The sequence below is a fragment of the Phytophthora infestans genome, genomic scaffold (genome assembly GCF_000142945.1).
Source record: "Phytophthora infestans T30-4 supercont1.39 genomic scaffold, whole genome shotgun sequence".
NCBI lineage: Eukaryota > Oomycota > Peronosporomycetes > Peronosporales > Peronosporaceae > Phytophthora > Phytophthora infestans.
Genome location: NW_003303720.1, coordinates 1,207,241 through 1,278,627, shown reverse-complemented (window position 1 = coordinate 1,278,627; position 71,387 = coordinate 1,207,241). Strand labels below are relative to the sequence as shown.

Below are 71,387 nucleotides of genomic sequence, written 5' to 3'. Positions count from 1 at the left end.
GGGAGGCGCCGGGTGCTTCAAGGAATCGTCGAGTCCGATAAACGGGGTTATCGACGCCTGGAGCAACTGGGCGAAGTCTACATCTCGCTCACATACTCGCTTCACCTTCAAATCGTAGGGCGACAACATAACTGCGAAACTGACTGCGCGATCGTACAGCGACTTTGACTTAAACACCCACTCCAGCGTGGAGAAACGGGTGTAGACGTGAAGCGTCTTTCCCGCCAAGAGAGTGTAGCACACTTTCAGCAATTGCAACAGCGCGACCACTTCTTTCTCAGCGGGATGATAGCCGAGTTCGTTCTCCTTTAGTACGCGTCCGCAGAAGCGAACTGGGTGCAGCTTGTCGTCGTGTGGTTGCATCAACGTACTGCTCAGCGCCCACTCATTGGCGTACAACATTATGTGGACTTCTTTCGTCGAGTCGAAATGACGCAGAATTGGAGCTTCTGCTACCCGTCTTTTGAGCTCGGCGAATGATGCTTTTGCTGACGCCAGGTCACCCCCAGGTCCAAAGTCCGTATCCTTTAGCTGATAGAGTACTGCTCCGTAAACAGCCAAGTTCTGGATGAATCGGCCGTAGTAGTTGAGGGCACCGAGGAACGCTTGCATTCCCTTCTTCGATTTCGGGAAGGCGAGCTCGGCGATCGCGGCTATCTTCTTCGCATCAGCGCGTATGCCACTTGGCGTAATCTCGTGCGATAGGAAATCAACCTTGGGTTGGGATAAAGATACTCTTAGTAAAGCTGATGCTAATTCGACATTCTGTGAATCGGGCTAGTAATCGGTCGAGTGTCTCCAAGCAGGCGTCGAACGTCTCCCCCCCAAAACAGATATCATCGACAAACGACCTCCGCTTGAACACCGGAATCAAGGAAGACTGGTCTGGTTCTCCATTGGCAAACATGTCGCCGTCCGGTCCGTTTACCAAGTCTTGGACCGGATCGCAGTCAGCTTGTGATTTGTGGTCAGCTTCAAACTTCGTCAGCTGACTCTCCGTTGAATTTCTGACTCCGCCGAGCTCAACTCGCCGAGTTCCTGACTCGGCTTCAGCAACAGCCATTCGTTCGGCAAACAACTGCCATCCTCCCTTTGGTTGAACGTAACCCCATAGAGCGTTGTCGATCAGTCGTTGGTAAATCATAGGCGCATTTTTTAATCCAAATGGCATTCGTAACCATTCAAAGTGTCCAAGTGCACATACGAACGCTGAGATCTGCCGAGCTCGGCGTGTCATCAAGACTGCCCAGAATCCACTCGCAGCATCGAGCGAGCAAAACCACAAGTAACTTTCCAATTCGGTAAGCAGGTCATCAACCAGTGGCATAGCGTATTCCATCGGCGTAGTAACCGCATTAACCAGTTTATAATCGATGCATAGCCGAATATCCACACCATTTTTCTTGAGCACTATCACCACTGGCGAGGCCCAAGGGCTGCCCGAGAATGATATCAACCCAGCTCGAAGAAGCCCCTTCAGCAACTCGTAAAGTTTGCTCAAGTGGCGGAGAGGTATCCGCCGAGCTCTCTGCTTAATGGGTTCGTGTCCTTGAACGTCGATGTCGCACAATGCTCCGTACGCTGGAGGCGGTAGAGCATTACCACTTGAAATCATTATCCCGTCGTGCTTTTGTAGTTCTGCCACCAATTTAGCCGACTGTGCCGGCGTATGACTACTCGACTTGACGTTTGCAGCGCCATAGTCGAGTTCGGTAGGTTCAACTTCAGTGAGGTCGGGAAGGAAGGCCAGCTCGTGAGCGTAGTCCGTCAATTCCAGATCTGTCCCACTACGCTCAAAGGCGTTGGTCGTGCCATCGTCAACATCATCCTCTTTCTCGTCTTCGTTCGCAGCGATAGCCAAGTAGTGTTGTTTCAGGGTCTCGGTTGGGTCTCTCGTCGAGTTGCATTCATCGTCTTCAGCTTGTCCTAAGCCATAGTCAATTCCGCCGGGGTCAAACACCGTCGCCGCTGAGTTCATTACCCCGACCTCAGCTATAGTACCTTCCAACAATGATACCTCTGGTACTTCATAGTTGTCGTCCGCGTCAAGGCTCGCATTCGCTGAGTTCACTGTGACGGACGATCTTACTCCTTCGTATTCAAACTTGTCCCCGAGGTTGATGGTATCGTCGTCATGCTGTCTAACCACTTCCGAACCGGTTTCAGCCTCCACAGTTTCCAACGCCGAGTCCGCCGTAGCTGGGTCGTCGTTCGGCTTTATTCCTTCAGGTAGTAGTACCTCCCAACTATCATATTCCTTGGTCGCGTCGGAGTGCTCATCCGCTGAGTTGGTTGTGACGGCAGAGCTGACTTCCGTGCGTGTAAACGCGCCTTCAGTATAGCTGACATCCTGACGACATGCTGTAACCACGTCCGAGGCACTCTCAGTGTTTAGATCTTCTGACGTCGAGTCTGCCGCCGCCGACTGGATAATGCAGGCTTCCGGTGTACCCATCGCTGAGTTCACCACGGCTGCAGAACTTGGTCCTATTATTCCGTACTTGGCTCGGTTGTCAGCAACGGGTTCAACGTCACATAGGGCTTGTTCCGAGCGTTCTTCAAGGCCTCCTGCCGTTATAGCTGAGTCTTCAGTCGCCGACGCGTCTTCCGTGGCCCTTACTTCACTTGTTCCTTCGACCGCTGAGTTCGTGTTGACGTCAGAAATGGCACCATCGTCTTCAAACTTGGTCAGCTGATAGGAGACATCTTGGCCATCGTGTAGCACCGACGTATGGTCCGCTCGGACATCTTCCAGCTTGAACGCTGAGTTTATAGCCGGGTCACCCCTTGTCACCCCTGAAGTCGATATGACGTCTGCGTTACCGCGACGCTTCTCGTAGCTGCCGGCTTCAGTGTCGGCTTCGATCCTTCTCCAGCGTTCGGCGCATGTTAACTCTGGTCCACTCTCCACTGGAGATCGTCTTTCCACCGCCGTCGGAGTTGGGTATTTTCGTCTTTCCACAGCTGGCGGCTGGTGTGACAGCCAGTCGTCGTACAGTCGTTGTTCTTTCTGCAGCAAATCTTTATCCATCGCCGACTCAAAGGCCAATATCTGCCAGTCACGGTACTTCGCCGAGTTCACGCGGACATATCCCTCGTTGGTCAGCACTCCGTGTGGTTGCCATTTTATCACATAAAAGTGAGGTGGGCACCAGACTGACGTCTGTCGTACGTTCGTAATCAGGACATGGGTTGGTCTTCCTCGGCGATTAAAAACAACCGTTGGAATCCAACCCTTCGTCCGTCGCACCCATAGGTCATGCGTCGACTCACTGGGTTGTCGCCTGGGTAATTTGAACTCAGCGGTCATTCGACTTTCGATCGTCAACCCGTCTGGTGGCCCGCATGGTACATTTGGTCCGAACTCGGTCTTGGTTGGTGCATTACTTGACCGGATGAGTGGTATCACCATCTCATCGGGTAGCTTGACCGCCGAGTTGTACAGATCCAGACGTATTCCAGCTGGGATCATAAAGTCGGTGCCGAGAATCAAATCGACTCCGGCATGATGAGGCATTATCCATACTTCAAACTCGTATGCCACTTCCCAGCCGAGTGTCACCTTCACCACTGCTCTTGACGTTGTCACCATCCTGTCTTTACTTATTCCTTGTATGTCAATCCGCTTATCTCGGCTGGCCACTCTCTTGAGACGCAGTTTCCTCGCGAAGTACTCACTGATCGCCGAGACATTTGCTCCGGTATCCAATAATATCTTGGTCCTTCGGTCGTTCACTGCACCCAATACGAGGGCTCTCATTCTAACTCGGCGATCAAACGTCTGTGCTGACCACCATCCCAGCCGCTCTCCCGGAAGCAGCTTCATTATCCTGGTACGATGCACAGCCTGGTCTGACTGCCGAGTTACACTTGCAATCGCTCGGTTGTTATCATCTAACTCACCGAGCTCACGTTCAATTCCGTCGATTTCACACATCCAATTGCCATCCCCGCTTCTTCCCTCGGGCCGTCCTGCTTCGCCTACGAAGGCAAACAAGAAGTTCGCCTCAACTGCAGGTTTAGCTGACTGTGGCAGCCCGGCATATTCCAACCCAGTCAGTGTTGGCGGGCCGCCGAGTTTAAATCACTCGGCGCGTAAAGGTTTTGCAGGTCTTCTGGCACTTGCGACTTGTCGACAGAGTTCTTCACGAACGCAGCCAGCTTCTCATATTGGCGGAACAGCTCACACTGGCCGCCTTCATGGACTTGTCTGCAGAATTTGCAGCGTCGTCGACAGTAGTGAGCCGAGTGCCCCATTCTTCCACAAGCTGCACAAGGTCCTCGTTGGGTGTTGTCGCGTGATCCATCTCCACGATTCGACTGTTCTCGCTGGTTGTACGGTCGCGGAGGTCGGTTCGCTGAGTTTCCCCAGCTTCGGTTCGAGCCTTTCTGGTCTCCCGCCGAGTTCTCTCGGCGGTCCGGTGTATTTCCTTTATCATTGGAAACGCCGGCGTCAATGTAGTCGTCGTCTTCCGCTGAGTCGTGTCCTCCGGACTGGTCCTCATCATCCCATTCGTCTTCGGAGTTGTACGGACTCGGCGGGTTCTGTTCGATGAGTTCCTCTCCGTCGGAGTCAGCGTCAACGACAGTGACTCGGCGGTCGCGGTTTTCTTCCTTGCGACTGCGCTTCTCATCTCGGCGGCTCTGATCCTTCCGCTTGTCATCTCGGCTTCGTGCGGTCACGAGTCGGTCGCGTTGCTTCTTACGCTTCTCGCCGAGGATCCGACGATTGATTATCTGTTCCACCTTACTGATGTCTTCCAACTGCAAGGGGTACATTAAATTCATCACATCGTCATCACCACAATGCAGCAAGAAGTGTTCGACATGGTCAGCTGCGTCGGCGCCACCCTTCTCGTACTGGATCTTGGCTGTCCGAGCGTACCCGTTGAGTCGGATCAGGAAGTCGCAGATCGGTTCGTTGACTTTACGTCTCGCCGAGTAGTAACGAGTGCGGGCGGATTGGTCGAACTGTGAGCAGTAATAATCCAGGAACGCCTCGCGGAGTAGTTTCCAACGTCGCTGAGTCTTCTTCGGCAGCTGCCTGTACCAACTCTTCGCCGCGCGTCCCAAGCATAGCGAGAAAGGCTCGCACCATGCACTTTGGGGCATCCTGGTGCTCTTCATCTCGTAGATGAACCGCTTGAGCCACTGGAGCGACGCGTCAGAGCGGTAGCGCTTTCCTTCGAACTCGGCGATTTTGTCGAGCGAGGCGTGGGTTCGGACTTCTAGGTACTGCGTCGAGTCTTCTTCAGCCGCGTCAAAGCTCAAGTTTCGAATGTAGTCCTTCACGGTTTCTTCACGGTTACCTCTCACGTCGAAGGCGTCGCCGTCTTCTTCATCCTCCTCGTAAGCCTCAGCCTCATCTGCAGCGTCATACAATTCACGATAACGACCTACATTTCGCTGCCCACGACTCGGCGCTCGCTGAGTCGGGTTTAGCTTTAATGGAGTCAGCATGTGAGAGTCTTCAAAGTACGGAGTCCCTTGCGTAGCGCGGAACACTTCACGTCTCTTCGTCTCCGGGGTTTTCGGCAAAGGAATCTTGCTCGGGTCCTCGCCGAGTGGTTTGAACTCGGCTACTCGGCTATACACCTTCTTCGTTCCGCCAGGGGCCTTCTCCAATCCAAACGCTACTCTGAGCTTCTTCTTCCATTGCCAGAGCTCGGCTCCGCCACGGGTCAGACTCCAGTCGGACAGAATGAGGCTGTTTGGTCGGCTGTTGCACCGATAGCCCATCGCCTTCAACAGCAACACAGTTTCTTCCACCAACTGATCGATGTTGGCTGCACGCACCGGCTGAGTTAACTCGGGACCCAACATCGGCCACTTCGCCTGCGCCATCGCCACAGGCGCGAACATCATCATCCATTCCGATCTCGTTCTCATCTCCTCGCCGAGTCGAGCCAACACTTTATTGGCGCTCGGCGTATCGGCGTTCCTCGTCGCTTTTGGAATAAGGGGCGAACGGTCCCCTTGGGCAACGCCATGGTCTTCTTCATCTTCTTCATCGTCCGCACCTTCGTCGAGCTCGGCGGATAAATTGCGCTCGACAGGACGTGGGGCTCCCATGCGTCCCACCTGCAGCGTCAACTCTTCCACCTCGCCAAGTAGCTCGGCGGTAGTCTTCGTTTCTCCGAGCTCAGCGGTCTCGGCCTTCTCTTCATACTCTCCTTCACTTGCGTCTCCGTTCTCGCTCTCCTGGTCTTGGCCATCCTCGTCGAACTGGACGGTTCGTCCCACCTCCATCGTCATGGCGATGAGTCGTTGATCCGCCGGGTCCGACCCCACGAGAGGCGATCCTCCAGCCGTCGCTGGGCTTCCGTCGCTCGGAGTTGCTGATCCCTTGACCATCTTCACTCTTCTCTTTCTCTTCACTTCCTCTTAACTTGGTTAGCTGGCACCTATAAAAACAAGCACACACTCCTGTTCCCGGGTCGCGGCACCAGTTGTGGTGTAGTAGAACACACAAATATCGTCAGATGTGGATTCCTTACACAAACCACAACGAATCGCCGAGTTAGGTCGGCGGTTTGTATGGCCTGCGCAGAGGGTGGTCCCCTCGCGGTCCGGCCCTTCCGGGACAGACGAGTGGCTCGCTTCCACCCGGTTCCGACTAACCAAGTCAGATCACTTCCGAGGCTCCGCCGAGTTTGGTTCGGCTGAGCTCGTTCACAACCCTGTGCCCTCCACCAAAGGATGGACGACGGCGCGCGAGCGCTTTTACAGGTCACCGAGCGCAGAGGCTGCTCAGCTAGAAGTGTTACGGCACCCGGGCTATCCGACGTACCGGCCCGCTGAGTATGCGGGACTTTCTTTCGCGCGTAGCGAGACTTTGTCCTACCCGGACCGACCTAATCTCTTGGCGCTACCAGTCAATACCCTACAAGCTATGCCTCTCGAGTATTGACGGCAGGCATAATCCAGCCCTATGCAGGGACTTACCGGAAAAGTGTACACGTGTCTTGGACTAGGAAAATTCTGCTCTGTTATCTTCAGGGAGCCTTTTCGGCTCCTCCTATTTAATCCTATGCTTCTCATACAAATATCTAATGAAATGTAGTCGTTTCGGATCTCTACCGACTCTTCAGGCGGCCGTTGAGCTCAGCGGCTATCCGGATAGCATATCCGGACAGATCGCCGAGTACTTACCGTGATCCTTGGCTCTTAAGTTCTGGGTTATCAGACCGAGCCGATTCTTGACCTAAAGTAGGTCGGCGTATGGTCGAATCTGGAAATCCCTACACCACAACTGCCCCGGTTATGATACGAGCCGAGCTGGTGAGTGTCTTAATCCTTCATTTGGTTCCGCCACCGTTGGTCCATACTCGGCTGATGACGTCCCGCGGCTTTCCACCACCTTCTTCGGTACGTTTGTTGCTTCCGCTGTCACTCCCTTGGCAGCTCCTTACTCCTCGCATGCTACGTTAGCACAACTCGCGGCGCCACCATTCTCCTCCAACTCCTCGTCGAGGTGAAGGCGTGCCAGCTGAGTCGATTCCTCGACCCGTCGGTACTCGTGGGGTCAGCGACCGGCCTGAAGCTGGGTTGGTCAACCTGACAACTTCTCATGCGTCTGACGCGGAGTCGGCGGGGTCTTCTCGCGTACGCCTTCCTGGTCCACCGAGCTTGCCGGGCGACACCACTTCGGGCGCCACCAGTCAGCCAAGCTCGGCCGCTCCAGTGAGTCTTGACTCTCTCATGGCCAGGGTTAACGAGCAGGGGTGCGAGCGCCGAGAAGAATTGACCTTCTTGGCGAGGCTCATGGCCTACGGATTTACTCGTTCCGTGGAGCCCTCCGATCCCGTGCAGCGGCGAGCGATTTTACATGCTGCTTCCGCGGGGGAACTGTTGGATATCTTGAAAGACAACTACGCCGCTCTTGATTATCCAAAGATCATTGGCGATCTCCGAGCTGACAATCAAGCTGTTCAGGAGAAGAACCGCGCACTGACTCGGCGACTGGACTCGCTTGCTCTCAGCAACGTCGACTTGTCATTTCAGCTCTCGTCGGCTCAACAGCAAGTGTTTCGATTGGAGGCTGCTGCCACGCAGTCGGCTAATCTCCTTGCGTCACTGCGAAAGGCTGTAGCTCTGAGTGAGGCAAAACTTGCTCGGGCCATCGCAGCTGAGCAGATCAAGGTTGACGCTGCGTTGGGTCAGGCCCAGCTCCATCATCAGCAAGTCTTGGATCGAGACGCCGAGATCGACGTCCTTCTCCGATCCATTTCTGAGAGGGATGCGGCGTTCGTCACCCTTCAGGGCATTGCTTCCAAGCACTTCGAACAGCTGCAGGAGTCGGTGCGGTTGTACAGCTCCACCGGCACTCAACCTTTGCGGCACGCTCAGCCGGTGATCGCTGAGCAGCGGGCGGTGATCTTGCGACAGAAGCGGCTCATCCGTCGGAATGGCATTATTCCGATGCACGATCCTCACATGGCTGCTGCTGCGGGCGGTGGCTTGCAGGTTCCTGGACTTGATCCGTCCGACCTTGTCCTCAACGCCCGGCTATGTCGTGTCTTGGAGGCTCGCTTCCCTGAGGTTCTTCACATTCCAGCCGGTGAAACTCGGCGGTTGGAGTTGATTGTCCATCCTCGCCGAGATGCTCCAGTGGCGAATTTCGCTGCTGGTCCCTGTGTGGCTCCCTCAGCTATTCAGGCTCCTTCTGTGACTTCATCGGCAGACTCGGCTGCGGCTCCAGTCAGCTCAGCGGCGGCTACGAGCCACTCCGAGCCGACCCTCGCCCAGCTTCACCGTACGCCTTTGGCGAACTTGACCTCGACTCAGCGGCTTCGACGTTATGCCAACCCCAAGTCTTCCACTGCTGCAGGTCCTCGTCATCGTCCACCGGCGCCGCATCCGCCTCAACCGTACGCTTGTCCACTTCCTGGGAGGATGGAATGAGGCCATCAGTGCTCTTTTGCACTCAAGTTCTCCTCAAACTACTGTGTCCGATGGAGGAAAACTCCGCTCTGGCAAGTCCCGTCGTCGGACTCGGCGGAAGAAGGTTCGTCACCTTCAGCCGAGTTCCCCTACTCAGCCCGCTGTCTCTGCTCGCTCTGAAGACGACGATGACGCTTCGAGCGAAGCTGAATTCGAGTTTGAGTTGCCTGAGCCGTTCGCCGACACCGTTCCTGCGGTTGCTTCGACGACTTCGGCGGGTTCTTCGTCTTCCGATCCTCCGGTGACTTCGTCAGTCGCGGCTACTCGCCCATCGCCGGTATCTACCTCCGATGTCCCGGCTACGAGCGTTTGTGCCCCAGGCTCGACTTCGCCCATCTCCGCTGGGTTGCCCCAGTCGAGTGCACCACTCAGCGTCGTGCCAACGGTGGTTGGGCGCTCCCAGTCGTCTTCTGGCCGATCCTCTCTCGTCTCATCTTCTCGGGGTCTGAGCGTATCCACCACGCCGACTGACCTAGTGACTCCGGCCGTGAGTGTCCTCAGACCGTCTCTCCCTGTGACCACGGCCGTGTTGACGTCCCCGTCTGGGCGCCCTATCCAGGGATCTGCTGCGACCGCCCGCACTGTGACTGCTCAGCTGCTTGAGGACCTCGACGCGTCTGACGACGAGGTGTTAGGGCCTGGTGATGGTTCCGCACCGTCCACCGGCTCGACGAATCCTGCCGCTGGGTCGCTCTTGGATCCCATTTCCTTATCAGAGAACTCGGCTGGCAGTCCTTCAGGTTCCGACTCAGCGGCCGAAGATGCTCGTCGTTCTGCTAAAGCGAGAAGCCTTCATGCGGCAATCTTCGGCTCTGACGATGAGATGAGTGATGAGTCTTTGCCGCCGAGTGATCGCCCCTCCTCGCGGCCTTCATCGAAGGATTCTGGTGACGGGACGAGTTCTGCCTCTGCGCCGGCTTCGGGGAAGCAGCAGCATCGCAAACGTCGTGCCTCGTCGAGTCCTACCGGTCATCGGTCGAAGCGATCCAAGAAGCACAAGGAGCACAAGAAGCATCACAAGACGCACCGACACCACAAGCATCGGCAGCTTCCGTCGACTCCTGATCCAGCTCCGGCTCAGTCCATTCCGGCTGCTCCTTCGCCGAGTAGGCTCCCGGTTATATCGATTCTCGCTCAGCCGAGTTCGACTGCCTCACGTCCGGCTTTGGTCGCACTACCCAGCGCTCTTACACTTCCGCTGGCGACGTTACGGACTCGAGCCTCGCAAGCGGTGTCCAAGAATGTCGCTTGACTCTTCACATGGCTCAACTCCGCGAGGTACCATTTATGCATTTCGGCTCAGCCCGTTGTTGGAATGCATTATTGGATACACTGAGCGGAGGGGTGCAGATGGAGCTCGTAGGAGACAAGAGTCGTGTGCCACCTACGCCGTGTTCTCTTGACGGCATTCGAGCTTTCATGGCCGTTTTCGATCCGAGCCATCCTTGTCAGCGTCTTCGGCGGATGCTCCCTGAGCTTCCTTTCTTCTTTTCTCCGTCGATACTGGAGGAAGCTCGGCGGTGTTTGGCTTCTCAGACCCGACCTCGAACTTTGATGCAAGTTCTTGGAGATATGTGGGTGAAGCTTCGTGGCGACAGTCCCTTGGACTCGGCGGGGAGGCCCATCCAGACAGATGGCCAAATGACCCGTTACTTCGTAGCTCTCTATGAGCGTCGTCATTGGATCGTCGAGTCGAGTGTGTTGATGGGTCTCCATCCTGACGTCAACCCGGCTGCCACGCCCGCTCAGCTTGCTGAGGTGTATGAGCTGTGGCTGGTGTACAAGCGTGACCGCAAACGTCGTAGTGACACTCTGCGATCTTTGGTTGTCGCTGTCTACGATCAGCTTTACTCGGCGGTCACTCAGAAACTCGGCGATGAACCTGCTCCTCTGGTGGACGCAGAGGTTTATTTCGATCCGTCCGTCCCCCATTATTCTCCCGTTAACCTTTCGTGGGTTCCCTCCGGGAGAGACTGGGTCCAATGTGCTCATGATGTGGATCTAGCTGAGCCCTGGCGAGCTTGGTAGCTAACTGACCCGGCGGTCCACCCGTATAACACCTCCTTCCGCGCTCGGAACGTGGACTTCTTGGTTTTCGCTCCGCGCGGTATGGATCCTCAGGTTGTTGACGACGCGATTGAAGAAGACTTCGATCTTGCCGAACAAGCGCCTCCTGCCTATGCCCCGGGTGCTCCAACTCGGCTGAATCGTCAAGGCATCCACATCTTCACTGGGTCGTCAATCGGTGAGCTCGGCTCAGATGACGAGAGTGCGTCTGATGACGACTCGGCGGACGATGGGTTGGGTTCTCCTAATCTCCGAGGCGCGTCTCCGAGTATGTCTCTGTTCGGCACCCCACTCCCCAGTGGAGCGGATCCGCCTCAACCCACTTCAGCCGAGTCGGGTCCTGAGGCACCGGTTCTTCTTCCACCTGGTTCGGCGTCAGCCTGTTTGGCTAGCTCGGCGATTATAGTTCTTGCCACGGCTGCGGATGTTGCATCTCCTTCCGCAGTTTCCCAAGGAGCGACGTCTGCTACGACGCCACACCTCCAATCGTCGAGCCCGCTGAGCTCTTCCCAATTGTCTCCGTCGGGTTCAGCTCACTTGGAGTCCGGATCGCCAACTTTTTAATTTTCTTCTTTTGACTCGTCCCGTAAGTATCGTTCAGGACTTCATTTCGTAATTATTCAGTATATGTAGTTTCGACACAGTAGCATTCCATCTCAACTCGGCCTGTGTCGTCCGCTGAGTTGGTGTAACTTTTGGTGCAATAGCTGTTAATACTCATCTGCAACTTGCACCATTTGCAGACGGTTTTCGCGCTTTTTCTGTCGTAGGTAGTCAAACAGGAGACCCCACATGACAAATTCGACAGTGGTTCCCAAGTAGGCTCATCGTAGCCGACCCACTTAACTTTAAATTTCCGTTGTGATCGTGACGTACTCGTGGAAAATGGTAGCTCATCGTCGAGAATTGCTTCGACTTCATACTGTTTCGTACTTGTGTCTGGTTCCCAGCTGTCTTCAGGCAGTAATTCTTCGTCAAAGTCAAATCGCTGAGTCTCTTCAAGGTCGGCGATTAGCCTCGTCTTTGGTCTTCCGCCGAGTTCGGTGACTGCCTTCAGACGTGATACATGGACCACTGGGTAGAGCCTATATCCACTCTTGTCGGGTAACTCCAATTCATAGGCGAATTCTTCCACCTTCTTCTTCACCCTGAATGGTCCATGCCATCGGTGGGCTAACTTCTTGGTCAGACCCGACTTGACTCGCTCCATAAACAACCAGACTTGATCTCCTTCTTCGAACAAGGATTTGGTGGATTCATCGCCTGGTTCTGCAACTCCATCTTCGTCATCTGCTGTGTTGGGGATGGATCTTTTCTCCTTCTTGCTCAACGCTTCGTTGTGCTCCCGAGCTCGTCGTGCTTTCTCTCGCACTTGAACTCAGCTGCTAATCGAAGTGCCACTTCTCGTTGTCTGTTCGCTTCTCGGCACCACTCGACTGCGTCCGCCGAGTTGACTGGGTGCCTCTGTCCACGTCGTATTGAGCTCGTCATAGCCATGAGTGTAGACTTGGCATCCCAACCATGTACCAGATAGAAAGGGGTTTCTTGCCGAGTCGAATCTCTTGAGTTGTTGATAGCGTGTACCATCTTCTCGGCGATGTCATCCCAGTCGGCTTGAAGTGGGTCTTCCACGTAGACCCGTATAGTCTGAACCATTGTCTTGACTGACCTCTCTTGCTGACCGTTGGCTTGTGGTCGGTAACTCAGCGTAGCTCTTGATCTCGACTGCATCATCTCGGAAAACGTTTGGAATACTTCACTCATAAACCTTGGATCTCGGTCGTGCCGTATCAGAGATGGAGCCCCGAACTGCCTGAAGACGCATTCCTCATATACCTTGGCCACTTCGAGTGACCCGGTGCGATTCATAGCCTTAGTGATAACGAACCCCGTGAAGTGGTCCTGGAACAACAGCTGTGCAGTATTGCCCCGCTGAGTTCGAGGAAAAGTAATCACGAAATCCATTTGACACGACTTGGAATGGATGGTCTGACACCACATTTCCCGGCGAGTAACCTGTCAACTGTGGCTTGCTCTTACTGGTATTGCAGTCCTCGCAGGCCCTAACATGTTTCACCACGTCGGCGTACAGACCAATCCAGTAGTAGTCGGCTTTGACTCGGTGATACGTTCTGACAATGCCTTGATGCCCTTCTTCGATCGAGTTGTGACAGTTATGAAGTATTTCGTCGACCATAGTTGACGGAATCAACAATCTTAATGAGAGGTTCGGTTCGCCGGGTTCGCCCAGTCGGCGAGCTTCATCTCGGCGGTAAAACAGGCCGTCTTCGCTGAGTACAAAGACTTCTGCGACTTTGCCGGCATTCTGAGCTCGACGGTGTGTAAGGTCCTCAAATTCACCTCTCAGGTACGCTTTCAGATCGGCCCACCTGAGTTCTTCATCTTGTGCCTTCGCGATTCGTCGTCTCCGCTCAGTCTGTACTGTCACTGGATCAATGTCGTTGGCATTCCTAGCTGTCTGGGCTGACTCCATCTGCGACCCTGTTTCGACATTCGGGGTCGTGTGGTTAGTCCGCCGAGTCGACGCCCTGCTGACTTGTTCGAATTCATCTCCACTGCTTTCAAACGCAGATTCTCCAGGATTTGTTGATATGGCTTCGTGATCCTGACTTCCTCCTCTTGCTCTAGCCGAGTCTTCATCTAGCTCGTCCTCAAAGTGAACTCGGCGTACTCGGCTACGAGTGACTGCCGTGACAATCGGGGTTTCCGCTGGGTTGTCTGTGGCGTACAGTTCTTCGGCTACTCGGTTAATCATTCTCAGTTCTGCTTTCCTATCCGTCCCGAGAATTACTCGTCCAGCTTTAGCTTCAAGTGCTTCTGTAGCGAGAGAGTCAGCCGCTGCGTTATAGTGTCGCGCTATGTGTCGATACCGGACCGAGTTGAGTTGCTTCGTGAGATCCTTGTGTCGAGCTAGCTCCACTTGCAATGTTTCCTTCTTGCATGCTATCACCCCCATGGATTGCTGGATTGCAAGCCGGGAGTCACCCACGATAATCAGATCGGTTATCCCTCGGTCAATCGCCGTTAAGACTCCATTGTTCATGCCGGTGTACTCGGCGATGTTGACTGTGGTGGACGACAGGTACGCACTCGCAGCGATCTCAATGTCCCAATTCGGAAGGCGCCACAGTATCCACGAACAACTTCCATACCCGCCGTATTTAGCCGTCTTCGCTGAGCCATCGAATGACAGCACGCATCCTGCAAAGTCAGCTGGTATTCGGGCGTATAGCAGCGCTGGGTCCATTCGAACTGTCGCCGAGTTCTTGGAGGGAGGCGCAAGGTGCTTCAGGGAGTCGTCGAGTCCGATAAACGGAGTTATCGACGCCTGGAGCAACTGGGCGAAGTCTACATCTCGTTCACGTATTCGCTTCACCTTCAAATCGTAGGGCGACAACATAACTGCGAAACTGACTGTGCGACCGTACAGCGACTTTGACTTAAACACCCACTCCAGCGTGGAGAAACGGGTGTAGACGTGTAGCGTCTTTCCCGCCAAGAGAGTGTAGCACACTTTCAGCAATTGTAGCAGCGCGACTACTTCTTTCTCAGCGGGATGATAGCCGAGTTCATTCTCCTTTAGTACGCGTCCGCAGAAGCGAACTGGGTGCAGTTTGTCGTCATGCGGTTGCATCAATGTACTGCTCAGTGCCCACTCATTGGCGTACAACATTATATGGACTTCTTTCGCCGAGTCGAAATGACGCAGAATTGGAGCTTCTGCTACCCGTCTTTTGAGCTCGGCGAATGACGCTTCTGCTGACGCCAAGTCACCCCCAGGGCCAAAGTCCGTATCCTTGAGCTGATAGAGTACTGCTCCGTAAACAGCCAAGTTCTGGATGAATCGGCCGTAATAGTTGAGGGCACCGAGGAAAGCTTGTATCCCCTTCTTTGATTTCGGGAAGGCGAGCTCGGCGATCGCGGCTATCTTCTTCGCATCAGCGCGTATGCCACTCGACGTAATCTCGTGCGATAGGAAATCAACCTTGGGTTGGACAAAGATACTCTTGGTAAAGCTGATGCTAATTCGACATTCTGTGAACCGGGCTAGTAGTCGGTCGAGTGTCTCCAAGCAGGCGTCGAACGTCTCCCCTCCAAAACAGATATCATCGACAAACGACCTCCGCTTGAACACCGGAATCAAGGAAGACTGGTCTGGTTCTCCATTAGCAAACATGTCGCCGTCCGGTCCGTTGACCAGGTCTTGGACCGGATCGCAGTCAGCTTGTGATTGGTGGTCAGCTTCAAATTTCGTCAGCTGACTCTTCGTTGAATCGCTGACTCCGCCGAGCTCTACTCGCCGAGTCCCCGACTCGGCTTCAGCAATGGTCACCCGTTCGGCAAACAACTGCCATCCTCCCTTTGCTTGAACGTATCCCCATAGAGCGTTGTCGATCAGTTGCTGGTAAATCATAGGCGCATTTTTTAATCCAAATGGCATTCGTAACCATTCAAAGTGTCCAAGTGCACATACGAACGCTGAGATCTGCCGAGCTCGGCGTGTCATCAAGACTGCCCAGAATCCACTCGCAGCATCGAGCGAGCAAAACCACAAGTAACTTTCCAATTCGGTAAGCAGGTCATCAACCAGTGGCATAGCGTATTCCATCGGCGTAGTAACCGCATTAACCAGTTTATAATCGATGCATAGCCGAATATCCACACCATTTTTCTTAAGCACTATCACCACTGGCGAGGCCCAAGGGCTGCCCGAGAACGATATCAGCCCAGCTCGAAGTAGCCCTTTCAACAACTCGTAAAGTTTGCTCAAGTGGCGGAGAGGTATCCGCCGAGCTCTCTGCTTTATGGGTGCGTGCCCTTGAACGTCGATGTCGCACAATGCTCCGTACGCTGGAGGCGGCAGGGCATTACCACTTGAAATCATTATCCCTTCGTGCTTTTGTAGTTCTGCCACCAATTTAGCCGACTGTGCTGGCGTATGACTACTCGACTTGACGTTTGGAGCGCCATAGTCGAGTTCTGTAGGCTCAACTTCAGTGAGGTCGGGAAGAAAGGCCAGCTCGTGAGCGTAGTCCGTCAATTCCAAATCTGTCCCGCTTCGCTCAAAGGCGTTGGTCGTACCATCGTCGACATCATCCTCGTGCTCGTCTTCGGTCGCGGCGATAGCCAAGTAGTGTTGTCTTAGGGTCTCAGTCGGATCTCTCGTCGAGTTGCATTCATCGTCTTTAGCTTGTCTTAAGCCGTAGTCCATTCCGCCTGGGTCGAACACCGTCGCCGCTGAGTTCGTTACTCCGACCTCAGCGAAAGTACCTTTCACCAGTGATACCTCTGGTAAATCATAGTTGTCGTCTGCGTCAGGGTCCGTATTCGCTGAGTTCACTGCAATGGTCGATCTGACTCCTGCGTGTTCAAACTTGGCTCCGAGGTTGATGGTATCATCGTCATGCTGTATAACCACTTCCGACCCGGTTTCAGCCTTCATGGTCTCCAACGCTGAGTCCGCCGTAGTTGGGTCGTCGCTCGGCTTTATTCCTTCAGGTAGTGATACATCCCGACTATCCTAATCCTTGGGTCATCATTCGCTGAGCTGGTTGTGACGGCAAAACTAACTTCCATGCATGCGAACGCGTCTTCGGTAGAGCTGATATCCTGACAACATGCTGTGGGCACGTCCGAGGCACTCTCAGTATTTAGATCTTCTGACGTCGAGTCTGCCGCCGCCGACTGGATAATGCAGGTTTCCGGTGTACCCATCGCTGAGTTCACCACGGCTGCAGAACTTGGTCCTATTATTCCGTACTTGGCTCGGTTGTCAGCAACGGGTTCAACGTCACATAGGGCTTGTTCCGAGCGTTCTTCAAGGCCTCCTGCCGTTATAGCTGAGTCTTCAGTTGCCGACGCGTCTTCCGTGGCCCTTACTTCACTTGTTCCTTCGACCGCTGAGTTCGTGTTGACGTCAGAAATGGCACCATCGTCTTCAAACTTGGTCAGCTGATAGGAGACATCTTGGCCATCGTGTAGCACCGACGTATGGTCCGCTCGGACATCTTCCAGCTTGAACGCTGAGTTTATAGCCGGGTCACCCCTTGTCACCCCTGACGTCGATATGGCGTCGGCGTTACCGCGACGCTTCTCGTAGTCGCCGGCTTCAGTGTCGGCTTCGATCCTTCTCCAGCGTTCTGCGCATGTCAATTCGGGTCCATTTTCCCCAGGATGGGGTCGGTTCTCCACCGCCGTCGGAGTTGGGTATTTTCGTCTTTCCACAGCTGGCGGCTGGTGTGACAACCAGTCTTCGTACAGTCGTTGTTCTTTCTGCAGCAAATCTTTATCCATCGCCGACTCAAATGCCAATATCTGCCAGTCACGGTATTTCGCCGAGTTCACGCGGACATAATTCTCATTGGCCAGTACTCCGTGTGGTTGCCATTTTATCACATAAAAGTGAGGTGGGCACCAGACTGACTTGGGTAGTACGTTTGTAAGCAGGACATGGGTTGGTCTTCCTCGGCGATTAAAAACAACTGTTGGAATCCAACCCTTCGTCCGTCGCACCCACAAGTCATGCGTCGACTCACTGGGTTGTCGCCTGGGCAATTTGAACTCAGCGGTCATTCGACTTTCGATTGTGAGCCCGTCTGGGGGCCCGCATGGGACATTTGGTCCGAACTCGGTCTTGGTCGGCGCATTACTTGATCGGATGAGTGGGATTACCATCTCATCGGGTAGCTTGACCGCCGAGTTGTACAGATCCAGACGGATCCCAGCTGGGATCATGAAGTCGGTACCGAGAATCAAATCAACTCCGGCATGATGAGGCATTATCCATACTTCAAACTCGTATGCCACTTCCCAGCCGAGTGTCACCTTCACAACTGCTCTTGACGTTGTCACCATTCTGTCTTTACTTATTCCTTGTATGTCGATTCGCTTATCTCGGCTGGCTACTCTCTTTAGACGCAGTTTCCTCGCGAAGTATTCACTAATCGCCGAGACATTTGCTCCGGTATCTAATAATATCTTGGTCCTTCGGTCGTTCACTGCACCCAATACGAGAGCTCTCATTCTAACTCGGCGATCAAACGTCTGTGCTGACCACCATCCCAGCCGTTCTCCCGGAAGCAGCTTCATGATTCTGGTACGATGCACAGCCTGGTCTGACTGCCGAGTTACACTTGCAATCGCTCGGTGGTTATCTTTTAACTCACCGAGCTCACGTTCAATTCCGTCGATTTCACACATCCAATTGCCATCCCCGCTTCTTCCCTCGCGCCGTCCTGCTTCGCCTACGAAGGCAAACAAGAAGTTCGACTCAACTGCAGGTTCAGCTGACTGTGGCAGCCCGGCATATTCCAACCCAGTCAGTGTTGGCGGGCCGCCGAGTTTAAATCACTCGGCGCGTAAAGGTTTTGCAGGTCTTCTGGCACTTGCGACTTGTCAACACAGTTTTTCACGAACGCAGCCAGCTTCTCATATTGACGAAACAGCTCGCACTGGCCGCCTTCATGGACTTGTCTGCAGAATTTGCAGCGTCGTCGACAGTAGTGAGCCGAGTGTCCTGTTCTTCCACAAGCTGCACAAGGTCCACGCTGAGAGTTGTCGCGTGATCCATCTCCACGGTTCGACTGTTCTCGTTGGTTGTACGGTCGCGGAGGTCGGTTCGCTGAGTTTCCCCAACTTCGATTTGAGCAATTCTGGTCTCCCGCCGAGTTCTCTCGGCGGTCCGGTGTATTTCCTTTATCATTGGAAACGCCGGCGTCTATGTAGTCGTCGTCTTCCGCTGAGTCGGGTCCTCCGGACTGGTCCTCATCATCCCATTCGTCTTCGGAGTTGTACGGACTCGGCGGGTTCTGATCGATGAGTTCCTCCCCGTCGGAGTCAGCGTCAACGACAGTGACTCGGCGGTCGGTTTTCTTCCTTGCGACTGCGCTTCTCATCTTGACGTCCATCTCGGCGTTCATCTCGGCGGCTCTGATCCTTCCGCTTGTCATCTCGGCCTCGTGCGATCACGAGTCGGTCGCGTTGCTTCTTGCGCTTCTCGCCGAGGATCCGACGATTGATTATCTGTTCCACCTTACTGATGTCTTCCAACTGCAAGGGGTACATCAAATCCATCACATCGTTATCACCACAATGCAGCAAAAAGTGTTCGACATGGTCAGCCGCGTCGGCGCCATCCTTCTCGTACTGGATCTTGGCGGTCCGAGCATACCCGTTGAGTCGGATCAGGAAGTCGCAGATCGGTTCGTTGACTTTACGTCTCGCCGAGTAGTAACGAGTGCGGGCGGTTTGGTCGAACTGTGAGCAATAATAATCCAGGAACGCCTCGCTGAGTAGTTTCCAACGTCGCTGAGTCTTCTTCGGCAGCTGCCTGTACCAACTCTTCGCCGCGCGTCCCAAGCATAGCGAGAAGGGTTCGCACCAGGCACTTTGGGGCATCCTGGTGCTCTTCATCTCGTAGATGAAACGCTTGAGCCACTGGAGCGACGCGTCAGAGCGGTAGTGCTTTCCTTGGAACTCGGCGATTTTGTCGAGCGAGGCGTGGGTTCGGACTTCTAGGTACTGCGTCGAGTCTTCTTCAGCCGCGTCAAAGCTCAAGTTTCGGATGTAGTCCTTCACGGTTTCTTCACGGTTTCCTCTCACTTCGAAGGCGTCGTCGTCTTCTTCATCCTCCTCGTAAGCTTCAGCCTCGTCTGCAGCGTCATACAATTCACGGTAACGACCAACATTCCGCTGTCCACGACTCGGCGCTCGCTGAGTGGGGTTTAGCTTCATTGGAGTCAGCATGTGAGAGTCTTCGAAGTACGGAGTCCCTTGCGTAGCGCGGAGCACTTCACGTCTCTTCGTCTCCGGGGTCTTCGGCAACGGAATCTTGCTTGGGTCTTCGCCGAGTGGTTTGAACTCGGCTACTCGGCTATACACCTTCTTCGTTCCACCAGGGGCCTTCTCCAATCCAAATGCCACTCTCAACTTCTTCTTCCATTGCCAGAGCTCAGCTCCGCCACGGGTCAGACTCCAGTCGGACAGGATGAGGCTGTTTGGTCGACTGTTGCATCGATAGCTCATCGCCTTCAACAGCAACACAGTTTCTTCCACCAACTGATTGATGTTGGCTGCACGCACCGGTTGAATTAACTCGGGACCCAACATCGGCCACTTCGCCTGCGCCATCGCCACAGGCGCGAACATCATCATCCATTCCGATCTCGTTCTCATCTCCTCGCCGAGTCGAGCCAACACTTTATTGGCGCTCGGCGTATCGGCGTTCCTCGTCGCTTTCGGAATAAGGGGCGGACGGTCCCCTTGAGCAACGACATGTTCTTCTTCATCTTCTTCATCGTCCGCACCTTCGTCGAGCTCGGCGGATAAGCTGCACTCGACAGGGCGTGGGGCTCCCATGCGTCCCACCTGCAGCGTCAACTCTTCCACCTCGCCAAGTAGCTCGGCGGTAGTCTTCGTTTCTCCGAGCTCAGCGGTCTCGGCCTTCTTTTCATACTCTCCTTCACTTGCATCTCCGTTCTCGCTCTCCTGGTCTTGGCCATCCTCGTCGAACTGGACGGTTCGTCCCACCTCCATCGTCATGGCGATGAGTCGTTGATCCGCCGGGTCCGACCCCGCGAGAGGCGATCCTCCAGCCGTCGCTGGGCTTCCGTCGCTCGGAGTTGCTGATCCCTTGACCATCTTCACTCTTCTCTTTCTCTTCTCTTCCTCTTACTTGGTTAGCTGGCACCTATAAAAACAAGCACACACTCCTGTTCCCGGGTCGCGGCACCAGTTGTGGTGTAGTAGAACACACAAATACCGTCAGATGTGGATTCCTTACACAAACCACAACGAATCGCCGAGTTAGTTCGGCGGTTGTATGGCCTGCGCAGAGGGTGGTCCCCTCGCGGTCCGGCCCTTCCGGGACAGACGAGTGGCTCGCTTCCACTCGGTTCCGACTAACCAAGTCAGATCACTTCCGAGGCTCCGCTGAGTTTGGTTCGGCTGACCTCGTTCACAACCCTGTGCCCTCCACCAAAGGATGGACGACGGCGCGCGAGCGCTTTTACAGGTCACCGAGCGCAGAGGCTGCTCAGCTAGAAGTGTTACGGCACCCGGGCTATCCGACGTACCGGCCCGCTGAGTATGCGGGACTTTCTTTCGCGCGTAGCGAGACTTTGTCCTACCCGGACCGACCTAATCTCTTGGTGCTACCAATCAATACCCTACAAGCTATGCCTCTCGAGTATTGACGGCGGGCATAATCCAGCCCTATGCAGGGACTTACCGGAAAAGTGTACACGTGTCTTGGACTAGGAAAATTCTGCTCTGTTATCTTCTGGGAGCCTTTTCGCCCCCCCCCCCCTATTTAATCCTATGCTTCCTATACAAATATCTAGTGAAATGTAGTCGTTTCGGATCGCTACCGACCCTTCAGCTGAGTTCGGGCGACCGTTGAGCTCAGCGGTTATCCGGATAGCATATCCGGACAGATCGCCGAGTACTTACCGTGATCCTTTGTTCTTAAGCTCTGGGTTATCAGACCAAGCCGATTCTTGACCTAAAGTAGGTCGGCGTATGGTCGAATCTGGAAATCCCTACACCACAGTACATCTTGCTCCAGTTCCCGTCACTGTTACGGGCGAACAAACCGCAAGGTTGTTCGTCGATGGCGTGTTCCGCTATCACGGTCTCCCGGAGACGATTGTGACCCGCGGTTCACTGCTGCGTTTTGGAAAACGTTGTTCCCTTTACTGGGAACTCGTCTGCAGATGTCCACTGCGGACCATCCGCAGACAGACGGCCAAACAGAGCGAGTCGAATCGAGTGCTCGAGGACACTCTGCGCAGTGTGTGCGCGGCAGCACCACGTACGTGGTCGACGCAGCTTCCAGTTCTTGAGTTTGCGCTCAACAACGCGGTGCACGCGTCCACGGGGTTCACGCCGTTCTACTTGAACGGCTTCCGCCACCCCAGAGTGCCTCTCACTCTTCGAGGAGACACTGAATCCTCTATTCTAAGTGGGGGAGAGGCTCGGAAAGCCCTTTCCTCCCAGGTCTCGGATGTGAGACCAGTTTCGCTGCGGAAACAGGTGGAATCCCTTATGGATACCAAGCTGAACATTGTCAGCAGGGTCCGCGATGCCATGGCAGCGGCCCAAGATAAACAAAAGGAGTACTCTGACAAACAAGGAAGAGGAAACTTAAGTATATTTGAGGTTGGGGACTTAGTGTTACTAGACACGAGGAGCCTACCTTTTGACACTGTCAGCTCTGTCGGCAGCAACAAACTGAAGCACCGCTTCATCGGACCTTTTGCAGTCCTGGCCAGACATGGTGCGTCGTACACCATCGACCTTCCAAAGTCAATGACGACGCACCCGACGTTCTATGTCGGACGTCTTAAGCGGTACTTTGACCCGCAGGGGGTTGCTGACTCGCAGACCCCCCTTGACCCAGCTCCTCGAAGCGAGGGCCGGTCACAGTCGTCGACGAGGTCGTCGGAGCAGGTACCCAAGCCTCGGTCGGGACGGCAAGGCTGCGGTCAAGACCGTACGCCGGAGGGGCTCCATACGAACGGACCCCGGCGCCATACGCCGAGTACGCTGAGTACGCCGGGTACGCACCATACGCGTACGTCTGGGAGTGTGCCGCAGGCGGCTCCGGACGTGGCAACAAAGCCTCGATCCGTCGGATCATGCGAAAGGCCTCGTCCAGATCGGACGAAGAGGCCCGGCGATCCACCCGCAGGTGCAGGCTCGCGACCTCTCGCTCCAGCAGGTCCAGGCGGCCCGCAAGACGAGCGAGCTCGCCCTGATTCCCGGCCTGGGCGGCAGCATTACCGCCAGTCCCAAGGCCAAGTGCAATCTCAAGCACGAGACGGAGGCGGTCGACCTCAGGGTCCTGTGTCGGACCCGCAGTCGGAGCACTCGGACGAGAGTGGCTCTCGGGAGGCGCCGAGTACTCGTACTCGTACGAGGGCACCTCCGCCCCTGCTTGACCGGAATGGAGAAGTCCACTTCCACGTGGAGCGGATCCTCCAGGAGCAACGGTGTCGCGGTAAGCGACAGCTCCTCGTGAAGTGGAGGGGTTATGCCCACTCCGAGAACTCGTGGGAGCCGATTGAACGGCTCCTGATTGACTGCCCGAAGGCTGTCGCGATCTGGGAACAGAAGCGGCGGCAGCTTCATAAGTAGTCCGGGGCTTCTTGAACGAACGGGGTACGGACGATGAATACATACCGTACCCGCGCTCATCGTGAGCGCTAGAAGCCGCGCGCTTCAGGATGTCCCTTGGCAGCATATGCTTGCTGATCAAGTGGGCAAACCTCACACGAAGATCACGCTGGTCCAGGATGCGGGACAGCAGCTGATCTTTATGGAGTTCCCGTAACTCCGTGGGTGAGTACTTATGAGTCTCCACCCACGCCCAGAACATGTCCTCACAAGAACTCCACGTGGGACAGTTCTCGGGCATAACCCAGGGGTATCCCCAAAGCGGACAGAGGCCACCCCGGGTCTCGGGCTTCTTACGACAAGTCGTGAAGTCCTTAAGGGGAATGCGGTGTGGCGCGAGAGGCACACACCGAGCAGCCAAGTTGTCAACGAACAACTGTTCTTTCTGAACAAGGGCTCGTTCATAGATGCCCCTAGAAGTGTGGCCGCCCACAAGGCCACGAGGAGCGATGAGAAGCTCTAAGAAGAGGTCAGCCCCAGAGCTCTCCTCGGGAGGCCAATACCCTCTTGAGTTGATGGCAGCTCCCTGGCTGACGGGTGCCATCACCGAACCCCCACGCACACGCTGGGCAGCTTGGAACTCCTCCTGCTGCTGGTCGAGGTCATTCGAGACCTCCCGGGGCTCAACGATAGCACCCTCCTCTTCCTCTTCTTCCTCCTTCTCCTCCTCTTCATCCGAGGAGTCGAAGATACTCCGATAGGAGCGACGAGTCTCCTTCTCCTCGCGGAGTGGAGACTTAGAGGCTGTACATTTCTTTGAGGGCTTGGCGCCTTCGGCTTTAGAGGCCTTAGCACGCGCAAGACCCTCGGCAAGCGAGAGACGTTTGCGAGGACTCTCTTCCTCATCGCCACCAGCTTTGGGAGCGCCCTTAGCCTTGACGGCCGGACTCTCAGAGCGCACAGAGGTCCTGGGACTGTGATCACCTTGATCACTAGCGAGCGACTGCACGCTGTCATCTTTGTGCTCACTGGACACTGGGCTGTGCCCTCCCACAGAGTCCGCAGGAGCATCGTGAGTGCTCGCGGACTCGGCATCGTCCTCACTGCCCGAGTTGAACTCACGTTCCACGAACCGAGGGTTCGGACGATTGTCTGAAGATGAGGGTGACGGGCTGCGGCGCTTGTTTGCGCGCTTGTCCACAGCCGCGTCACCCGAGGAACCGATCGCCTCGGAGGCTACCTGAGTAGCCTTTTGAGTGCAGAGCCTTTGCCGTGAGGCTTAGTGCTCTTGGCTTGCGCCTTACCGGCAGCAGCCTTGGAGCGTGTCTTAGCACCGCTCTTTGCAGTGCCACGAGGCATGATAACGGTCGAAGTGGAGACCTAGACGAAGAGTGCACAGGTTGCTGCTCGAGGCTCTAACTGTGAAGTGAGCCTCCGCCGCGCTCGCGCGGCCAAGTCGATGGTTTTCGACTTTGAGAATGAGAGTTTGTGACGAACACCTCTTCATTCTGATTGGTCGGTAAACCGAACCTAAGTGGGGGAGGATGTAACGGGGTACGTAGCCCTAAGTGTACCCTGGCTACATGAAGTGTGACACTTCACACTTCAGGAGTATGACACGCAGGGGTTGGCAGTAATTTGGGAGAGCAGTACAAAATAGTACTATAGTACTATTACTGTTACTGCAGTAGCCAGTAGTTTCCTCGAATATGATCATACTGTTACTGTAGTAACCAGTAACTCAGATGCGGCTACAAAAGTACTGCCGAGTTACTGCTGAGTTACTGTCGATACCCAGAAGTGCATCTGACAATCCTCCATTTTGACCACCGCCCCGGACTCTATGTTGGACACGAGGACGCTTGCTAACAGCACAGTATACAGTCTTCCACACTCTCGTCGTCTCCGTCGCACGATTTCGGCGGCTGCAGGATCTGAGCTCAGTCAACGGCCCCACTTCGACCAGTCAATCTTCTTGCCGTTTTCCTTTGATGGTTTGAAGTTCACTTTGCAATTCTCGTTGCACCCCCAAGAACGCTTTCCCAGCTCTCGTCACGCTTAAGCCAACACCCACCACGTCGATGAAGTGCTCCTTTGTTGACTGTATCAACCCGGAGCTAACAAAGACGGATCCATGTTCCATCTGCGATCAACCCGTCCACCACCTGTGCTCGAACGACCTGTGCGACCCGGGTAACATTGCTGTTCGGTGAGTTACGGTTTAAAGATATTAAATACATTGCTAAACACTAACTGTTGTGCTATAGCTTCTTGTCCGTGTTTGGCTTGGCCGAAGCCCCTCCAATGCTTTCCAAGAGCGCGTCTTTTGCACCGGTGCTTTCGTCATGAACTCGCTTCGCACCAGCACGGACAATATGCGAGCCGAAATGCAGGTTCTCTTGAAGCATAACCGTACTGAGAACCGTCGTATGGAGATGGAGAGCGTCGCTGTGGCTGATTACACACAGTCAGCCTAGGTGTTCGCAACGTCCAGTTCAGTGGACCACACACAAGACGATTAGGTGGTCGTAAGCCAGTAGTTTAACAGTACTATAGTACTATTACTACAGTAACAAGGAATACCAAATCAGAGTTACTGTTACTGCCAGTAGTTTATAATTTTTTACTGGCGAACTACTGCCAGTAGTTCAGAAGAAACGCCGGTACTGCCAACCCCTGATGACACGTCATACTCCGGGATATTTGGTACAAGGTACCAAGGTTGTTCAAAGCCAACTATTGGTCAAACGACATTGCATTTCTATATAGTTTGTATCAAACCCAAACTTAACCTACGTATAAATATACTCAGTTTACAATCTACCTTATTTGGGTCACTTCGCTCTCTTTAGCTAAAGAGGGGACCTGTGAACTACCGTTCACTGAGAGTTTGTATACTCTCGGAAGATAACTTCCTCTAGCGCAAGGTGCTGTGTGGCCCCGTCACAGAAAAGGACAAAAGCATTGGAATGTACAATAAACTTATTCACAGATCACCCTTACTAAGGGCCTTAGGGGGTGTTTCATTCGGGGGCAGATCAACTGGGGCAACTCTCTTAGCCAATCCGAATCGCTTATTTTTGTCCCAGTTGCTCGAGATTGGAACTCGGGGGGGTGAATTTAGCCCTGTCAAATTTGATTAGAGCTGCATTATCGTTTTTGCAGAATTCTAGCGCCCAGCACTACCAGTGATTTATTAGAGGACAGTGCGTATACAGCGAGCATGGAGGGAATGCTGATGAGCTACGAGCTCTCCTAGGAGATACAGTCTTACTTACGAAAACAGTAATTTCTACAGAGTCGCATGCTGCGATATCGGACGTGGAGTCCTATCTTAGCGTTAGTCCTACTCAGAATGAGGCGACGATGAAGGAGGCTGAAGCATTGCTAAGAGAGGCTTAAGCTGGACTGCAGAGGAGGTACGAGAGCTAAGCGCTTGAAACACGAACGGCGTATTCGAAATACTCCTGAAAAAGCTTCCCCAGATGCGTTGTAGCTCTCGTCAAAGTAATTGTCCCTCACCGTTAAGTCCCTTGTACAGTAGATATTCGTCGCAAACTTCTACCATCAGCTTCACCAATCGCAGCAACTAATAATGATAGTAACACGATCAAGGGGTCGGGGGCAGGTCAACTGGGGCAACTTTACCTCAAAAATATAGTACTCAGTCGACTCTGATACGATAATCACAGACCAAACTTATTCACAGATCGCGGTAGTCCAAACTTGAGTAAGCTATTAGACAAATATGCGTCGCGTTACGGAAGTAATCGACTAATTTAACAGCAGCGTGCATGACGTATTGGATACAGTGAATACTTAAAGGTCTTTCTGGTACCAAGTCGCAATCTCAGGCGATTTCGATCATCTCCGGACTATGGCATTCCCAACTGCTCCTTTTCGCCATGATGAACGTGGGTGTAGGTCAATAACTGATTCGATATCTCCGTTCCGGTATGAGAGACGTGGAGCCTGGCGGTATTTCCAGACGGTGAGTTCCGTTTTCGAGCTGCAAAACGTAGCGAAAAAAAGTCCTTCAAATAAGCTGAGACGTTCTTCTGCTGATCAGTGTCTGAATCAGAGCAAGCAGCAAATGAATTAATCACGACTTGTGACACTTGACATGAGTATGCAAGGCCGAGTGACTCATTTGGTGTTAATTAAGACAGCTCATTCGGTCAGCATGATAAAAGACCCCCTTATGATAACCACAAGTGTAAGCCACCGTGGCCCGCGAATACCCGCACTATGACTGCTACATGTACAGATCAACCAACGTAACTGTCACAGCACGTTCTATTTTTCGCACTTCATGCAGGGTGTGGGGCTCCGGGCATCTTGGAGTAGGTAGAGGCTTATGGCTTGGGAGAAGATTGATAAGTGAGAGCGAGGAATGGCAATAAAGTGCTCGCGGGCACGTGGGTTGATCCGCTTTGAACTGCGAATAAACCACTTTGAAGTACGGAGTGTGTTTACTCAACAAATTTGTGAAGTGACATAAATTCTAATGTAAAAGTTGAAAATAATTTTTAAAAAGGTTTAGTTACTTCACCACTTTGAAGTGGAGTAGCACCATCTTGAGTGTGTATAGAGGCAAAATAGAAAGTCATCGAACGCTAGACAAGAAAAAAATATATCCTTAGCCCCGATTATCCCCTACCTTCTTTCCAGCACGAAAACTGCGTCTACAAGTTATCAAGCAGCTGCTGCCAACTCGTTTTGGTCTTCAGGCTGCCCTTCATAAGGTACCATTCACTTCATGGCACTCAGTTACGATCGTGATTGCCATCGAGAGGATCGCCGTTGCTTCTCACCCCAAGATCCATCCTCTCGGGCGTAGTCACGCGACTGAGACCGGTGTCGTGGAGCCTCCGGAGATGGCGAATGGCGAAATTGTGGCTCTCGGGGATGCGAGTGTCGGCGCTCAGGCGAGGGAGAACGGCAGCGGTAGTCTTGCGGGTATTTCTTAGCGTACATGTATTCCTTCGGGTAAGCGTCCTCGGGAAAATCCTTCTTGGCATATTCCTTCGAGTGGCGACGAGACGAGTGTCGGTGGGAAGATCTGGAGTGGCTCAGGTCAGACGAACGACGACGGGAGCGTTTCGGAGGTGGTGAGGCAGATACCGAGCGAGAACTAGACCTTGATCGGGATCTTGAGCTGCTGCACGAACGCGAGCGATGACGGCGGGAGTGTTCTCTCTTGGATTTCACTTTCCGGCTTCCACGATGGCGATCATAGTCGCGACTGCTGCGGCGGTGTGGATGAGGAGATGGGGAGCGCGACGGAGACCGTGAGTATGACCATGAGCGAGAGCGTGACGATGAGTGAGAGCGACGTCGAGAACGGTGACTTTCACGTCGTGAGGATCGTGAACGTGAGCGCGGTCGCTTCTCTTTATCTGAGTGGCTTTGCCGTCCTTCCTTCACGTACTGGTCGTGACTTTCTCGAGGGGTACCTTTAGGTTGCTGGTACCCATATCCACGATCTTCTTTCGGGGAATCATAGCGCCGGCCAGCCTTAAGACTGTTGCTTTCTCGTGGGGATTTATGTGTCCGTTGATAGCCATAGCCGCGCTCTTCTCTCTCCGTTCGGTCATCATTGTGTCGATCAGGTCCAAAAGGAGTCTCCCGCGGGGACTTTTGAGGCCGCTGATGAACGCCATAGCCACGATCTTCTCGAGTCTCCCTCGGCAAGTCATATTGTCGACCATCTCGGGGAGAAAGTAAAGGTCTTTTGGGTCTCGTTTCGGCCGGATAGAGCCGACTCGAGGCAGAATCTTGACTATCGCGCCGCTGGTAGCCAGTCGTGTTGCCGTCTTGGGTATCCAGCTGCCGAACCGAAGGAATTTTCTCAGGATTCCCATTACGCGGAGTAAATGTGCGCTGGCTTCCATTCGGTGGGAAAACTGGAGGCGGCGGAGGGATCTCCCCGTTCGTTGGGAAGCGTCCTGCATGTGGAGGTGGTGAAGGAGGCATTCCGTACCCAGAGCGCTGCATTCCTGGAGGGAAAGAAGGGGGCGGAGGGATCGGCCCACCAGAGTTCGAATTGCGGTTCCACTGAGGCCCTGGAGGCGGAGGCATCACGTGTCGCTGATGATATGGTCCTGAGCCCAACTGTGTCGGTTGTCCGTTCCCCGTCTGAGCTTGTGAAGCAGAGATATTGTTTCCTTCCCCTGTCCGTCTCGTCCCAACATCCTCAGTATCAGATAATTCCATGGAGCTCTCCGATTTCACTGGCCGAAGCGAGACATCCTTAGCTCCGTGCTCCACCTGAGTATTCTCGTTGGCAGCCAGCGCACCCTGTTCGTTCTTCACCTCCAACGACTGTCGCACTTGAAAGTCACGTTCGCGACGCTTTCGTAACGCGTCAGATCGCATTTTCTGTTCCGACTGTCGACGTTTCACGAAGCTCTGAATGGGCGGAGGAGCTAGGAAGCTAGCGCGCGCACGCTTCTTCTTCTCGATCCGATAGACTGCACTCTGCACCTGTATCTGCTCTTCAAACGACAGTCCGTCGCTGTCGAAGAACGTCTTGTACCGCTTAGCAATCGTCAGCAACAAGTCGGACGCTCCGTCGCTGTCTTTGTGTTCTTCAGCCTTCTCCGTCCACTTCAACGCTCGCTCTCGCTCCGATTCGAACGTATTCCAGTCAAAAGCCGAGACGTCAGACCGTGTCTGCGCCTCCTTCTTGTCAGCACTAGATTCCTCGTCTGCGCTGTCGCTTTCAGAAGCCAGAGAACTCTCCCCAACAGCTTGCAGTTGCTTACGGATTCGCTTGTAATCCGGCATGTCTTCGTAATTTAAAGACTGTAAATAATCCATCAACTCCATCAGCTGTGCGGCTCCTGGAAGACCCTCAACCAGCAGACCTGGGTTCGCCTCCGTGTAGTGTTCCTTAAGACGAAGCACCGTCTGTCGGTTCTTAAGTTGCGCGTCGGCAGCCCAGGGCAGTTCTCCGCGCAAAAAGTCCATCACGAGATAAAACCACGACCACAAATCGTCCTTAGGACCCAATTCCTGTCGACGATGTGAGCTCAGAGACGCGTACATGGACGTGCCTCGAAACTCTGCGACTTGACGTGCAGGCAGCACCTGTTTGTCTTCTCCTAGATGCTGTCGTGACAACCCAAAGTCGATGATATAGTAGCGTTGTCGCTTCATCATATTGCGCTCCGGAAGAGCACTTAATGCAAAGTTGGACGCCTTGACGTCTCGATGGACGTATCCGTGGCGATGGAAGGCCTCGATGCAGTCCAGCATCTCCAGGCCGACTGAAATTGCCTTGGCCAATGGCACGCCGTGAATCGAGTCGGGCGACATCCTCAGCATCGACATACTATCTCCCAGTAGCTCCATCACCAGCACTGTGCTGTCTCCATGTTTGCCGTGATAATAGTATCGACATACATAGGGGCAGTCCTGTAGACTCTTGAGGATCAAGCTCTCCCACTCCAGCACAGGCTTGAGGGAGCTGGGGGCTTCCACTTTTACAGCGACTTTATCCCGACTCTCGATTGAATACGCCGAGTAGATCTGACTAAATGTTCCCTGTCATAAAATAAGAATAAAGAAAATGAGGATAATAGATAAAATAAAATAAATCGCCTCCTGTTACCTCTCCGATCTTTTCACCAATTTTCCATTTCTCTGCGATCACTTCACCTGCCTAGAGAGGAAACTATTAGTCCACTAATATAAAATAATATATGTTATCGCTTCATCTGCATCCGTCTCCCCCATTACCAGTAGAATATTCTTGTTGAGAGGCTCCATGGGCGACGACGCGGCTCGCATCATGTTCATCGCCTCGGATTCCTCAGCTCCGACGCGACTACAGAAATCTTTCCTTTGGTTGTGACGCTTTCTCGCCGGCTGCAAGAACTTATCGATCGCTCTCAGCGTGCTACTGCGGCGATTGGGACACTATTGACCTGCTGCTTCCCTTGGAGCGACGCTACAGGGTCTGGGGAGGCGGTGGAGAGAGCCTCAGGATGCGGTCAACCACTCGAGCAATGGCGATCTGCCGATTGGAAAATGGCGGGACACGAGACGCGTTTTAACGTTAAATAACGAAGCAGTGTAAATAACGCGTGTGATTGGGCAAAAAAGGATTGATGAAATCTACGCCAAAGCGGAAAGTTAGAGAGTGAAAAAAGTTTTTTATCACCACTAAGATCTGTTTCGCTTTGATGCCTGGTCATGCAAAATAGAGTGTAAATTTACGCCTCGGCAGTAGCAGGGTCCTCCGAAGGCACGGGGCCGGGGGATACACGCTTGCCGGACTCCGTTTCATCGACATCGTCGTCGTCATTGTCCGCCGGCTCGTTCGGGTTAGAGGCGTCAGTTGACAAACGCTTGGCCGCGCGGGTAACGATAGCCACGGCAGCAATAGCTCCGACACAGCCTGCGACGGCTGCGCCGATCTGTTCCTTGCTCAAAATCTCGGCTTTTGCCTCACTTGCAATCGACTGCGTCGATGTCTCAGCCTCTGCGTTGTCCGTCAATGCCTCCACATTCGTCGTACCCGCGATCGAACTACACTCGACGAAAGAAGCGGACTGTTCCGATTCGCTTACCTTACAGAAACGGCACACGCTGTCGATGCAGCCGACGCCACCAGAACTGCACGAAGTGTCCGTAACGATGTTGATGCCGACAGCGGCGTCACCGTCAGTCACGGTTTGTGTGCAGGTTTCGCTACTCGGCGCCTCAGTGGGGGCATCGGTGGTCGCGTCCGTCGGGGCTTCAGTAGGTGCTTCTGTTGGAGCTTCGGTAGGTACCTCAGTTGGGGCCTCAGTGTCAGCGGGAACGGTCGTGTCAGTGCTAGAGCCCGAGGGGCAGTCCACGAAGGCAGCAGACTGAGGGGTTTCACTGGTCTTGCAGAAGCGGCAAATGCTGTCAATACAGCCCGCGCCACCGGTGCTGCACGAGGTATCTGTGAGGATGCTAATTCCAACTGCGGCATCACCCTCAGAGAGGGTCTGCGCGCATGTTTCCCCACTCGGGGCATCCGTTGGTGCATCGGTGGGTGCATCGGTGGGAGCATCCGTTGGTGCATCGGTGGGTGCATCGGTGGGAGCATCCGTAGGGGCTTCAGTGGGGGCTTCAGTAGGGGCTTCAGTGGGGGCTTCAGTGGGGGCTTCAGTGGGGGCTTCGGTAGGAGCGTCGGTTGGGGCCTCGGTGTCTGCATCAGAAGCAGTAAAGGCAGCAGGAGATGAAGAGGTTGAGGAGCAATCCACGAAGGCGGCAGACTGGGGAGTCTCGGAGGTCTTACAGAATCGACAAATATCGTCAATGCAACCAACGCCACCAGAACCGCAGGTCGTATCCGTGACGATATTAATGCCGACTGCAGCATCACCCTCCGATGCGGTTTGACTGCATGTTTTTCCTGTCGGCGCTGCAGTTGTGGCATCCGGAGTCGGGGCTTCGGTAGTCGTGTCAGGCGTCGCCGTGGTTGCTGCCGGTGCCTCAGTTCCGGCAGGGGTATCTGCCACTGCACCGGACGCGTCCTTAGAGTCCGAGCCATTGTCCACGACCGGCACATCATTAGAAGTCGACGCGTCACTTGCGAATTGGGCGCAGTCCAAGAAAGCGGCGGACTGAGAGGAAGTCGTCACCTTGCAGAAACGGCAAACATCGGTCACGCAGCCGACACCGCCGGAGGTGCACTCCCGATCGTAGACGATACTGATGCCGACTGCAGCATCGCCGACAGAAGGAATGATGGTACACGTGTCGGGAAGAGGGGCCACCGTTGTGGAAGCAGGAGCGGGAGCCTCTGTAGTCGTGGTCGGGGCATCGGTGGAATCCGAAGGAGCCTCTGTTGAGGCGTCGGGGGTAGCCGTGGTTGCTGTCGGGCTGTCGATCACAGCGAGAGGGGCTTCGGTGGTCGCCGACGGAGTCTCAGCCGGCGTCGGAGTTCCGGCGTTGGCGTCGCTCGTTCCGAGGAAAGAGCAGTCCTGGTAAGTAAGTGACTTGGTCGTCGTCCGGATGCGGCAGAAACGGCACACGTCGTTGATGCAGCCCAGGCCACCAGCCTTGCACGTAACATCCGTGCCGATGCTGATGCCGACTTCAACGTCACCAGCCGGGGGAACTAGAGTGCATACATCCTTGTCGACGCTACTGCTGCTACTGCTGTGAGAACTGGCCGGGGTGTCTGTCGGTGCATCGGTAGCTGAGCCAGCAGTACTGCTGTGAGAGCTGGCTGGAGTGTTAGCCGGCGCATCGGTTGCTGAACCAGTAGAGCTGCTGTTTGGGCAATCTACGAAAGCCTCCGACTGCGCAGTTTTCGTCTCCTTGCAGAAGCGGCAGTGATCGTTGAAGCAGCCCAGACCGCCGTACAGGCATGTGTCATCCGTGAACGCCGAGATACCGACGGCTACATCGCCGCTAGACACTTCACACACTCCAGTGGAGGGAACCAGAGGGGCCATGGTCGGGAACTCCACGCCGAATCTTGTGCAGTTTTCAAAGGCACCTGATTGCGGCGTCTCCAGGAGCTTACAGAAGCGACAGTGATCGTTGTAGCAGCCAATTCCACCCGAAGCACACGCAGAGTCCTCGACGACGCGGATGCCGGCACTCTTGTCACCATCCGATACTCCGCAGACTTCGGCAGACGACGAGGTTGAGCCATCGGCACTGACAGCAGGAACGGCGCTCAAGCTGAGCGCGCACACCACCGCCGTCTTAATTAGAGCACGCGTTCCAACGCGGCTGTTGGAATACACCATAGTGTTGAATAGTCCGGTTTAGAAAAGTTGGTCGAGTTGAATTGCACTCGAGGAAGCAGGTTAAGATGTGAGCTCCTCTCGTGCTAAACGTGCGGTGGTGACACTCATGGCTGACTTCCGTTACAGGTTCTATTAGCGTTGGCGACTGGCACATTTTTAGTGCCGTCGGAAATAACCAACCGCCTGCAGCACCGGCTTCATTGACGGCGAACGCATGGGAGGAGTTCATGAGATCCTTCGCGTTGCCACTATAAAAGCAGCAATCTCCATGTCCGTTTTGCTATGTCTCGTGTGAATTGGCCAACGCTGTGCGACAGAAGCTTCAGAGCAGAGTTCCGGTTTCAGGATGAAACCTACGATATTTGGGCGCTGTCGGGGTGAATCAAGACTCTAACAGCATAACCAAATGCGCGGTAGAACAACCCAAGAACACGCGCATTAGCTGAAAACAAAAGTAGCTCATAGGATTCGAGGGTATTATTATTGATTTCTTAATGGGTCTTATTTTGACCTCGTCTCGGATTTGGAGTAGGAATTCAATTCCAATTTCAAGATAACGTTAGATCAATTCGCTTAAGTACAATTTTAAAGTCGAGGCCTACTGTAATCTGAAATTAGTTTGTACGTCGCACAATACATGTATTAATTTGGTGTATTTTTTAACTTTTACGTGTACAGTACCAAATTTTGATACTGTACGCGTAAAATTTGTGATATCAGGAACCAAAAGTGAGTCAAAACTAGTGCAAATCGCCCTCGATAAAAGGCAACCGATTCGAGATCATACTTTCAAGAGATCTGAAGTTGCTAAAGCTTCGATTTTTAATGCCTGCGCATGAGCTCTTAAAAAGATAGTTTATTTATTTGAAAGTCGTCTGTTGACAGACACCTAGGTTGTTTACCTTAGCTACGCTATTTGGTGAATTCCCAATGTAAAGGTTAATGCGCATGCATACAGAATATCGCTGCCTACCCGACCTTCCGCGAACCAAGGGTTAAATATCGTCCAAGGACCCCTCCAAATCAAAGTAGGTAGAATCCGAATCTGATCCCTCGTCAGGTCCTTCCCAGTCACCGCTGTCGTCGATATCGTTTGTTGAAACAGGAGGTTCTGTGGTAGTCTGGGGGGCCTCCGTCAACAAGTCTGAAGTATCTACATCGGTCGTAGGAGCTTCGGTTCGGGTGGGAGCAGTCGTATCGTTCCCGTCTGAAGCCAAACTACCTCCCGTGGTCACAGAGGGCGTTCCAGTCGGAGCATCCGAGACGTTATTGTCGGTTCCAGTATTAGATGACGAATCCCCAGAAGTGTCCGATGTGATGTCAGGAGACTTTGTCACGAAATCATCTCCTGGAGTCTCGGTCGGGGTAGCAGTAGCCGGGGCCTTGGTAACATCTACAGGTTCATTGGTGTCGGCAGGTGCGTCTGAACCACTAACGTTAGTGCTGATAGGTTCGGGAGTAAGATCCACAGGAGTAGGAGTGCCCGCGACTGTGGTTGCAGGGCAATCGATGAAGGCAACCGATTTCTCCGTCGTCTCCTTTTTGCAGAAACGGCAGCCTCCGTCAATGCAGCCAATGCCACCGAACTGGCACGCCCAGTCAGCGATAATATCGATACCAACCGCAGCATCTCTCTCCGAAACGACAAGGCTGCAGGTGGCTGCTGGAGTCGACGTAGTAGGGTTATCGGTGGTCGGGGAGGTCGGGCCGGTTGGAGGTGTCGCTGTGTCGACCGACACGTCGGGGACAAGCGCGAATGCAGCAATGGACGTGCAGTCAATGAAAGCAGCAGACTGCACGGTGGTCTCAACCTTACAGAAACGGCAGACGTTGTCAATACAGCCAATACCACCGACTGCACAGGTAGCGTCACCCGTGATGCTGATGCCGACAGCCGAGTCACCAGCCGACACCACCAGGCTGCAGTCAGACTGAGTGACTGGAGCATTCGTGTTCGAATGTGACGGGGTTGAAGTGGTAACATCAACTGGAGCCTCTGTTCGAGGACTGTAGGCGGCGATGGATGCGCAAGTGACGAACTCAGCAGACTGAGGCGTGACAGTAGTCTGGCAAAAGCGGCATACGTCATCGATGCATCCAGAACCTCCAATGCTGCACGTGGCATCAGTGGTAATGTCGACACCAACAGCAAGGTCACCGTCGGAAGCAACTTGAGTACAGGTAGCTAAAGAAGATGGTACAGCAGTGGTGGTGGTGACTGGAGCCTCCGTCTCAGGTGTGTAGCCGCCGACGGCGGCGCAGTCAATGAACGCTTCCGATTGAAGCGAGGTTATGACTTTGCAGAAACGACACACATCACTGATGCATCCGGCACCACCAACGCTGCAGGACGGGTCGGTGATAATGCGAATACCGACAGCAGCGTCACCATTCGAGGCAGCAAGGTCGCATGTAGCCGATGAGGTGGAAGTGGTGGAACCCGGTGATGTAGTGGTGGAACCAGGTGGGGTGGTAGAACCAGGTAAAGTGGTTACGACGTCCACAGGCGCTGCCGAGTCCGATGAAAAACCCACAAGGGACGAGCAGTCAACAAATTCTGCGGACTGAGTCGTATTCTGCACTTTGCAGAATCGGCACAAATCGTTAATACATCCGATGCCTCCAGCGCTGCACGTGGTATCTGTTGCGATGTGAATGCCAACAACGATGTCTCCCTCTGCTGCTGTGATACCACACGTGTCTTGAGATACGATTGGAGAACCCGTCGAGATAGTCGGGGTCTCGGTGACTGCAGGTGGCTCAGCCACAGGTGTTTCAGTCGTCACGTCGGGCGTATCCGCGACTGGTGTTGCACTGGGTGTGTTGGTTGTAGCCACTGGTGTCTCAGTTGCTGCAGTAGGAGTTTCGGCCGTACCACTAGGGGTCCCAGAAGGGATTTCAGAAGGCGAGTCGGTAGTTGGTGTCTCGGTTGTAGCAGCAGGCGTCTCCGAAGGAATTTCAGACGGTGAGTTGGAAGCATCCGACGTCGCGATTGGGACTACGGTCGTAGCACTAGGCGTTTCAATAGGCACCTCATGCGATGCATTGGTATCGTCCACCGCTGCATTAGGGGCTTCGGTCGTACCGCTAGGGGTCTCAGAAGGAATTTCAGAAGGTTGGTCGGTAACTGGTGTCTTGGTTGTAGCAGTAGGCGTCTCCAAAGGAATTTCAGACGGTGAGTTGGAAGCATCCGACGTCGCGATTGGGACTTCGGTCGTAGCACTAGGCGTTTCAATAGGCACCTCGGACGGTGCATCGGTATCGCCCACCGCTGCGTTAGGGACTTCGGCGCTCGGCGTCTCAGTTGGGGCCTCTATCGGTGCGTCGGTAGCATCTGACAATGGAGTTTCAGACGGCCTAGAGCCATTATTGAACAGAGCGCAATCAGCGTAAGCTGCAGACTGCATCGAGGTGGTGACCTTGCAAAAACGGCATATTTCGTCAATACATCCAACGCCTCCAGCGCTACACGAGGGATCCGTGCCGACGCTAATTCCGAATCCAACATCCTCTGCTGAAGCCACAAGAGTACATGCAACGTTAGGTGCTGGAGTCTCAGAGGTCACAATAGGGGCTTCTGTAGTTGAGACTGGCACCTCGGTTGGAATATCAGGGGCGTCCGTAGTCAGCAAGGGATCGTCGGTCGAGACTACCGGAGCATCCGTAGTGGATGCTGTCGATGTAGACCCGCCAGTCGAGATAAACGGAGCATCGGTAGTCAGTGACGGCTCGTCGGTGAAAGCAACGGGTGAATTTGTTGTCGGTGATCCCGAGGGGACTGGGAGTTCGGTTGTCGAAACCGGTGCCTCAGTTGTAGGAGATGGCATGATAGAAGCGGTGACTGTCGGGGCGGTCGTAAAAGTATCAGTGACTGGGGTAAATGCCGTAGGAACTGGAATGGTCGGAAGATTGGTAGCAGCCGTCGGCGCGGCGGTAGGAGCAGCCGTTGCCGGTGCCTTCGTAATACTAACCGGGGCGCTGTACGAGCTGTCAATACTTGAGCACGCAATGAATCCGGCCGACCGGGATGTCTCCTCCACCTTGCAGTAGCGGCAGTGGTCGTTAAAGCACCCGAGTCCTCCATTGAGACAACCCGAGTCCTTCACCGCCGAGATTCCGGCTGCCACGTCGCCACTTGCCACTTCACAGGGGCCTTGAGTCACAGTCACTGGCGTCGTACTTGTGAATGCTACGCCATACGAGAGACATGTATTCAGGTGCGACGACTTTGGGGTATCCAGCACCTTGCAGAAGCGGCAAACTTTGCCGAAGCACCCGAGCCCGCCGTTCTTAGCGCATGATTCATCCTTGATGGCGTAGACTCCATAGCTCTTGTCACCGTCCGAGGCGACACACTGCTTCGAAATGACATTTTTAGCCTGGACTGACGGCAATGCATTCAACGCGAGTGCACATATTGCCGCAGCTTGAACGAAGGAGCATACTCCCCCGGAATACACCATAGTTCACCAATTCCTTCTGTCTTGTGTAGAAGAACGCAGGATGAGGAATGCAGTCGTTTGAGCTTCTGCATCCCCGCGGCATTTTAGTATTTTGCTCATCAACCACCGGACCCGTGTCGAAGAATGAGCTCAAGTGTTTTTTTGGTAGTGAAATTCAACAATGGTGGCCTTCTATTTTGATTCAACTAAATTTACCTTCAATCAAACTCTAAAATAAGGTGCATAAGAAAAAAGTGTTGGCCGTTGACATGCGATGATAACATTTCGATGGGTATGAAACGATCACGTGTACGACAAACAAGTCTGATAATGAATAATTAGCAGATCAATGTTCGACAGCATCGCATATATTCGAACTACTGGTCGGTGGAGCAGAGTAAAGCAACACCTCGCAACGTCCAATGTAGCGGTCGGTGGTCTCTGGAAGCCAACGAGACGGAGAAAATATAGTGCTTGTCTGTACGTCTAGCGTAGCGATAGACCGGAGCCTCGTATGCTCCGTACGGACCGTGATCCTGAGCGGCTCGTGTCTTTTTGTGAGCTTTAGTAGCAGCTGTAACATAAACTGCCGGCAAGGAAGCAAACAACCGTTTGGGTTCTTGTTCCACCAACGTCCCATCCGGTCGATTCCAGGCCGCACCGTCTAGCATCAGTCCGTGAACGAGCACACCTTCGCGTGGCGGCTGCTTGATCTGTTCCAGTCGCTCGTAGTCGGTTACTTCACTGTAATAGACCACATCGTCCAGCGCCCAGCGCTCACTCGCATGAGCTCGAGTTGACTCTTGTGCAACAGCCGTAAGGAACCCTTGCGGGTTAGAGAACCCCGCTAACCAAAAGCTCGACGGCCGACCACGATCAAGCCACGCACGTAACTGGGTTACTCTGTCGATAAGCCCTGTAATCCAAAGACCTAACGTTCCAGCAAGCCACGCTTGCTCGTTCGCTACCCACGACGGAGGCACCTTGCCGTCAAAAATCGCTTGACCTGTCTCCCGTAATGAAGACGTTAACAGAACTTCACCCGCTAACGCACGTTGTGTCTTTATCAGCGACGCTCGAACGTTTTTAAGAACCATTCGAAGTGCTCGTGCTTCTTGACACAAGAACAAGTTAAGAGGAAGCTCCAATCCTCCACCAAGTACCTTGGAACGTAGCGACTGTGCCAGCGCTTCTTCACTCAGAGATTCCTCCCCTCCAGTTGGAAGTGCCGCCAGTAATTCGCGGATCTTCTGCTGGATAACATCTTCTCTTGTTTCGGACTTGGTTGTTGTACTTTCAGCGTCTGTAGGTTGAGTATCCACGATCGTTCCCAACAATGCGGATACTTCCTTAACACGATACGTTAGATCTGCATTCGGGTGCAAGCCGAACACCTCAGGAGAGTCCACACTCGGAAACCCGGCGATATATCGTTGATACTCTTCTATCTCTGCGGTGGACGAGTCTGGCAGACAGTAATTAAACAACTGTCCAGAGGACGAGGCTCCTCCTGTCGATAGCTTCACCTCGGGGTTAAAGGAAAAGGAACTCCCTAATAGCGTCGGATTAAACCAAGCGTCGCAGTAAGCGCGGAACAGTCTTCGATCCAGTTCGTCTGTAATTCGACCTCCGTAATGCACCTCAGCCACCATATACTGCACTGTCGGCCACGACGGGGACGGGGAAGTATACAAATGTCGCTCTAAAAAGCTCAGCGACGCGCCCATATCACCAGCGTTAAATTCGTACGGTACGCTGAAGCCGAGTGGACCGAATTTCCTTCTCTCCACCACGACAGCGTGTAAGAAACAGACTGCAAATAAGAGCGAACGCCATGACGCAGTCTCCAGACGATCCAGTTTGTCTTGATCCACTAACACCGTAAAGCTGCGCAGCAACCCCGCTCTAAGACCAGCAGGCGGCTCGTTCGTGACCTTCGTGCTTCGATGCAGCAAAGATATCGGGAAATCCGGATGCGGTTCAGACGTCAAGAACAGTCGGAACTCTGGCGCGCGAGCTGGACTTACAGCAGCATTAGCGCTATTTGCTGTCGTTAGAGTCTCGCATAGAGTGTCCATGTAATTCAACCCTAAATGGCAATTCTGAAGCAGCACCCACGACCCATTCAGCATCGCAGACGCCACCGTCCGAGCCGCAACAACCTCTTGTCCTTCTCCCATGGATATAGTAGTCACACTCTGTCGTTTACGTCGCGCAAGCTGCTCAATGGACTCCGTAGGGTCCGCTCCAGGCGATAAGAGATACAGCACTGGCGTCTCGGCTCTCATCTCCTGGTACACGCTTTCAACTGTATCCGTAATAGGCTCCACGTAACGAGGTCCTAACGCTGGGACTCGGGACAAGCTAACCCCCACAGGACCTTCAATGAACTCAATAGCTCGAATGAAGTCCAACACCGCCGGAATAGTGCGATCTTCCCGTAATGAACGCACCAATAGCAATCGATGGAAGTGAAGATTTGATGTAATTGCTCGCGGGTCAAACAATAGCCCTTCGTAATCTGGAACAGCCAGACGCTCTGGTTCGTTGTCTTCAAACCATTTTCTCCATATATTCTCACTGCGTTCCAGATCTCCCAGAAGGTTACGAAAGTGAGGTTTCTCACTCGCAAGTTGTACAGCATTCAGCCACGCGCCAGTCGACATCCAGTTGAATGGCTTGGGCTGGTCACTTGACAGTTTTCGAGATGCTCCGGCTTTAAGAAACAGCGTCACGTCGGCTGGAGTCACGCAGTCTGCAGCCACGAGCACCTTAAGTGCGATCATAAGCAGGAAGCTGAGGCGATGGCGGTCGTACAGGCCTCGATTCACGTACCGGAACACGATGTACGTTAGGGTTTCAATAATGTAGGTCACTCGCTTCGACGCTAACGAAGATCGTTCTGCTTCCTCGATAGCGCGGACGAACAGCTGTAAGAACTGGTCCAAGGACGTCTGGTACATGGCATTTACTGCGGCGAAATCGACGATACCGAAGTAGAGGACCGAGCCACGCGCAGCCACTGGACGATAATGCTCTCGCTTTTCGTCAATCCCTCGTTTCACTTCCTCAGCTGCCAGGATCTTGTCGTTAACTTCGGTAGCTTTCGCCTTGGTATTGGCCAATACCGAGACGAGTTCGACATCATCCAGAAGGTTAGCTTTGCTAGCTGACAGTCGCTCTAGGAGCAGAGCATCTAAAGCTATCAGAGCTTTAGCGTTCGCGTTTAATTCACACTGAACGCGCTCTAATTGCTCTTCGAGAGAGCGTTGCTCCTGACGGATAACTTGCGCTAACAGCTGCTCTTCCAGCCCTCTTTGAGTCACCGTAAAGTCCACGACAAGTGTTCGTGCTTGAAGTTCCGGAGAAAAGTGCGGATTCGGTACTCGAGTTGTCAGGTACAGAGCGAAGTCTTCGTTATACTCGCACACGCGGTCCATAATTTTCACAAATTTTCCTTTAGCACGAACAATAAAGTTTTTATCGAGGACATTCGCCATCAGAGGATCCGGATCTGCGCCATCCACTCCGTCCAGAACCAGCGCTTTGCCTTCACCCACACAATGTTCGAGAATCTCACGCAGTTTGGGGCTACTCACTGATACAACTCCCATAGTCGGTAGACGTTCCGCCTCACGACGAAGAACCCAAGATAACGCCTGTCCTTGAGGATCAATTAGTAGGGGGAATCGTGGCGCTCTGGCAACTAACATTCCGTTCTGAATAGAGAGCGGGTCGGACGGTAAACCTTGCAGCTTCCAGTCACTAACAGACCCAGCATCAGCCAAGAACTCTTCCAGCGCTAGCCCACGTGTTAACGGGATCGTAAACGAAGGCTTAGTAGCGCTGTTGGGGGTTGGAATAGCTCCAAGTTCTGCTGGAATACGTTCACGCAGCAGTAAATCTCGATACTCGCGGTTGAACGGCCCACAATAACACAAGAACGCAGCAGCCAGAGCACAATCCCCCACCAGATGTTGCTTCCTCTCCACGAATCGGTTCGAATCTCCCGTCCAGCGCACTTTTTCCCCTCCCAAGCCACCGATAAGCGCTGTGGCTTGGTCCATCTTACGCTTCGTAGCTTGTGCAAACGCCTCAACGCGCGCCTTCTCGGCCATCTGAGTCTGGAAATCGTCCTGTAAGCGCGTGAGCACATTCTGACACTTCTGTAACTTCTCCTCGGAGCTCTGAAGTCGAGCTTGAGCAGCTTCAAACTTGCCCTCTGCAATGCGCAGCGCTTCCAGTTTGGGTTTCACCACTTTCGACGCTTCGTGGTACATACTCATCGCTTTAACCCAACAGAATAACCCTTCTGCTGCTTTGGACGCGTTTTTCGCCACGGGGGCGCTGAAACCGGATAGCTCCATGTACGGAGCCATAAACTCCAGTGTTTCGTCGTTCATTTGGTCTTTTTGGTGTTTCGAAAAGTAGAAAATGTGCTGTAAAAACCGCGTATCAGCGAGCATACCGGACTTGGCGAGCTGGAACGAATCCATGACGAAATCGCACGTGTGCTTCTCTTTCCCCACGCCCAAAGTCACTGGAGCGCGCTCAACTTTGAGCAGAGGAGCCATCTGTAGAATGGCTACACAATCGAAGATGAGCTTGATAATATCACCAGGTTTCGCCAGTTTTTTTAGCTCGTTCAAGTCGTTCGGACGGATGCTACTCGCTGCTCTTTCAGCCTCGTCCAAGAAAGGTTGAGCACGCTTTAGATCCTCTTCGGCCGCTTCTTTCTCGGCCAGAATAACGGCAGCATCGGCCAGACATTGCTCACGAATCTGCTGCACGATGTCGTTCTCCTTCTTCGCTTCAAGAGACTTGACTTGCAGCGTCTCCAGCATCTTATTAGCGGCTGCTTCGGCTACCACAAGCTTGGCTTCTTCTTCTTTCAGCACAACTTTCATCTTCTCGACATCTCGCGCTCCCTGTCCTAACTTCTGCAGTCCAAGATTCACTGCACCTTCCTGATGTCGAACTTCACTCAACTTTTCAGCATACAGCTCCTTGTATGTAGACAGGAAACTCAAGAAACTTCTTGGCGTTTGGACCACACGTCGTCGTCGACGAGCGAAATACTCGTCGCTAACTTTCTCCACGGCTTGATGCATGCGCCCCATTTGCAGGATCAACGCGTCTTTAGTAGCTGGCGGCGTCTCCAGTACGAACTTGTCGAGATATCCCTGACTTACAGCGGTGAGAGCCTCCTCTGGCCACGGTAAAAACCAGTCAATGGTGCAGCCGTTCACTAGGTGCGGGAATTCCCGACATCGGTCTGCAAAGCGAGCACTGACTGGAGATAAGCACAAGACAACGTGGAGGTTTCGTCGGACTCGGTCGTGGAAGAATCGCGTTAGATTCTGCAGAGTATCTGCTCGATCGGGACATTCTCGCTGCATTGATCCACGAAGTTCACTCGCCATAACGACCAGTTCGTCTCTAGGGAACAGACCAGGCACTTCTCCCGTCGCTAGCAAAGCGTTCACTTGCTCTAAGAAGGAATCGTCCTTGATATCAGTTTCAGTAAGGAGAAACACCACGCCTTTTCCAACTTGTCCTGCAGTCTTACACAGTCCGCGTAAATCGTCCAGAAAGGCCGATAAAGTGTACGCTTTCGTGACCGCTAGTTGACACAATTCGTGGCCACTTAGCGCAGCTGCAAGACGCGCTAAAGACTGTTTGCCGGACCCTCCCACACCCACAAGCATCATGTTGCTTTGAGCGAGCCCAAGCACGCGCGTTAACCTTGCCAGATGGAATAAAGCTTCCTCGAACAGGATTAAAGACGGTAGAGCTCGTCCCGGGTTCTCGCGATTGAACTGCGATAAGAGATGCTCCACTCGAGATCGCAGTAGCGGTAAACTGGAAACGGGTTCGTAGTTACGAGGCATATCCCCTATAGGCTCACCTAGTTCGTCAACAGGTTGATCCTGTAAGAAGTCAACGTAGACCGCGTTGTGCCGCATATTTACAGCCGAAAGAACGGACTGGCGTTGCGTTCCATCGGGCGTAGGAGTCGACACCTTGTCTTTCCCTGCAGCACTTGATACTGGCGGTTGATTCACAGACTTGGTCACCAAACCTTCCGCTACAGCGTTGAGTTCGTCCCGGAACCGCTGTTTATCTTCAGTTGACACGAGTCTGTCGCCGAATACCCGCTCACTCTCATGTTGCCAAAGTCGAATTAGGGTTTTCTCAGACGTTGTCGCGGTTTCAGTAGGAGCTCGTAAAATACCCTGGAAGCTCCGACTCAACTCGCGTAAGCTAAACACATAGTGGAACTTCTGCGGCGTTGGAGGCATCGCACGACGTAGCCATAACCACAGCTGTACTGATGCTGCAGATAGTCGAGTGATCAAGTCGGATAGCGATTTCTTAGGGATTCCAACGGAAGATATCGAGTTATCTTCGGGAATAAATTTCCAGCGAGTGAGTTGTGCGAAGATTGCCTCAGCTACTTCAGGCGATGGAGGCAGCAAATTCAAGATGAAGAAATGGCGTTTAAGACGAGCCGGTGCGTCGTTCTTCCCACCACCAGGTAGACCCATCGCTGCCAGGAACCGTAACCCTTCAATGACCTTAATATCTCCACGTTTGTCTTTGTCTAGGAAGCACAAGGTGCGAGTCTCCACGAGTTGTCGAACGACTTCAAGCGTAGGTTGGTCACCCCATTCGTTAAGCGCTGGCATGGATAGATCGTCCAAGAAAAGAGTGAGTTGTTGACCGTTCGAGGGTCCAAATGTCTTGCCTCCACGCTTCTCCAGATCAGCCTCCACTGTTGCCTGGAACGCCCCGCCTAAAGTTGCCCCTGAGAAGATAAGCGTCCTGGATACCCCCTCTCCACTTGATGAATTGTTCTCGAAGAATAAACGCACAAGCGTGGATTTGCCTGTGCCTGGTTCGCCGACGAGTAATACAGGCAGATGACTTGCGTTAAGGTGTTCCAGTAAATGCAGCGAACGAGCGGTGTCTGTAGTGGGGATGATCAGGCGTCCGACGTTTACAGCGCCACTTGACTGCGTCAGAAGGTTCTCGCATGTGTCCAGTGTCCATTTTTCCCACTCGAGAGTTGAAGGGTGTAAGAAGTGGTCGAATACAGTTAGAGTCTGGTTAGAGTTGGAAGCCGTCGATGCTCTAACCGGGCTGTCTTGGCCAACTGAAGCCTCTTGCGTGGCAACTGGGGCAATCGATGACGGGAACGTTGTGGCTGGAGCCTTTTCGACTAGATAATGGTGGAGTTTGTTGCGATCTTCCAGATCTAATACACCGCCAACTGCCCACGCTAACGCGAATGCGAACAATCTCTCCAGCTCTAACTCTAAATCAGCCTGCGAGTTCTCACTAAGCTCACTGCGCTCTAACAGAGACTGTAACAGGTTCAAGCACGCCTGAATCAACGCCACTCTGGGTACGATCATAACAGGTCGACATCTTCGCGTCAGGAACTCAAACAGGTGTCCCGAACCTGCAACGTCGCCCACAAGTGTCCGCATACTTCGAGTTAAAGCGGCACGCTGCGAGTCCGGTCGCATACGAAGCCATCGTTGAGCCACAGGCTCCCAGTCGAGATCTGTATCACTGACGTACACGATTCCTGCTCGAGACACTGTCGCGGGCGAAGCATTGCGCAGATCCTCGACTTCAAAGAGCAGTTTACAGTTGTCCGTCATCGGTAACCGATCTCCATTCGCCAACGTAAGCAGCTTATTGTCGTCCAATACCGTATTGAGATTCTCTATCCAGACTGCATCCACTGGTCCATCACAGACCAACCAGGACACATCTTTACGAGACCGGTCGTTAAATTTCGCCCAAATCGCAGCGAAGACACCGTCGACCCATTCTCCAGACAACCGATCAGTCTCTCCGAACAGTTCCTCGGCACGTACCGCTTTAGGGTTCAAGCGAACTTGTCGATGTGGAGTACGAGTGAAATTGCTTAGCGCAGTCTGTAACGTACGTAGAATCTCGGACTTCCCTGACCCCGCGGGTCCTACGAGCGCAATTCCATGACGTACGAGTTGAGTCTCGTACAGTTGAGTCACTTTTGCGCTCCATGTCGCTGGCGGCGGCCAACTCTGAGATTTATGTAGCACATCCTCGACAGCAGCAGCAATCTCGTTACTTTTACCACCAGACGAAGGTGCCGGCTCCACGCCAGGGAAGATATCGCGAAGTAAGGACAAAAAGATAGGCACATCGGCAGCCACGAGCTTGGAGAGATTCATATCTCTTAGCGTCGTCATCATGAGCAATTCCTCACTCGCAAGGAGATTATCGCGCTTGGTAGCACCCGCTGACCGTAAAACCGATAGAATATTACGAAGACCGAAGTCGTAGTGGCGTTGTTTCGATAGCTGACCCTCACAAACAGCATACAGCGTCTTGAACTTACGAGCAAGTTCTGCAAACGCGTCGTAGCCCACAGCACACAGCCTGACTTTCATGATAATCTCCCGATCCGGGACCATCATGGAGACTCCTCGGAAAAGAGCCTTGAGGTTTTCTGGCAGCTCCTGACGTCCTTGATAGCCAGGATTCATTGTGATAAAGTACGCGGCGTCTGTGTGCAGTCCAATAGGGAGCGGGTCTCCAGGGAACGTGAACGTTGGGGCTTGTACTCGCTTAGCGTTTGTGATCGCCAGAACCTGCTGCGCTACCACTGATAGAACTGGCAACTCGATGCGATTGAACTCATCAAAGCATCCCCACAATCCACCTTGACAGAGTCCTTTAAAGATCTTCGCCATGTCTGAATAACGCTGCTGGTCTGTGCAGTTAGTGACGATCACATAGACACCAAGACTACGTCCAAGATCTTTCACCGTCTCGGTCTTTCCAGTACCCGCAGGACCAGCAGGAGCACCCCCTAAGTGCATTCCCAGAGCTTGAGACAGAGTGATGTAAGCGCGATCAGTTAACGGCGTGATCACCAGACGTTCCTTACAGCCCAGATACTCGAACGCGTACTTGAAATCCACATCACAAATGGAGATCAAACAGGCGTCTGGACCTACTGAATCAAAAGCCCCTTGGCCTCCTACACGCCAATAGAAACGTGCTTGTTTGAGCCATTCAAAGTCGTTGGCATCCGAGAGTTTCTTCTCCTTGTAAAGTTTACACAGCTCCAAGAAACAATCACGTTGATGGACTTGGATCGTGATTAGCGTCTCCACTTTAGTGCGCGTAAGTTTCGTGCCCAGATCTGTCAGACACCACGAAGATAACTCCGACAACATCGTCCCATGCTTCTTCGCAGTCTGCGCCATAATCCCTTTGGTAGTGCGACATCGCTGCAGCGCGTCCTGACACTCGGCCGTCCAGCTTAGCTGAATCCCCAGAAGCGCAAACTGTGCACAAGTTTTACTGACGAATTCTCGAAGCGAACCGGACGAACACTCTGCAGCGGCTTGGCGGCATAAAGTCTTGAGGGTCCGTCGCATCTCCTTCTCCAGCATCCCCAGCCAATCCTCAATATTCCCGTCTGGCAGTACAGGCTGCACCAACGAAATCGTTTCTTCGTCGTTTCCCACAAGGGACTTGATTTCAACAATTTTACGCTTAGCGATTGGATTCGTGGCGGTCGTTGAAGAAGCTTTGGATTCTGCAGCTGACATGGGTCTTTCGTGCACGACGTGGCTGATACTGTCGAAGATTTTCTCGTAGTATTGCTGCACTGCTGCTGGGTCGGACCCTCGAGACAATATCAGCAGTAACAGCGGGTTTGAAACAAAGTAAAAACGCGGAAACTTCTTGCGCTTTTGCTCCAGATACCCTTCCAACGACTTTTGACATTTCTCCAGCTCGCCGAAAAGAGACGGAAGTGTGCTACGCAACAGCTCGTTAGAGCAGCAGGACACGACAAAGCCCACTTCGGCAGCTTTACTCATGACCTTGAGCCAGTCTTTATCGATTTTCGCGAACTTCTTCGCCTCCAGTGGCATTTGTTTCGCGATATCTCCACCCGTGAAAACCGATTCCAGCGACATCCACAGGGTTTGAACTTTCGCCCACAATTCTAACACGTCGGCTGTATCGGAGAGCTGGGCCAGCTTGACTTGTACGCGGTCTTTGAAGAATACCACGTGCCTCATACTCAGTATCGCTTGAAGCTGCAGTTGTCCTTCTTCGAGATCCTCAATAATCTGACCGTAACCCTTAAGTACAGGGACACTCCGTTGCCTCCACTCGCTGAACTCAAACGTCGTGCCGGCCCAGCGATCCGTGAGGTCGCGAAGTTTGTGTTCAATCTGCAGCTGCTTTTGTGCGCTTTCACAAATATACTCGACGTCTTCTTTCCACGTGAGAAGCTTGGCGTCCAGCACGTCTTGAAACTTGAACGACTCGCTGTCGTACGGCAGTCGTTGACCGTTGCAAGCTGTGATGATCTCCTCCCAATGACGAGGTTTAATACTCTCCCTCGTCAACTCTCTAACGATAGGGAGCATCTCTAAAAACTCTGTAATGACCTTGCGTAAAATACCGTAAGCTTCCCACTCACACAAGTTCTTCGGCATCTTCTTACAGCGCTGGTCATAACCAGCAAAGCAATCGTTCATACGCTCCACGTTCGCCCCCACTTGAGCCCACGAAATCCCTCGGAACTCATCCATAGTCTTCTCGACGTCCATATAGAGACCGTAAAGCTGATCCAGTAACGCCATCTCCTTACGAGTACGCACAATTTCGGGATACTCTGTCGGTCTCATACCGAATAGTTCCTCGCCAGCAGAGAACACTTCGAGCTTCCGTTCTCGAATCCCCAGCAAGTCTTTGAATCTTTTAAGACGTTCCACGGCCTCTGCAGGTACAAGACCAGACACCATCGGCCCGTTGGCTTCGTAGTCGCTTCGGAACACTGCAACGTCCGCTTGGAAGTCTTTTACGTCCTTAATGAGCTGTTTCTTAAAGCCTCCCTGCACCTCCGACAGATTATCCGTCACTTCTTCCGCATAATCCACAAGTTTCCTCCACGAACCACGCAGTACACTCTTCTGGTCCATTTCTTCCTTATCCATGTATCCTCCAGGAAGATAATGCTCGAGCATATCGTACATATCAGCAATGGGATTCAACTCCATCTCAATAGCAGACTCCCGTTCACGCACTTCTTTTAGCACTCCCATAACGAAGCGAAGCGTATCGAGAGTTTCCACGCGAGCATTGAGTTTGGAAGTCGTTGTCCGGATGTAATCTGTGAGATTGAACAGCGCAGTCCGGGCCTGTTGGTGGACTTTATCGGAGTACTGCACTTTCCATTGGCGACACTCGTTTCGGAGCTGTAACTTAAGGTTCTTCGTGTTTAGAGACAACACCGCAATGTTGTGTACCGGCGCAATTAGCGAGATCTCCGCCTCGACTGCCATGAAATGACGTAACTCCGTCTCAAAATCTTGGATCAGTGGGTTACGCTGCATGAATTGGTTATAGCGGAACTCCATGTCTTCTTTCCAGAGCCAGTCGTACTTTTTGAACGCGGAAAGGTACTCGTGTACTTGGTTTTTCGTTCCATGCAACGCACCAGTGAGTAGAATGGCCACTTTAATGATCTCAGTATCGCATCCAAGTCGCTCGAATAGACTGGTTCGCATAGATTCTGGAAACACGCTCTGTTGGCCCCATTCATACAGACTCTTGGAGCAACGCAACACTGCTACAGCGGATCGGTTGATAGCTTTCTGGATGTCATCAAGCGACGGACTCAATCGAACAGAAGGCACTGATAACTGGACGTCAACCTCGAAGAAAGGCCGTTCCAGGAAGAGAAACCCTGTGCCTGCTTTTGAGCACACGCGCTTCTTGATAGCGTCCAAAGACTGCTTCGTACAGGTCACCAATGAACGGTAGAAGAGATTCCTGTAAAAGCTTCTGAATGTCTCCATGGCTTCGACATCACACGTTACCGTATTTAATCCTGACAGAGCCGAGATGCCGCCATTGAGTCCAGAGGAAGAAGTCGAGCCGTCCAAATTGTATTCACAGATAAGACGAAGCACATCTTCGACAGCATTTTCGATCTCCACGTTCTTCGCTGCTAACTGTTTCGTGACATTCGCCACATGTTTCTCTTGCATCCGTACAAAGTCATCCAGAGCGAAGGACTGGTCTGTGGGTAAGTGGACGAGAGAAGCCTTGGAGACGATCACCAGGTTCTTCTCAATTCGGTTCTCAATCGCGTCCAGTACGCTAGAGATGAGCTCTTCAAGACGCTGTAACGCCGCGTGTGCTACAGCTGTATACGCGTCGATATTCATACTCGTCCACGTTAGCGTAACCAGTCCAGGTCGGAGTTTGTGCTGCAAGTCTTCCAAGTGAGGACGCAGTAGCACGGCTGTAACTGGGATGATCTTGGCTGTAACGCGATCGTATTCATGCAGCGCATAGCTCAGATCGTTGTAGTAGGCCTTGAATTTGTCTTCTTGTAGCATCACCATACGCGCGTTCTCCGGAACTTCGATCCCCATCCGGTCAAGACAACGCGCTTCGCGAATAAGTTGCAGGATTTCTTTGTCGAAATTCACAAAAAGCCGACCTGTATCGGGATGGCGAATGATCAAAGTCGCGTGCAGCCCAGCGCGTGCGTTCTCCACCGAGCGACACCACGCTTCGTACCACAAGTACTCGAACGCTACAAGCGTACGCGCCACTTTGTTGTAGGTTTTGATAATTTTCTTGGAATCTTTTGTGGAAAGGACCGTAGGGTTGCTTTCGAATTTGCGCATGGGTTCCTCGATACGTCGTAATAAATGCCGTGACCAGAGAATATTACCTGCAACGGGAGGTAAATTACGCGCCACGGGGGGATCATGTCGATGACGTTCATACAGCTCCTGGACGTGCGACAGATCCAGTCCGTAATTGTGGAAAATTACAGTAAACTTCGAGTCCAAGTCACTCCGCAACGTCTCTCGCTGCAAGATCTGCTGGAACTGCTTCAGCAGCTGCAACGACTGCTCGATACTCGTGATGGAGTCGAAGCTCACGTTAATAAACTGCTGCAACGAGGCCTCGAGATCGGCAATTTGAATGTTGAATTCCACGTAATCACGGTCGAATTTGTTATTGTGAAAATCCAGCAGATTGTGTTTGTGAGCGCGAAATTCTCGGATAATCGTGTTGAAGGACGCCAGCAATGCATCCATTCCTTCCAGTGAATGCTGAGCCAGAGCGCGGAACTGGTGAATGGTACTGAACATGTCGATGAGCTTCACGAGACGTCGACAGAAAAGGTCAAATTTGCCGAAAATCTGCGTCTCGCTGAAGTCGAATTGCTTCCCTTTGGGCATCGTCAGCAGCTTATCTTTCGTGAGGCGATACTGCTCCTGGTACGCTTCGTTGAGTTTTAAACAGGCCTCCAGCCCAACAAGAAGCACTTCCGGGTCTTTGTCCCAAATGGCCTCGGGAGGCTCACGACCGACCAAGCTGTTCTTACACAGCGCGATCATCTGGTTCGTGATTTTCATGAAGAGCTTCGTCATGCGCTCCGTTGTGTTGTAGTAACGAGCAATAGTGTGGATCATCTTGACAGAGTTCATAAGAGCAGGGAGTGCGTCTACCACGGACGTCGGAGTGCCAGTGTACAATGGCTCGATGAATCGCTCGAGCGTGGCGAGATACTTGACGTTGTCTTTGGCTTCGTTCGACGCTTCCGTGATATTTGTGTCAATCTGCTTCCACTGTCGCAATAATTGCGCAATTCCAAGCTTATCAGTCGCTCCATCCTGCAATTTCGACACAACATTGAGCACTCCAGTGACCATCTTACACTCTTTGGTCTTCAGCTGCTCCGTGATGCCCATGAGTCTCTGCAGTCTTCTTTTCCAGTACTCCAGCTCCGTCGCAGGACCTGCTTCGTGCGATTCCCACCGTCCTTGATCATTATCTTCCAGATAGGCTTCTGTCTGTTTACACCAGTCTTTGACCAGCTCCACGAAGTGCTGCACAGCCCCGTCATCGGACGACAATTTCGATAAACTTCTAGAGTCCGACGTGTCGTATCTCTTGTCTGGTTTACGTAGGTCCAGTCCTGTGTTCATGGCCTTGAGATTCTCCTGCACATCGGTCACAAAGCTCTTAAGACCCAGCATGAAGTCATTGCGAGTGTCACTCTCGGCTTGGCCCCATTCACTCTCCTCTCTGGAGGTCAACATGGGTACAAATAACTGTGCCAGGTGAGTCTCAATTGAGAGTAATACCGACGAATCTAGCACCCCATAAGTGAGTAAATGGTCGTTGGCCACTGCTGGATCAAGCGGCAGACGTGGCGTCGAGTCGTATAGTGAATTATCGTCCAAAGTCTCGGGGTTATCGTCCCGATTCGTCTCTTTATCATCTGAAGCTTCGGGCGCCACTTTGGCAAAGAAGACAGCGCGTCCTTGCAGCGTCTCGTCCAATCCGTCAGTCACGAAAAGCTCTCTACGTTGTAGTTCTGCCGTAGATGACGAGTGGGTGACGCTGTCACTTTCGATGGCGCCTTTTGTCTGGTAGTAGAAGAATATTTTGGTGGGGCCATCAGCTCGAAAGAAGCGCGAGAGCTGCTCCATGATGCCGTTGCCACGGAGAAGCTCTTCCACTTGAGACTCGTCCTCGAAGCCCAGGCCGAGCTGAAGACGCTGGATCATCCAGCGGTGCCGCGCCTGGAACGCCATCCAAGACGCTGCTGGAGACCCAAGCGTCTCTTCAGGAATGAATTTTGATTTCCTAACGATGACATTTTTAATTGTTTTTACTTTTCTTGACCCTTTCGTAAAAGCATTTACGAAACCGCGATGGCAGGAACATTATTGCACAGATGAACCCTTCAGCCGTAATCCCTGCTCATAGAATACCCTCCAACAAGATTAAAGTATCTGCTCCATGATAAAATACCTCAAATCCCTCCCTCGAAACATGGAATACACACAAAACGACACTATTGTTCAGTACGTTTAAAGTAGGCTAGCAAGGACACTTGCTGCTTGCACCCTTCCTTCCTGCTTAGCGCGTCTCGCAGCTCTTTCTGCATCGCTCTAAGCCCCTGTACACTTCTATCCGACACGCCCGTCGAATCTGCTTGAATTAGCAAATTTGCAATGCGGTGGAAACCGCACTTCATGATGTGACTTAACGGTTAGCTGAGAAGTAGGTAGTGCCTCCAGTGCCTTCTTACGTTTCATTAGCTTACATACTGTTCCTTGAGATGGTCGCTGTTGCAACGACAGCATTGAATGGGCCCACTCGACTATATGTTGTTGTCATATGTTGGGGGCAGCATGATGCAGGCAAATTTGCAAGCGCTGATGGCGCGAGATGACTTCGAGAGACTCCGGGAGGACGCAATGGTAGCGTGCGTTTGTTCAGTTGGCTTCTGTAAGTGTACCATTTCGAAGATACACCTGGCTCAAAGATTATATATGAGTAAACTGCTGGATTCCGACGCTATGACTACCGAAGGGTTCATCTGAACTGTAATGAATAAAGAGCGCATTAAATGCGTTGAAAATACGGCGGAACAGCTCTGGATTTTTTCAGCAATAACTAAGAAAACAAAATTGTTACAACATTTCCTTTCAGAATAGCTCTGGATTTTGTCGGCAAAAACTAAGAAAACAAATTTGTTACAAAATTTGTTACATAATTAAGAAAACAAAATGTGTGATAATTTTTTTTATTACAAAATTTGTTTTCTTAGTTTTTGCCGACAAAATCCAGAGCTGTTCCGCGCCCGTATTTCAAACGCAATACTGAGCTGTACAACTGTACGTTCTGTAATATCAGAAAAGGTGCGTAATTTATGTTTAAAACGTTTGTAAAAAAGTAAAGCTTTATCCCAACCACGGGCGGATGTGTCGATGGTCCTGTGGTAAAGAGCCTGTATACCAGTCGAAAGTTTGGTCGAGGGTGGTATTTTAACGCACAGCGGGCAACTAGCTATCCGGCTGCAAAAGCAGCCCCATTCGACCGCAGGATAAAATATTTGGTGTCCATCGCGGAGTTGGTGGTGCCTCCAAGGTCTTCAAGCGCTGGTTGGACTGAGAGAGTGGTTACTATTAAGGGACGACCTTGCATCGGGGCCTCAATTGAAAAAGTCGCAATCGTGTCAATTAGTAAGGAATATACATACTTAATGAGAATCAGGAGTGCCCATTATATGGTTCCTGACCCGAGTCAGTAGAGGACTGTAGTTTTTGGAGTTGGAGTAAGGAAAATCTAAGCAAAAATCTGGATTAGCCAATAATAGATTTGTGCGTGGGTATTTTGAGATGCTCCAATACTTAACTCCAGTGGAGCTATGAGGGTCGCTCTAGCTCCAAGGACCCTATTTTTAGAGGGACGCTTCGTACCTCGATTAATTCCATAGCCTCGGACAGCTCCAAAAACTACAGCTCTCTAGTTTCAATTTCGGACCTAATCGAATTATTTGTTTTATGTTACCAAACAATTACGGCAGTCTACCAGTCTACTTTTAGCTTGGTAAACAGATGCACGCCACGATGGCAAGGAAATCCGCGGTGTCTATCGGCTCTTACGCGGCAGCAGCAGCCACGAAAACAAACGCAGCCAAATACCACAGCAACCCAGAGTCAGTGTGAACTAGCTGCCTTTTCGTCTGGGGTCCAGTCAGATCGCATGCTGCGCACGCACAGTACTCAAGTGAAAGAACAGTGCATATGGAGATTGAAGCAAGTGAGCGAGCTACTCTTCTATCGACTTTAGCAACTCGTCCTATTAACACTAAACGCAAATACGACGGATATCAGAAGGGATTTATCGAGTGGTGTAGTAGTAAGAGGTTTTGTGACGGAGGCACTATAACCAAGGGCAAGCTTCACCTCTTTCTTTCGGAGGAAGCTGTAGGAAGAGAATCCAAGAAAAAGAAAGGGAAAGTAGTTGGCGGATCAACGGTATGTAGGTATGTGAACGCCGTCGTGGATCTCTACAATCAACAGGTTGCACCTCGTGTAAACTCCAACGAACATCCACGCTCGACTCAAGTCAAGCAGCTCATTAAGAATAGTCAAGCAATCGCCACCGAACCAAAAAACTGAGCTATCAAGTCCGCGGGATCAGCTCTCTACTGGACGGTTTTCAATTGGAGCACCAATTTAGATATATGTGTGCTACTTTTTTTTCAGCTTGACGACCTTCGAGGACGAGCAGCATTTTCACTTTCTCATTATGGATTGCTTCGTGGAGAAAACGTTCGTGATCTTGAGCTTGCAGACGTGTTTTTACAGCCGCTTAATGGGGAAGGGTTTCAGCCCTCGTCTTGTTGATTCAGCATGGCATAACGAACGCGCATGGAAAGCTCCAGCATGTTGGTTTCATTTGCAACAAAGAAGTTCACTTATGTCTTGTTGTTTCAGAGGCATTTCTTAGAGGTCTCATGTGAATTTGAGCCGAGCTTCCGTCAATCAAAGATATGGTATGACATAAACTACTTACGTGGTCGAACCACCATCAAATCCATCTCGTACGACACACACAAAAGATGTTATGAGTCTGTATTTAAAACGCTTGAATTGAACTTCAATAAAAACCCATCAACAGGCAGCAGGACGTTCGTCAACTCAAAAGTGCGGATGTGGATATTTTGCAGACACACGGGCACGGAAAATGGGGTATGGACACCGTCGAGGCGGTGTACTCAGCACCTCTCGCGCGTGAAGCTATTCGAGCACTATCGGGTCATCCTCCACGCTCGCGACTGTATTTTCTCGAGCGCGCAGTCGTGGAGCCACCAGATGAATTGAAAACTAGAGTTTTCCCAGATGTAGAAACTCACAAAGCAAACATATTAAATGGGACATGGGAGCGAAGCCTGGCGGCACGTGGATTTCTCAAGCTTTTAGAATACTTACGCACTGTGCTGTTATAAGATGCCGCATTTCCTTTTGATCAGCTCCCTTCTCGTATCCGGTAGAATGAACGTTTTGAGGGGCAGCTCCAGCGGTATCGATCTCAAGCACTCTCATCTGCTCAGACCGCGGAGCACCCAATTGAAATGCATGTTCAGGTCCAATGCCCCTGCTAGCTGAACAAATAAAAACGCAGCATTTAGCAATCATGAATAGATTAGAGTCAAGTCATATAGCCGTGACAGAGCTGGCTCAAAAGTCTGAAAATGACTTTACCGCGTTTCTTAAAGACGAAATGTCGTTTCGGTTAGTTCCCGACCAAACTTAAATCACAGACCTGTAACCCAACACGCCAATACACACATTACAAGGTCAAATTCCAATACCGTAGAGCACAGTGATGCATCAGCACCGACTCGTGATGCACCAACGTTCTCAATGAGTTGTGCGGTTTCTACGGTACGTGATCTCTGGGATGAGTGGCATCACGGCTTGGCAAACAACCCGTCTATCGAGCATCTAGAAAAAGCATTTGGCAGAAAGTGGAGATCGTCCGTCAAAGCGTCAAAGTATTATTCGAGGAGGCTGTACATCATCAAACACGTACGTCATTTGATAAGTGGTTGGCTGTTGGTCGAATCCGCCATCGCTTGTGCCGAAGATGAACGTGGAATTAAGAGTATATATGCTTTCTCGAAATGGCTGAGCCGTAAACATTAAATGAGCAATTAATATTTTAACTACAAAAGCATTTGACTCACTTCGCCTAGACATCCTTAGGAAAGGTACATACTACAGCGCTGTCAATCACCACAAGTTTAAGTTCATTTTAGCACTAAAACCTATACAGTTAATTTCTTCACACACTCACATTCTAACAGAGCTTCATCACGCATCCCTCCAGACCTCGCCGCGGTGACAGTGTGTGACGATGGCCCGTCATATCTTAAGATGGCCGTTCCCTGCAGCTCCATCCACGGCAGCGTTAGTGCAACCTTCAGATCTATTGGCATTCAGCCACTTTACTATTTCAAAGTGGCCTCTGAATGCAGTGTTATCCATCAAATTGGTAGTGCACCCTTCAGATCTGTTGGCGTGGAGCCACTAAATCAATTCCAAGTGGACACACCATGCTGCTGTGTCCATAGCATCTTTCGATGCATCTTGAGGGTATTTCTCAAGAAAGCACTGGAATATATCCACTCGCCCACTACCACCAGCTATACCCATAAGATTTTCACATTGAAACCACCACAAAGTGACCTGAGCATTTCGGTTGATTTCGTTTTGTGTCAGAGCAATGACGTTCGACGAGCCCAGCTTGTGTATAAGCTTCAAAATGTTGAAACGCCCGCATCTGATCGTCATTGGAATGACCGTCTTGCCTGGGTATCCACTCTCAGGGAGCGAAATGTTCTCGACCAACCATTTTACGACTTTGTAGCGATCATCACGAATTGCTAACCTCATTTCTCTGGCATACTCCCTGACAACGCCCTCATCTTCCATCTCCTCAGCAGCCCCTAGTTCGTAGAGATACAGCATGATTTCGGCCTGATCTGCCAACCGCACAAGATAAGAATATTTCCTATGTAGTTTCAAAGTAGCTTGAAGTTCTTGCCTGAGCGGGTGATCCAAAAGCCACTGCAGCATCTCCGCTCACCCATTGCTACATGTAAATGCATATGTGATCGCACTCTACCATGCATGCAGACACAACGACTGATCTTGAGCTGGAGGGGGGTGAAGTAGAACTACTTGCTTCATGAGATCCAAACGTCCGAACTGAGCCAAGTAGTGGAGAGCCCAGTTGGCAAGAGCCATATCTCGCTGAATATACCCATAGTCCGGAAACATTTCAATCATCTTCATACTTGCACAGCTAGAGTAGTCCAGCAAACATCTGCCTTTGGGTATCAAAATCTTAGCGATTCGTCATCTCCGCTCGTCATTATTGATTGACAAGCGAATTTCTCGATCAATATCGCGTTCATCGTCGCCTTCAGGCATATTTTCCTGTAGCCACCGTAGCATAATCACTGGGTCGTCATTATGTAGCGCGCTCATCATCACGTCCGTATTCCAGTGAATCACGTGGCCAGCTACAAATTCGCTTGGCTTGCTCTTTTCCGCCTTGATCTAGCCATCATTCGCCGTCACTTTTCTCTTCTTCAAAATTCTCTTACCCCCTTCTTAACAACCAATATCGTTCACCAGGGCGGGATGCCTGCCAATATTACAGTTTGACTGTAGCGACTTTGACTACATCTGCGGTCACATTAAGACCCGGGAAGTGGGCGAATAGCCACTCAACCACAGTTAAATCGTTACGGCGAACAGCGACTTTAAGTGACTTTTGGACTTGGTCTCGGTTACATATAGAGCAGATCTGAGCGAAGATAATTGTGGAGAGACCATGTGGATGGCCGATCGGCTGCAGATGTGCAGCTTGAGTCCCAGATCCAATCTAGGGCCTTTGTTGATCGCTTGTGCTCTGCGTGGTAGATTGAAGACTGATTGTATTTAATGGTTATGTAGTATACATTCTTCTTCTCTGTAGGACTTTCTTAACTGCTTTCTCCTCTTCTCACTTGATCGCCATCCCACTCACACTGCGACGCCTCAAGATCTCACACTGCGACGTCTCAAGATCTCCTTGATCCCATGCTGGATATCTTGCGAGTTCCGACAGCCTTGGTAGAGCCAAATGAACACGCGTGGCTGAGAGATAAGTACGATGGTAGCCCCAAGAAGCTTAGTATTTGTCGCGAAACGTGTTGCAGAGCGCCGTAGTCTCGCTGGTGCCGCAGAAACGCTCGCTAGCGGCATGACTGCGATAATTCAGAGTCCATCCGGCCGACGTGATAATTCAGTGCTTTCGTATACCCTCTTATAGCAGTTTTATATCCATTTTTGTGCTCAGCTAAAACAGTCTTTTAAAAATAGCTTCCTTTGCACAAATAAAATATTATATGAACAGTAGGTTGGTCCATTCACCAAAGCTGAAGACAAATTACCTAGCTAAACTTGTATGCGTTGATACTGTTTTGTAACCTGCCAGAAATTACTTATCCAAGCCGCATACGCAACATTAAAGCTGGTATCTTTCTCTGCGCGAGAATGACCAAACAGCAAAGATTCATTATTAGTCGGGCATTTAGTAGTGCGCTGTAGATGCAGCTAAGACATTTCGGCACCGGCATATCTGGCAGTCTAGGGAGACGGCGGAGAGACAGATACGCAACCAGAAGTGAAAGTGCAGCGTCACGCCTACGTACGGGCAATCCAATCTCTTTTTTTAATAATACAGCGTCATACTTACGTGGAATCGTACGGGGCAGCCCAATCTGATCTTTGCACTGCACGCCACGGACTTTGAAGCACATTAAACAGCTCTCAAGAGCTGTGAGCAGAGGGTGATAGTATGTAGTAGTATACAACTCTCCTATTACAATTGAGCATCGGTCATCAATATTACTCCTACTATTTCTTCTATTGATATCATACTAGAACGTAGTACTATTTTTTCTACACGATGGTTTTTAACAACCCTTTCCTGTGCCTGGACGAAGACCTTACACCGTCAAAGGAGACAAGGCAAGCGATGTATTGTGCAGGAGAAACACAGTGAGGGATGTAGGCCTATCGGCTGAATGCATGCCCCCCCCCCGTTGTTAGATTTATAAAACCAAAAACTAGTATGTATCTGATAATTGGTGAAATGAGAGGAACAAATAAAAACGAAAAGGTCCTGACTTTGGGCCTGATATCTTCGGATACCAGCTGGAAAAGAGGTGGTATCAGCAGATACCAGCCAATTGGGTCATGACCTAAATCCAAAGCGCCTATTGGTGGAATAACACTCATTTTCACCCAACTTTTTCTGCGCTCATACACGTATTACCCCGTTCGCAGAAGAGCTACCTCCCTACCGGACCTCGCAACAATACGGCGCCGCGTTTCAGTGCTCATCTTCCTCGTGTGGTAGCCGTCCGCTAGCAAACCCAGTCGATTACGGCGCTGCTGTGTGCTCCAGCACCGCTGCTGAGTAACCCAGCAGTATTAGCGCTTGTCCTAAGCACACCAAAACATAATTGAGCGACCGAAGTCCTTAGGGCCTTGTGACTCGGCTACTCAGCCCCTACTGCGCATATTTTCCTCGCAGACCAAGAGCGCTACAAAGAGTCAAGGGCCTCAACTTGGCCGCGGTGGCCAATCAGCTTACAGAGTACATTTACTGGTTGGCGTGGTCTCAAGACCACGCCGTTAACTTTCAATGTCAGAATTCTATTTGCTTGCTTCCTCACACAGTGCACGCTATGGCTTAGCCCGCTACACCTGGTAGCACTTCGCAGCCCGTCCAACGCCCACGATGAATGACACGTCGATGAAAGACGCGTCCAAGATGTCCAACACGTCGCTGGAACATGCCAGCTTCACCCCCACCTGTCTTCGATCGAGTGGGAGGCGTTGCACCGCCTCGCGGCTGTGTCCGGTGAGGCTGTCATTTAAACGTTGCTCACTGCTGGCACAGAAACCCAACAGCGCCTAGCCGCACAGAGGTTCATGTTGCGTGAGCTCGCTGACCTTCGTCAGCGAGTGTCGAATCCAACGTCGCCCACGAACAAGACTGGAATCGTCAAACTCGATGTCGCCTCCTACAGTGGTGAAGGCGACGGCCGCCTCCACCTGAACCGGTAGTTCCGCGAAGTAGACATCGCGGTGGAAGCTCAGCCGCTTTCTACCGAGCTCGCAAGGACCCGCTTCCTTTTGTCCAAGCTGACAGGGGAAGCGAAAGAGTAGACCCTCGGCAAGCTGGTCGTCAACTCCTCCTGCTTCCCAACGATGTCCGCGATGAAAGCCGACCTTAGACTCGCGTTCGATCCGCCCCAAGATGAGAGAGTCCAGTGCTCTGCCTTCCTGACCCTGAGGCAAGGCGCCATGTCCATGCTCGAGTACATCCAGCGAGCACGTCATCTCATCTCGTGCATCACGACATCCCCGGTGGACATGGCAACCCAGGTCCATGTCTTCATGTCCGGCATGAACACTGGATACCGACGCTTCTACTTGACAAGGAAGACTCCTTCAACACTGGAAGAAGAATTCTCCGTGGCTCTCCGCGAAGTCTATAGTGTCACAGCATCACTTCGGTCGGGCTCCGGCACCTGAACCGGAGCCGGAACCGATGGAAATTGATGCAAATCGCCACTTTGTTCGTCTTCATCAGTCGTTGTCGCCGTCATCGTCACGCCCTCCGCGCTCTCCGACGCGCAATGAGCACCCGCTTAACTGCTTCCGCTGTCGCAAACCTTGTCACCGCGCGGCAGTGTGCCGCGCGCCTGCACCGGTATTGGCGAATGTCTCCATCGAGGCCGACGTCGCCGTTTCAAAAACGGCGACAACCAGTAGGTGGGGGGGCGCTCTACTGGGTATGAAAGAAGAGGCGGATCTCTGGTGGAAGAGTCTCCTCTTAGTCCTCCAGTGCTTCATGCACAGCTTTTCGCCACCATTTCCGGCAGTGACTCGAGATTGATTATACTCAGCCTTCATGTTGAAGACGAACAGCGCCCAATCCGCGCACTGCTGGACTCGGGCACGACGAACAACTTCGTTCGCGCCGACAGCTTACGGATTTTACCAGCGGACACGCGTATCCACGAAAGTTCCGGCCAACTTATCGTCAAATACACTGACAGCAAGCCGCGCCGGATGCCGCGGCGCTCGGTCGCTTTCGCGTACGCGTTCGATGGGTTCTCCAGCAGCGACTACTTCTTAATGATCGAGTTGAGCGGCTCCTTTGACTGTCTCTTCGGCATCCCATGGCTCATTCGTCACCAGCCTCATATTGACTGGTTGACCCGTAGTGTTCATCCACGCGACATCGACGTGAGCGCTGTTCTGGCGTACCTGAGCGGTACGCCCAACCTTTGGCCACACGTTGCTGTCATGGATCCTGACTCCATGACCACTACTGCACTTGAAGAGAGAGATGGCCATCATACGCAGCACGTGCTCCAGTAATTCGTGCCGGTCCTGAACAGGAGCCTCAGGGCGAATCTGATGTGGTTGAGCTGGGCCTCCCATGTCTTGGTGGGCAGCGGCTGCCACTTAGGGAAGCGGTTGAGCGTGGTCTCCCGCCCGCGGATGAACAGGGGTTCCCGCGTGCAGTCGAGCAGGAGCTCCCTGTCAATGTTAACATGGTGGAGAGTGGCCTCCTTACGCGGTCGAGACAGAGCTTCCGCGAACGGTCGAGCGGGAGCTACCTGGTGAAGTAAATGCAGCCTTGATCGATCGTGAGCTCTCATCGCCAGATGTGCTCCGACCTACTCGTCGCCGAGGTCACCGCAATCCACGACGGTCCCGTGGCCAGTCGGTGGACACTGTCACGAGTGCGTCCGAGACTATCGCTGTCCTTGATGGGCATGACACGGACGAGCCACCGTGTCTTCGTGAAGTTGAGGTTGCAGGACCCCCGAGCGAAGCCGCAGCGATCACAAAGCTGCCTGGCCTCTCGTGGAAATACTTCCTTCACCACCTGAAGCGCGGTGAGATCGAACAAGTGTGTTTACTCGTGGCTGCCGAAGCCGCGGTCATTGCGGCTGACCTCGTCGATCCTGGCGCCTCGGCATCTGATGCTCGGACGCGGCCCAAGGGGGCTGAGCCGAAAACAGCCCAAGAAGCCCGCTATGCCGCTCAATCGTTGCCGGCCCTCGAGGCATCCGACAACCCTGTTGCTCCTCTCGTCCGCGAATTCGTCGACGTCTTTCCCGACAAGATCCCGGCTGTCCTTCCGCCAGATCGTGGTGTCCGACACGATATTGATCTCGTGCCTGGCGCCAAGTGCTGCGTCACCAGGCAGTGGCCGCTTCCCCGCGACCAAGTCGATGCAATATACGCGTCCTTCGAGAGTCGCCGGCAATCCGGCCACGTTCGCGAAAGCTTGTCGCCCCATCCAGTCCTACCTTCTGCGTCAAGAAAGCGACCGGGGAATGGCGGATCGTCCACGCCTTCAAAAAGCTTTTCGAAGCTACCATCCCGGCGCAAGCGCCGATCCCTCGTAAGTGTATGGTGCTTGATTCTATGTCGGGCAGTACCACTTACAGTGCGATTGATCTGATGGATGGCTTCTATCAGATCTTAATGCGCGAAGACGACGTGCCGATGACCGCTGTCAGCACGCCCAGTGGAATGTTGTGGGAGTAGCTCGTCATGCCGCAGGGGCTCAAGAACTCCCCCGCCACTTTCAACCGCATAGTATCCAACTTGCTACGCCCGTGTCGCGACTTCGCGCCTAGCTACTTTGATGACATCTTCATTCACAGTCATGCCGAAACCGGAATAACGGATACCGAGGTCCACCTGCAGCACCTCCGTGCGGTGTTCGAAGTGATGCGTGAGAACAAGTTGTTTACCAACTTGAAGAAATGCATCTTCATTGCTCCGAAATCGGAATAACGGATACCGAGGTCCACCTGCAGCACCTCCGTGCGGTGTTCGAAGTGATGCGTGAGAACAAGTTGTTTACCAACTTGAAGAAATGCATCTTCATTGCTCCGAAATCGGAATAACGGATACCGAGGTCCACCTGCAGCACCTCCGTGCGGTGCTCGAAGTGATGCGTGAGAACAAGTTGTTTACCAACTTGAAGAAATGCATCTTCATTGCTCCGAAACCGGAATAACGGATACCGAGGTCCACCTGCAGCACCTCCGTGCGGTGTTCGAAGTGATGCGTGAGAACAAGTTGTTTACCAACTTGAAGAAATGCATCTTCATTGCTCCGAAACCGGAATGACGGATACCGAGGTCCACCTGCAGCACCTCCGTGCGGTGTTCGAAGTGATGCGTGAGAACAAGTTGTTTACCAACTTGAAGAAATGCATCTTCATTGCTCCCGAGATCTCAGTCCTCGGAGGCTACGTCAACAAGGACGGTGTCCGCGCTGATCCCGAAAACGTGGCAGCCATCTGCGCTTGGTCGTCCCCTCAGGATCCTAAACAGCTTCGGCAGTGGCTCGGCCTCGCGACGTACCTCCATCACTACTCGAAGAACTTCGCAGCAACAGTTCGCCCACTGTCACAACTCCTCAAGGCTGACGCCACGTGGGTGTGGTGTCCAGGGCACCAGGCGGCCTTTGACGCGGTGAACACGAGCTTATCCACCGCGCCCGTTCTGATGTTACCTGACCACTCCAAGCGATTTCACGTCGTGTGCGACGTCAGCGACTTCGCAATCGGCTGCGCGTTGATGCAATTCGATGAAGAGGGACGTGAGCGAGTGGTGAGCTACCAGTCACGCCAGTTGAAACCGGCGGAGCGCAATTACCCAGTGCACGACAAAGAACTCCTGGCCATGTGCTACACACTGATCAAGTCCCGGATCTACCTCTTAGAAGAACAGACCTTCACCGTCTACGCCGACCACGCGTCGTTGCCAACCGCAACGAAGAGCCGCATTTGTCCCAGCGCATGGCGCGCTGGCTCTCCCGCTTCTCCGAGTACAGCTTCGTCGTTCACTACAAGCCAGGCATGACCAACATCCTCACTGACGTGCTCTCGCGTCGACCAGACTACGCGCATCTCGGTCGCCACGCGGTTGGTGATGTGGACGAATGCGCCGTTTGCACGGCTGAATATATCGCTGCAACATCCGTCACAGTGACCAGTTCACTACGTGACTCGATCTCGACCGCGTATGCTTCGGACGCGACATGCTCCGAATTGATCACGTTTCTACAGAACCCGTCCGAATTGGCGCGGCGTAGTCTCTCCCCACGCAACCGTGCTCGAGTGGGTCGATTCAGCTTACACGACGACTTGCTGACTTATAGCGTCGACCAAGAGGACTCACCACGCATCGTCGTCCCGCTGGACGACGACCTACGCGCCCGGTGGATTCATGAATTTCAATGATTCACCCAGCGGCGGTCATCTCGGACGCGAAAAGACCTTCGCGTCGCTTTCTCGCGATTACTATTGGCCGCACATGTACAAGTGGGTGCGGAAGTGGGTCCGCTCCTGCGAGGCGTGCCAACACGCGAAGCCTTCACCGTCAAAGCAGGCCCCGCTTCAGCCTCTCCCAATAGCTATGGAGCCATGGTCCTCCGTTAGCATGGATTTCGTCTTCGGGCTTCCCCGCGATGCTCAAGGTCGCAGTGGTATCCTCGTCTTCGTTGATCGCTTCAGCAAGATGGTCCATATTGCTCCCGTTGCTGCCTCAGTCACCGCGCAACAGTCCGCGGCGATATTTCTCGACCTCGTGTATCGCCATCACGGCTTGCCGACGTCGATTGTCTCCGATCGAGATCCCCGTTTTACTTCAGCTTTCTGGTCGGAGATCTCCCAGCATGTCGGGACGCGGTTAGGGATGTCCACCGCGTCACACCCGGAAACGGACGGCCATACCGAGCGAGCGAACAGAGTCGTCGAAGACGTGTTGCGGAGCTTCGCCATGTCGTACACGTCCTGGAGTTCGTTTCTGCCTATGGTCGAGTTCGCGATCAATAACGCGGTTCATCCCTCCACGGGTCTCACTCCATTCTACGCGAACCACGGGCATCATCCCCGCGTTCCCGCGCTCCTTGGCATGGGCCGCTTCATTTCAGACGAGTCCAACAACACCGCCGTCGCCCCAGCAATCTTGACTGCTGTAAGTACCCGGCGCGGAGCTACAGGTACTGTACCCAGGGTACAGACTCGTGCTGACACGAGGGGGGATCCATCATCTATCGCAATTTGGACATATAAGACGCTGATCAACCCGCGTCAGCGTCGTCGCACGATCGAATATCATGCCACGCCCGCATCGGCTGCGTCACCCGAGTCACCGCCCGCGAACTTCGAACCAAACCCGGAGCCACTGCCGCGTGACGTTGCGGCAGCCCATGACTTCGTCCTACGGCGGGGGTCTGTGATTTGCTACGTACGCGATGCAATCGCCACGGCTGTGGACCGTCAGAAGGAGTACGCTGATCAGCGTCGCCGAAAGAATTTTAAGAAGCTCCCTTTGGGCGACCGTGTATTGCTATCTACCACTGGCATTACACCCACTTCTGTGACAAATATGGGCGCCAACAAGTGGGCGCCGCGATTTATTGGGCCCTTCACGGTCTTAAAGGCACTAGACGACGCGTATACAATTCAACTTCCTTCAGCACTACGCCTTCACCCTACCTTCTATATCGGCAGACTCCGACGCTAACTCCCGTCGACCATCCCCAGCGACGCCCCGCATCCGGACGACGCGCGCGGTGGCGCAGCTCCTGGTTCTCTCGCTCCAGATACTGCACGCGCTGCACCAGCCGATCGAGACGCTGCGTCTTCCAAGTGCGCGTAATCCACCCTTCCAGCGTGACGGCCCCGCTTCTCTTGTCGATAGAGCGGGTAATGTTCGGCATGTCGTGGATCGCATCCTGGAGCACGAGGATCTTCGTGCTGTGGCCACATCCGCGCAGACGTCGCCATCCCTCCGCTCCGTCGTTACCTCGTTCGCTGGCAAGGCCCCATGCCGGATAGATGGGAGCTTCGCCCCACCCTTCTTGCCGACATTCCGGACTGCGTGTAGGCGTACGAGGCGACCCTCGTACCGGCGGCAGATCGTCATGGGGGCGCGACCGTCCGCCTCGCCTAGCCTCGTCGAGGGCCTTCAGATATTGCCCAATCACGCCTCGCTCCACTTCAGTAATCGCAACAGCTTCAACGTTACGGCACCATTCCGCTTCGTCGGGTTGCGAGACGCCGCGCTCGCGACAGCGCTGACACCCATCTTCCCAGTGTGCTGTACAGCACTGGTGCCCTCGAGCACTGGCCAGCCTGCCGACTTGACCGGCCAGCGCCCCCACGGACAGCCGGGAGTGAGCCTCTTCGCGCGCGACCACCATACGCTCAAACGCGTCACCGCCTTCATTGTTCCAGCGCTTCACATACGACGTCCAGACCTTGTCCAGGGACTGAAAAGTCACGGTGGCCGTCGCCGTGACGGATTTTCCTCGCGTCGCTCGGAACCTCTCGAAGAGCGCCTTAAGCTCGCTGTCGCTCCGCGCTTTCACGAAGGCGCTGCAGTCGTGCAGCGCCCACCTTTCCAGCAACTCCGCATAGGTGGTCGAGTCGTCTTCCTGCTCTCTCATGCCATCCGAGCTGCCCAAAACGCAGAATGCTGCGTGCTTTCTCTCTGAAGTGAGGGATGGTGGGACGGGCCATCGTCACACATTGTCACCGCGGTGGCCAATCAGCTTACAGAGTACATTTACTGGTTGGCGTGCTCTCAAGCCCACGCCGTTAACTTTAAATGTCAGAGTTCTATTTGCTTGCTTCTTCACACATTGTACGCTACGTAACGGGTTGGCTTAGCCCTGGGACATGTGTACGAAGAAGCGATGGACGACGCAGCTCGCAATATCCATTTTGGCTTCACGCAAACAGGTCGAAAAAAAGGGCTGCTCCGCTGAGGCAATCCAAAACGCTGTGACCGAAGGTCACTTGGCAGTTGTGCATTGGCTGCATCTTCACTATCCTGAACACGCCATTGATGAATGGGCTGGCAACACGCAATTGTTTGAGATGTTGCTCTTCCTACACGCTCATTTCCCCTAAGTGAGCATCACAACTGATGTTCGACGCTACAGCTTTGGCCTCGTGGCCAGAGCTGGCGCGAGACTGTCGCCAAATGAAGGGTTAAATTAGTGGATATTAGTAAAATAAAGTTTTACTCCTAAATTTCGAGTGAAATATTTTACTTTAAAAAAATGCTTTTGAATCTTAGCTTGTCACAATTTTTATTTTCTAAAAGAACTAAAAACATATTTAAAAAAACATTTTCACCGTTAAACTAAAAAGTACAGTCAAGATGCAGTCGTTGGAGAGTTTATGCGGTGCTGCAGCACCAGCGAGATTTCTACGCTCTGCACCACGTTTCGACACTAATCTCCAGTGTCTTTGGGCCACCGCCGTGTCTATCCATAAACCATGCTTGTTCCTTTGGCTCTACCAAACTCCTTGATTGGATCTGGTACTCGAGCTGCCTATCTGCAGCCGATCGGCCATCCACATGGTCTCTCTACAATTATCTGCGCTCAGATTTGCACTATAACCGGGACCAGTTTCAAAGGTCACTCGAAGTCGCTGTACGCCACAAAGATTTAGCCGTGGTTGAGTGGCTATTCGCCCACATCCCAGGTCTTGACGTGCCTCCAGAAGTTGTCAAATCTGCAGCAAGCGCGGGGAATTTACCAATACTACAGTTTTTGCTTGCAAATGATGCAAACGTTGAAGGAAAAGACCGCAAGAGCCTGAAGAAGAAGAAAGTTGTGGCAAATGACGGCGAAATTAAGGCTGAAAAGAAGCAGCCAAGTGCACCTGGTGGTGGTCATGTCGTTCACTGGAGTGCAGACGTGATGATGCATTGGAGACTAATGACCTCGACCTTGTACAGTGGCTACATGAAAATATGCCCGACGGAGACGCTGAGAGAGATTGATCGAAAAATTCGCACTTCGCTGGGAAAAGGGGATCTTGAAGTCGCCGAGATCTTGATGCCTAAAGGCAAATGTGTGTTGGACTATGCTTCTTGCGCGAGTGTGGCAACGATTGAAATGTTACTGGGTTGTGGATATATTAAGCGAGATCAAGATCTTGCTAACTTGACGATTGAGAACCTAGCTCTTCTCGGACGTGTTGACCTCATGCAACAAATCGTTTTGCTTCATTCCTCTCCTCTTGAAGATCGACAGGCCAGAGTAACCACTCGGCGTTTGATGATTTTTTTGGTCGAAGTTTGAGTCAAATCGGCCACTTGGTCGCGAAGATATCATGACGCAAAGTTTGAATGGAAAATTGAAAAGCCTTCACTAGGTCGTCATTTTTAAGCCGGGGGGATGAAAACTTGTATAGGCGTAAACCTTGCCTTAGCTTATCGAATAGTGCTACTGATAGCGCGTAACTCGGCCTTTACTCTGGTTACCAATTGACAGCAATTGCATGAGCGTACTTAGCCGAAATACAGCGGTATCTTTAATGACTTAAATTCGTATGAGAGCCGCTATTGTACCCGCCATAATACTTCGGACCAAGAATTGTAACACCACTAGAGTTTTGGCTGTAACTCGGTCAGTTCGTGGCAGACAAAGCTACCCAGCCCCACAAACGAATCCTTATCGTCCACTCGTTCATTAACAAATCAACTCAGTCGTCACCTTTCACTTCCAGGATGGCTCAGGGACGGAAACTTAGCGACGAGCAGACTGGTATGGTTATCCATGCCTACAAGTTCTTCCTCGCAGAGAAAAATGAGGGTTATTCGCGCGGCAACGAATGCGCAGTCTTGTTGCCCAGTGTTTGGGCGTTGCAGCAAGCACCGTTTCAGCCGTGTGGGCCTCACACATGAAGCAGGAGGGCGCTTCATCGGCCGAGGTGAGCTCCTCCAGCACTATTTCAGCTATATATCACTGACCTCTTTAATTTAATATGCCAAGGAATCACGTGGGCGGCCAAGAAGCTTCAACGACGGCGATGCTGAGCTCGCCATCAGAGCGTACGTGAACGAATGCAACCACCAGCGCCAACCTATCACTGCGAAGCTGGTCGCAGAAGAGGTAGAGACTCGGACGTCTATTCGTATTGGATATCGTTCAATGTGCCGGTTGCTTAGGCGACTTGGCTACAAGTACATCAAAGGCGAGAAGCGCCACTATCTCGCCGAATCAGCCGCTAATGTGGCGTACCGAGCAACCTATCTGCAGCTCAGACCTGTATAATTTTGTTGAGACGATTTTGGATACACTTGTAAAGTTTCATTCCGACGTGCACGTTTGTACCACACAAATGATACATTAGCCTAACCACCCAAATGTTTGACATGTGGCTTGTTGTCTGAGCCAATGAACAGGTCGCAAATAGATGAATCATCGGCTAAACCTAATTGAACCTTTTCCCCAAACTTTGGCACTTTGAAGACGACGTTTTGTAAGAGAAAAATGAGGTAGAAGGAGTACGAATTCGTCAAATCTGACTTCAAATTCGGAATCTACGGGTGCGATTTACCTATATATCTAAGTATCGTATATGGAAAGTTATAATCTTCTACGAGTAAATTGCCGTCAAATCTTGGTCCGAAGTATTATGGCGGGTACAATAATATAGATAATCTGCTTATACCGGTATTTCCAGACAGAGGACACACTTAATGAGAAAAAGTACTGATAATATGCTTTAATAAATTTTAGCACGATGTAACTGCCCAGGTTTTTGGTGCGTAGATGTGCGCATTAAACCTGGTACACAACCTGAAGCAGGTTTGAAACCAGATCGTAATGTATTTCGCATTGAAATAAAAATGTAATTTACGCATCTTGGCCTTTCTTTGTTTTGTTTAGAGCTCTGCTTACTTACGAGACGGTGGAATAGAAGGATTTGCACAACCCAATTTGTTGAAGTGGGGAGGTTGCTGTAATCATAACAATTGGATGGCAGGTCTGCAATTCTTGTGTGGTGCACATACAGTGTCTGGGACACGTCGAAGATCCCTCAGTTTTGTGCATGTAAACGTAACAGGCCACATCACCCCAGGGTTTTACACCAGGTTTTTGTACTTAAAGCGATATCAGCACGATATCCCAAATATGTGAGAGATATCTAGCAGGTTTGACAACACGTTACAAAACAGGTTTTTGTGCTTGAGGTTTTACCGACGGCAACACGGAACAGCTCGGACTCTAATACTACTTCAATATTTGACATGAAATGAGTGCATTTATTGACTTAGTAGTGCAGACAACATCCGAACTCTAGAGCTATTCAGCTGAGGGTCCTTCTGCACATTGCTGATCTTGTCGTCAAGAAGCCTCCACATATAGTTGAGAACGTAAATACCACAGCTATTCCCGTCGTTCTGGTAGGAGATGCCACAGCAGCGGATTTGTACGAGGCAAACTTGCTCTCTTTGCAAAGGCGCGTTTTGATTTTGTTCAGGTACGCAATGTCTCCCAAAGGGTCATAAATGAAAATGCGCTTGGTCGCAGTGTTGATCACAATCGACGTCCAGTGAATGCGATCAAATTTTAGTGGAAGGAAAACGAGTTTCATATCACACGTGTTCAGCTCGTGCACAACCTCTGCGGGCAACTCTGCCATTCTCACCTTCCTGTTCAGTTTTAGCTCCTGTGTCAGCATAAATCGAACACTGTAGGCTTTGGTCCAAAAAGCTCCAATCGCTTCAAAACTCTACCCG

General features: G+C 52.4%; 4 protein-coding genes across 4 annotated transcripts; all 4 read right to left on the bottom strand.

Annotated features, from left to right (window-relative positions):
- Positions 1–27,915: 27,915 nt before the first annotated feature.
- PITG_15970 (tau-tubulin kinase, putative) lies at positions 27,916–30,939 on the bottom strand (the record flags this gene model as incomplete). Its single annotated transcript, XM_002898137.1, has 3 exons — positions 27,916–30,693; positions 30,761–30,811; positions 30,889–30,939. 3 exons carry the CDS (start codon positions 30,937–30,939, stop codon positions 27,916–27,918), a joined length of 2,880 nt encoding a protein of 959 aa, XP_002898183.1.
- Positions 30,940–31,284: 345 nt separating this feature from the next.
- Positions 31,285–33,940, bottom strand: PITG_15969 (uncharacterized protein; the record flags this gene model as incomplete). Its single annotated transcript, XM_002898136.1, has 1 exon — positions 31,285–33,940. One exon carries the CDS (start codon positions 33,882–33,884, stop codon positions 31,365–31,367), a length of 2,520 nt encoding a protein of 839 aa, XP_002898182.1.
- Positions 33,941–34,879: 939 nt separating this feature from the next.
- Positions 34,880–38,370, bottom strand: PITG_15968 (mucin-like protein; the record flags this gene model as incomplete). Its single annotated transcript, XM_002898135.1, has 1 exon — positions 34,880–38,370. The coding sequence occupies one exon, from the start codon at positions 38,345–38,347 to the stop codon at positions 34,880–34,882; it is 3,468 nt and encodes a 1,155-aa protein (XP_002898181.1).
- Positions 38,371–38,703: 333 nt separating this feature from the next.
- Positions 38,704–52,974, bottom strand: PITG_15967 (dynein heavy chain, outer arm; the record flags this gene model as incomplete). The annotated part of the gene is made up of 1 exon (XM_002898134.1): positions 38,704–52,974. One exon carries the CDS (start codon positions 52,972–52,974, stop codon positions 38,704–38,706), a length of 14,271 nt encoding a protein of 4,756 aa, XP_002898180.1.
- Between the last annotated feature and the right edge of the window lie 18,413 nt (positions 52,975–71,387).